Source organism: Procambarus clarkii, chromosome 94 (genome assembly GCF_040958095.1).
Source record: "Procambarus clarkii isolate CNS0578487 chromosome 94, FALCON_Pclarkii_2.0, whole genome shotgun sequence".
Taxonomy (NCBI): domain Eukaryota; kingdom Metazoa; phylum Arthropoda; class Malacostraca; order Decapoda; family Cambaridae; genus Procambarus; species Procambarus clarkii.
This window is the reverse complement of record NC_091243.1, coordinates 4,855,693-4,927,781: the sequence shown is the minus strand read 5'-3', so window position 1 is coordinate 4,927,781 and position 72,089 is coordinate 4,855,693. Positions and strand designations below refer to the sequence as shown.

The window sequence follows — 72,089 nt, the reverse complement described above, 5'->3', positions numbered from 1 at the left end:
TTGTGTCCAGGGGCTCCGGCCCTGGCTATAAATACCGACGCAGGGGATAAAAGTCCCGGGGGGCTCCCCACTGACGATCTTTGACCTGAAACAATGGTCTCTATGGATGGTGCATTAAAGGTGTTGAGTCCGGTGGTGGCAGGCGTGCTTGACGCCACGGACGGTGACTCCCCGCCCTCACGTCTTCAGTCTTCATGAGTCCCTGGAGGAGATGCTTGGACACTACACCAGTGATGAATGGCGGGAACATTACCGGGTCACCACTTGGTAATGTACCCCGGTGTCACACACCCGGCACTACACCTATATCACTAGGGTATAGTGGTATAGGACAGTGTAGTGGCTACACTGTCTCCTGTACCACCACACTGTCTCCTGTACCACCACACTGTCTCTTGTACCACCACACTGTGTCCTGTACCACCACACTGTACCCTGTACCATCAACAACCTGCAGGATACAGGTTGCAACACCTACAGCAGCCTCTGCTATACCCCCTGGTGGTATACACAGAAGGGGAAATGCAAAATTGTAAGGATATCGTACAACCGCCTTATATGCGCTTATTATCTACACTCGATCCCCGTTCTCTAGACTTGACACCTCTCTTCTACGCTAAACATCTGTTCTCTACGCTGAACACCTGTTCTCTTCCTCTACAGGTCTGATCCTGTTCTCACGCCCACTGCCAGGCAAGAGGGACGCATGTGTCACGCGCCTACAGGAAGGAAGGCGTAATTATTATGAGATGAGAGGTGCCGTAAATATCATAACCACTGCCCGGGGGACAAGAGTCACCCTTATTATTCCCGTTTTCTCTACCCGTGGGAGAGAATGGGAGAGGAACAGGAAGAGCAGGAGGTACTCATCGTACTTACGTACTCATCACCGCCTCATCATGAGGCGGTGATGAGTACGTAACGGGTGAGGTGTAGAGGCACTTGGTTTCCCGTGGCTGGTGGGAACAGGAGGCCTGTTAGGCTTATCGAAGTGTAATTCCCGTTGTCGGGTACAGGAAGCCTGTACTTAGGCTGTATCGTGGTCCCCCTCCCCGCCCCCCTTTACTGCTCTGCATGAGGACGCAACCCACAATAGTGGACTAATTCCCGGGTACAAATACCTGTACTGATAAGTGAACAGTAGCGTCAGAGGAAAGAAAATGTGCCCAATCACTTCTGTACCGCCCGGGGATCTAATCCAGAATCCTCGATTGTGAGCCGAGAAGGCACCCACGCGAACGACTGGCCATTCCCAAGCATGGGTGGGACCTACACCCACCGGAGCCGGTCGGCCGAGCGGACAGCACGCTGGGCTTGTGATCCTGTGGTCCTGGGTTCGATCCCAGGCGCCGGCGAGAAACAATGGGCAGAGTTTCTTTCACCCTATGCCCCTGTTACCTAGCAGTAAAATAGGTACCTATGTGTTAGTCAGCTGTCACGGGCTGCTTCCTGGGGGTGTAGGCCTGGTCGAGGACCGGGCCGCGGGGACACTAAAAAGCCAAGAAAAAATCTCAAGATAACCTCAAGAAGATAACCACCCACCCAAGAAGCAGCCCGTAACAGCTGTCCAACTCCCAGGTACCTATTTACTGCTAGGTAACGGGAGCATCAGGGTGAAAGTAACTGCCCATTTTTGTTTCCGCCGGTGCCAATCGAACCCCGGACCACAAGACTACGTATCCAGCGTGCTGTTCACTCAGCTGTCAGGCCCCACCATGTACACGGTTACAGCTCCGCTCCTGTGCCAGGTAAGTCCACTACGGGCTCACCATAGCCCGTGCTACTTGCTACAGCTTTGTTTTTTTCGTCGGCACCGAGATCGAACCCTGGTCCCTAGGTCCGCTCAGTCTAGAGCGCTGTCCACTCAGCTACCAGCCTCCAGCATGTACTAGCCTAGTTGTACTCACCTAGTTGTGTTTGCGGGGGTTGAGTTTTGGCTCTTTGGTCCCGCCTCTCAACAGCCAATCAACAGGTGTACAGGTTCCTGAGCCTACTGGGCTCTGTCATATCTACATTTGAAACTGTGTATGGAGTCAGCCTCCACCACATCACTTCCTAATGCATTCCACCTGTTAACTACTCTGAAACTGTTAACTAACTTCAGAACGACACTGAAAACGTTCTTTCTGACGTCTCTGTGGCTCATTTGGGTATTCAGTTTCCACCTGTGATCCCTTGTTCACGTCCCACCAGTGTTGAATAGTTTATCCTTATCTACCCTGTCAATTCCTCTGAGAATTTTGTAGGTAGTGATCATGTCTCCCCTTACTCTTGTGTCTTCTGTCCCCTGAGTGTGTATGTGTGTGTATATATATATATATATATATATATATATATATATATAAACAACAAGGATGTGAGGTGTAACTCTTGGTCTCCCGGTTCCTAACCTTGCAGTACAGTATTACTTAACTATTCCTGGGTTGACGTAGATCAGTACGCTTAATACAAGGAGCAAGTATACATCCATGAATATGGATACCACAACACCTCGCTAAGAATACACCGGAGTGTGTCAGGATTACATTTATATCTTGGAAATACGAGAGTGAGGGTTAGGGAGGGGGGGGGGGGGAAGAGAGGTAGGAGTTGAGAAGGAAGGAGAGGGAGGGGTAGGCGGAATTTAGGAGGTGGGGGGGGGGGGACTGGAAGAAAAGGTGGAAGAGATCTGGAATAGTTGCTGATGCCCCCCCCCCCCTACTCCCTCCCATCCCCACCCTAAGAATGCCTGACAAAACAATGTTGTGCTCCTCTTGACACACTAATTGGCTCGTCTAGTGTTACCTCCCGACGGAGGTGGTTGGGGCGAGATTTGTTTATTTTACGACCACAGACGTGGCCGGACATTTACAATGCTAACCAGCACATATGCATTTTTTGTTCTGTCCTCCATGGACAGGGTTAGAGATCTGTTAAACATATAGTTCAGGGGTTTTATTGAACAATTAACCATAAAATGTGATTGTAGTGCTTTTAAAATGTTAATCTAATCTATACACATAATAAATGCACCGATTTACGTCTGTCTTACATAAACAATGCTATAAACAATGCAATATATATATATATATATATATATATATATATATATATATGTCGTACCTAGTAGCCAGAACGCACTTCTCAGCCTACTATGCAAGGCCAAATTTGCCTAATAAGCCAAGTTTTCCTGAATTAATATATTTTCTCTAATTTTTTTCTGATGAAATGTGAAAGCTACCCATTTCATTATGTATGAGGTCAATTTTTTTTTATTTGAGTTAAAATTAACGTAGATATATGACCGAACCTAACCAACCCTACCTAACCTAACCTAACCTATCTTTATAGGTTAGGTTAGGTTAGGTAGCCGAAAAAGTTAGGTTAGGTTAGGTTAGGTAGGTTAGGTAGTCGAAAAATAATTAATTCATGAAAACTTGGCTTATTAGGCAAATTGGGCCTTGCATAGTAGGCTGAGAAGTGCGTTCTGGCTACTAGGTACGACATATATATATATATATATATATATATATATATATATATATATATATATATATATATATATATATATATATATATATATATATATATATCTATATATATATAAGAAACGTTGAGAAAATTCGTGTTAGAATTATTAATCTTACTTTTTCGGTCATATTTAATAATAATTATATATATATATATATATATATATATATATATATATATATATATATATATATATATATATATATATATATATATATATATATATATTTGTAGCAGTCTTTCTTGTGAACATATGTTGTTAAATAAGACCGAAAAAGTAAGATTAATAATTCTAACACGAATTTTCTCAATATATCTTATGTTTCCTTTTACTGTCGATGGTAATTGAAAAATCAATTCTCCAAAATTCATTTTTATTTCTAGTCTGACGCGACGCTTGAACGCGTTTCGTAATAACTTATTACATTTTCAAAGACTTACGTTTACACACACACACAACTGTAACCTAAGAAAACACTGAACAGAGTTTGACTTATGTTAACATTAAACAGCTTATCTTATATACTCGCATTTGGGTGAGGTGATATGTTGCAACAGTTTTCGATGAGGTTTTTAAATAGTGATGGGTGCAGGCAGAGCAGTGCTGGGTTGCAAATACAGAAGCAGTGTTGAACAGGAGGCAAGAAATTTAAAAATAAATTTTTAAATTTAAATTTAAAATCTTAAATTTAAAAATTTAAGGAGGCAAGAAGCTAAGGAGAGAGAGAGAGGAGAGGGCAGCTCTGGCCAGCAGCAGCTGTCCCCCTCCCCCTCCCTCCCCCTCCCCCCTCCCCAAGCCCCATTCCCCCCCCTCCCCCTCTAACCCGAGGCGAAGGATTCTCTGGTGGCTTTCCTTGGTCCCTCCATCACCTCTTGGCAGGTTGGGGGGGGGGGGGGGGAGGGATTCCTTGAAGGGGGGAGGGGAAGTGGGGGATGGTAGTGGACGAGTGGGGGGGGGAGGGGGGGGGTATAGGTGTCTGGGGGAGGGTACAGCAAGCAGGTTCAAATTACAAATAAGTTTATTGAGACAATAAGACACATCTCAAACGGATTTAGTAGCTTAGGTTATTTTTACATCTTAGGCAGGTGGGTGGGTGGGGGGTAATAGGTGGGGGGGGTAATAGGGGGGTGGGGGGGCTAATAGGTGGGGGTGTGGGGGGTAATAGGTGGGGGTGGGGTGGGGGTGGTAATAGGTGGGGGTGGGGGGGGGTAATAGGGAGAAGCTCCATATCTGATTAATTATCTCTAGAGAACGCAGGGAAGACGGGAGAACGCGCCGACGCCAACTGTCACCTATCTATGACTTCTGGGAAGACATAACAATACTGTGAGAGATGACCGGGTACAACAGTGGCAGGTAAACTGAGAGAGAGAGAGAGAGAGAGAGAGAGAGAGAGAGAGAGAGAGAGAGAGAGAGAGAGAGAGAGAGAGAGAGCAAAAGAATGCGAGAAGACAGGATGGGAGACGGGAACATTCCAACAGTGACTCCTGGTGGCGGCCACAGTTATAATGATGATGGCTGTCTGAGCCTGTCTGGGCCAGTCTGGGCCTGTCTGAGCTTGTCTGGGCCAGTCTGGGCCAGTCTGGGCCTGTCTGAGCCTGTCTGAACCTGTCTGGGCCAGTCTGGGCCTGTCTGAGCTTGTCTGGGCCAGTCTGGGCCAGTCTGGGCCAGTCTGGGCCTGTCTGAGCCTGTCTGGGCCAGTCTGGGCCAGTCTGGGCCTGTCTGGGCCTGTCTGAGCCTGTCTGAGCCTGTCTGGGCCTGTCTGAGCCTGTCTGAGCCTGTCTGGGCCTGTCTGGGCCTGTCTGAGCCTGTCTGGGCCTGTTTGAGCCTGTCTGGGCCTGTCTGAGCCTCTCCTTTTACTTCAATATAGTTAATGTTTTGTGTGTCTTCCGTGCCTTTGGGATCCTCCTTTAATCTATAGAACTATTTTAAATCTTTGGTAGTGGCTTACAAGGACTCCGTTATCACGGGCCCTAAACATATTCTGGAGACGGTGTACAGATACTGCTGTTATCCTGATATACTTCAAAACAACGAAGATCATGTCCTTCCACAAAGGAGGTAGTAAAGCAGGTGCAACAAATTCTAAATTAATATCTCTAACAACACAGACCGTAAACGTCTTCGAAGTATCAGTGCTAAGAAGTAAGTTCACAACATGCTGTTTAATCATCTTATTTTTCCAGCTACTGCGCCATGGGGGAAAAAAATTACCAAAACGAACACCACAAATAAAACGGAGTTAAATCACATTACTGACAGAAAAAACAATATAAATGATTTGGGAGTAATCATATCGGAAGACCTGCGGCCAGATTCACGAAGCAGTTACGCAGGTACTTACGAACGTGTACATCTTTCCTCAATCTTTGACGGCTTTGGTTATTAAACATTTATTAAACAGTTTACAAGCATGAAAACTTCCCAATCAACTGTTGTTATTGTTATAAACAGCCTCCTGGTGCTTCAGAACTCATTAACTGTTTAATAACAGTAAACAAAGCCGCCAAAGATTGAGAAAAGATGGACAGGTTCGTAAGTGCTTGCGTAACTACTTCGTGAATCTGGTCCCTGTCTTTTAACAACACAGTCAAGTGGCTGTCACAACTGCATGTAAAGGCTGGCTAACAAGAACCTTCCAAACAAGAGATGCCACACCAGTGATGTTACTCTTCACAAGAGCAGTGCTCTCTAAGGTGGAATATTGTTGTACACTCACAGCTCCAGTCACAGTGGGAGACATTACCGACCTGGAGGATGTGAAAAGGTCTTATACTGACTGAATCAACTAAACATTATTATTTATTATTAACATCTTTATTGACAAAATTAATTTCAATTTTGCCTAATCTGAGGACTTCAATTAAGCCTTATTAAAGTGAGGATAATGCTGGTATACACTCTCACGTAGGACAGAGAGTCATACACAAGACAATAGGTCTAAACTGTAGGTTGAAGCACATGTATATCATGGTTACAATCAATGTTTTAATGTATTCACATATTCATACATTAAAACTAAACATTATATCTAAAATATCGAGTCCGCTTAAAAATGTTATATCTGTATTGCCTGGAGTGCAGGCGGGAGAGATTCATAATAATTTACACTTGGAAGATATTAAAGGGAATGGTTTTCTGTGTGCAGAATGGTTGATTCTGCACACAGAAATAACATCATATGAGCCCAGGAGGCATGGCAGGATGTGCAGAATAGTCCCGTTGAAAAGCAGAGGTGCAATAGGTATGATGATGATGATGACAATTTTAACATCTAGGTGCCCAAGACTTTTCAACACTCTCCCTCTACAGTCTTCACTACCCGACTCCTCACGGTGTTCAAGAGAGAGAGAACTTGATTTTAAAGACCTCCAAAGGATACCTGATTAACCAGGCTGTCAGACTGCGAGCAGGTGCGCCCAACAACCTGCTTGACTACCAACGAGGCGGCCTGGTCAGCTACCGGGCCGCGGAGACGGCCTGCAGGGCCAGCAACAGGTCGACAACAGATGGGATCCAAGGCGGAATATTTGTATGGTTCCTGGTGCTGTTGCATCATCAAGTTCCTCTATAATGCCTCCTTGTCTTCTCTCCTGCCACGTGATTGCTTCTACACCCGCGCATGTGCATGTACTCACATATGTATACTTATCTGTGCCGTTAGCGTCGAACTTTATGCAGGCGATGAGTCACAATAACGTGGCTAAAGTATGTTGACCAGACCACACACTAGAAGGTGAAGGGACGACGACGCTTCGGTCCGTCCTGGACCAATCGACTTGAGAATGGTCCAGGACGGACCGAAACGTCGTCATCCCTTCACCTTCTAGTGTGTGATCTGGTCAACATCGACCTTTAGCTCTGGGAACCCTACCTTTCCAGCTGCCGGTCGTCTTGTGTACTCTGCCGCGAGACACATTTGTTTCCGCCGATAAGCGACATTCGTTCCGCCATTAGGCTTCGCGAATGACCCTTCACGGGGACGCCGGGGCGCATCCGATCCCACGATCGTCGCCGCCCATAACTCAACTCCAACTTCAAATTGATCGTTTTTTTGACATAGGAGAAAACCTTAGGAGGACGAGCTGGTTGATGCACAGACAAACATGGCAACAGTTGCACGGGATCAGCACCTGCACTGTCTCCACGGACTGTCGGGGAGTGTCTCCACGGACTGTCGGGGAGTGTCTCCACGGACTGTCAGCGAGTGTCGCCACTGACTATCAGCGAGTGTCGCCACTGACTGTCAGCGAGTGTCGCCACTGACTGTCAGCGAGTGTCGCCACGGACTGTCAGCGAGTGTCGCCACGGACTGTCAGCGAGTGTCTCCACTGACTGTCAGCGAGTGTCGCCACGGACTGTCAGCGAGTGACTCCACTGACTGTCAGCGAGTGTCTCCACTGACTGTCAGCGAGTGTCTCCACGGACTGTCAGCGAGTGTCTCCATGGACTGTCAGCGAGTGACTCCACTGACTGTCAGCGAGTGTTAACTGTTTAGTATGCTGCAGGGAGAGTGTCCTGGCCTCAGGGGCGGGCGATACCCCAAGGTGACACAGCACAAACTATGCGCCCACAGTATTATTTCATCTAGTGTGAATAAGCACTAATGTGAATGATTATTTTACACAGAAAATAATCACTCATAATTCCTAAACCGGCAGGAAACAATTATAGTATAAAAAATATATATATACGCCGGTGCTCGACTGTAATTACCAGTCCGTCCAGCAAATGGAGAACCCGTAACTTTATTGCCTGTCTTTACTTCCTCATCACAATCGACTTGAGAATGGTCCAGGACGGACCGAAACGTCGTCGTCCCTTCACCTTCTAGTGTGTGGTCTGGTCAACATACTTTAGCCACGTTATTGTGACTCATCGCCTGCACCCGTAACTTTACACAAGAACACAAGGAATTGTAACCTAACAAACCTCCACAAATATAGACGAAGGGACACCACGAGCTTACTATTTTCCTGGACCTACTTGATTCTTGTTAGACTACAAGAACCTGCAAGATTGCTTCAACAAACTGAAGGAATGATCCAAGAAGACACAGCTAGTGTTCAATACTAAGGTGATGAAGCTGAGGTCTAGGAAGAAGCGAGGTACTTATATAGAGATAATGTTTATACCTTGCAAGGAAAGAAGAAAGATTGAGGATGCTGGACCTAACGCCGCTGGACGAGATGAGACTGGAGGCACGATAGATGCTTATAGAGTGCTCCAGGAGTGATAGATTGCTTCAGGAGTGATAGATTACTTCAGGAGTGATAGATTACTTCAGGAAGTTGATAGGCTCGAAAAGGTGGAAATGATTATGACGAATACCAATAGAACGAGAGGATATACGGGCTGCTGCAAATCAACAGCCTGACTGATCAAATTATCAGTAAACAAGCCTGGGCCCAGCTAAGGCTTGGGGGAGTGAAACTCTCGAAACTGACTACAGGTAGACTAGAGGTCAACCATGAGAACACAGGCAGTATTAGAAAAATGCATTAGGAAAACAAATCAAAGGAGACATGCAGGTCTGGAGTCATTATACTAGACAATGGACGACCAGGAAGGCGAAGTGCAATGAGCCTTTTAAGAAGTGATTAAGCTCGATTCTGGGAAAAGACAGACATGACAGTAATCAGAGAGGTGACATCAATCACAGAGGTGACAGCAATTCACAGAGGTGACAGTAATCACAGAGGTGACAGCAATTACAAAGGTGACAGTAATCACAGAGGTGACATCAATGATGTGACTATCTGACTCAGTATTCCCATACGACAAGCCAATAAGCACAGAGATGCAAGCCAATAGAGGAGATGAAGCAGCAGCATCAGCAGCAATGACTGGGCTTCAGGACGCTGGAAGCCCCCGGCCACCATAAGCCTCACACAAGGGGGACACTAATAGCAACTAGCATATCAGCACAGCCTCTAATCCTGGGGGATTTAAATCACCAAGAAATGAACTAGGAGGCATAAGACACCCATACGGCAGAGAGAAGGCATGGAGGAAATGAACAAATCCACAAGGGCCGTGACGAAGATTCGAATACAAGCGAGATAGTGGCCTGTGGGTTGACAACACCTTACCTTGCCATGATTTCGGGGCTCAACGTCTCCGCGGCTCGGTCCTCGACCAGGCCTCCTAAATTTAATGCCAACAGCATTTGATGTTCCCGGGCAGTCACCCATCCAAGTACTAATCAAACCCACCGTTGCTCAACTTGGCTGATCGGACGAAAAGCGGTGTTATCAACGTGGTATGGCCGTTGGCACAACGAATCTATCACCAGAACGCCACACCAAAGAGTAAAATATCTCTCACATCTAAAGAAGAGAAGAATCAGCAGAGACATGATCACTATATACAAATTTCTCTGCGGAATAGATAATGCGAAGTGGGACCAAAGATCAGAAGCGCGACCCCCTGCAACTACAACAAGGCCAGCAACAACATTACCCACAAGGCGAGTAACAAGGTATTTCAGTTTTATTCATTAACTTCAGGGGGCCAGATCCACGAAGCGGTTACGCAAGTACTTAAGAATGTGTACATCTTTCCTCAATATTTGACGGCTTTCATTATATTTATTAAACTGTTTACAAGCATGAAAACTTCCCAATCAACTGTTGTTATTAGTTATAAACAGCCTCCTGGTGCTTCAGAGCTCATTAACTGCTTAATAGTTGTAAACAAAGCCACCAAAGATTGAGACAAGATGTACAGGTTCGTAAGTGCTTGCGTAACTGCTTCATGAATCTGGCCCCTGTTCTACAAGTCTCAAATTTGTGGAGTGAGGCAGAGGTGTGACCACTTCAACTGACCCCACATCTCAACATGAATAATTAGTCTCCCGTAGGAAAGTTGCATCACTTTCTCTCTCTCTACCGTTACCTCCACGACTCCTGCCAACTGGCTACCCCCATTATCCCCCTCCCAGTCAACCCCACTCCCCCCCCAGTCAACCTCATTCCCCCCCCAGTCAACCCCATTCCCCCCCCAGTCAACCCCACTCCCCCCCAGTCAACCCCATTCCCCCCCCAGTCAACCCCATTCCCCCCCCAGTCAACCCCACTCCCCCCCCCCCACGTCAACCCCACTCCCCCCCCCCCCACGTCGACCCCAGTTTCCACCCCCCCCCTCTTGCCGTCTTGAAGTATTCTTGCGCAATACTTTGTACCGCGACCTCCAGTTAACCGCGTCTGTTGCCAGTGCACAGTTACATTGTGCAATGGGTTACCGCTGGATGATCCGACACCCTCGATCGCCAGTTTTTCAACAACAGTCTGTGGAATGTCGTTTGATACTAGGTCATGATATTTCCAACTGTCCACGACTATGAGTGGATAGAGAGGGAGACAGGTAGACAGGCAAGACTGTATTGCGTGGTCCACCACCACCACCCAAATCTTTGAGATGGTAAATGACTCGTTGAACGAGAAATGATTACCAACATTTGCGTGATCATCAGTGATCATCAGATCATCACTCCTGCCCCGTGTGTGTGTGTGCTTGTACTGATACGGGCCTGGAATGGGTAGTTTGGCTAGGAATGCTGCTGAAACATTCCCATGACCTGTACTTGAGGTCGATCTCGAACCCATTGTTGATGTGACGACTTATATTGAATTTTGTAACTAGCTCATCAAGATTGTAACTTGCTTAGCTAAATGAATTGTGGGGTTCAGTCCCTGAGCCCATTATGTGCCTCTGTAACCCTTTCCACTACCGCCCACAAGATGGGTATGGGGTGCATAACAAATGAACTGAACTAACTAACGGGTGTTGCACAGGAAGGAGGAGGAGGAGGACGAGTGTTGCACAGGAAGGAGGAGGAGGAGGACGGGTGTTGCACAGGAAGGAGGAGGAGGACGGGTGTTGCACAGGAAGGAGGAGGAGGACGGGTGTTGCACAGGAAGGAGGAGGAGGAGGAGGACGGGTGTTGCACAGGAAGGAGGAGGAGGAGGAGGACGGGTGTTGCACAGGAAGGAGGAGGAGGAGGAGGACGGGTGTTGCACAGGAAGGAGGAGGAGGAGGAGGACGGGTGTTGCACAGGAAGGAGGAGGAGGAGGACGGGTGTTGCACAGGAAGGAGGAGGAGGAGGACGGGTGTTGCACATGTTGCTGAGCAACATGTGCACTCACAGCACGAGTGAACATGTGCACTCACAGCACGAGTGAGGCTCTCCTGCAGAGTCGGCTTTTGGGGGAAGTTTAAAGAGAAAGCAAGTTATTGGGTGACGGGAGTCACGGGAGGGGGGGGGGGAGGAGGGAGGAGGGGGGGATGGGGGGGAGGGGGGGAGGCACCACTTGTCAGGAAGGAGGGGGGGGGGGGAGGGTGACACAAGAGCCAGTGCAACCTGTCCTCTTAAAAATAACATCGCTTTTGGCCGTTTACCCGTATGGCCGAAAGTGGACGTAATTTGAAAATGAAAAAAAAAGGTAAATAAATTTGGTATTTTTTTTCAACAACAGTAATTTAAGAGTCCTCTGATATGTTAGGTGGGCAGGAAATTCTCATAAAGTTTCAAAACGTTATGAAAAACGTTAATTTAAAGTTTCCTCTGCTAACCTTACCGAGTAAGCCGGACGACTCAAACAGAAAACGGGACAGTACGTCACTTTTGTGAGTCGATTTAATTTCAAATTACGTTCAAATTTGGCCATAGTGCGCATACGAGCGCCGGTGAGGGAGTGAGTAGGAGGCAGGGAGGCGATGGCCAGACTATATTGAGGAAACTACAGGAGGAAATTCAGACCATTTCTCTAATATGTGAGAATAAAGGGGAAAAATTATGGCAAGTAAAGATAAGGAGGAGAAAGCAGTAGATACAGTATCTAAAGCAACAGTGTTACTTAAGAGATAAGAGCCATGAAGAAGTGAATTACAGAGAAAGAGGACAACTGTAATCCAGGGATTAACTGGAGAACACATGGAGGACAACTGTAATCCAGGGATTAACTGGAGAACACATAGAAGACAACTGTAATCCAGGGATTAACTGGAGAACACATAGAGGACAACTGTAATCCAGGGATTAACTGGAGAACACATAGAAGACAACTGTAATCCAGGGATTAACTGGAGAACACATAGAGGACAACTGTAATCCAGGGATTAACTGGAGAACACATAGAGGACAACTGTAATCCAGGGATTAACTGGAGAACACATAGAAGACAACTGTAATCCAGGGATTAACTGGAGAACACATAGAGGACAACTGTAATCCAGGGATTAACTGGAGAACACATGGAGGACAACTGTAATCCAGGGATTAACTGGAGAACACATGGAGAACAACTGTAATCCAGGGATTAACTGGAGAACACATGGAGGACAACTGTAATCCAGGGATTAACTGGAGAACACATGGAGAACAACTGTAATCCAGGGATTAACTGGAGAACACATACAGGACAACTGTAATCCAGGGATTAACTGGAGAACACATAGAGGACAACTGTAATCCAGGGATTAACTGGAGAACACATGGAGGACAACTGTAATCCAGGGATTAACTGAAGAACACATGGAGAACAAGTGTAATCCAGGGATTAACTGGAGAAAACGTGGTATGGAAATACATAAGAACTTAACAATAAAGGTAACTGCAGAAGACCTATTAACCCATACGAGGCAACTCCCATTTATATCCACCCAATCTCATTCATATATATGTCTAACCTACGCTTGAAACAACCACGGGAGCCTACTTGTATTATGTTACGTGGTATTTGGTTCCTCAAATCAACAACCCTGTTACTGAACCAGTATTAATAATAATGTATTTATGTATTATTCCATAATAATAAAAGCAGAACTGTTTTGGCTCAGTGAAGTATAACATTTAGGGGTTTAAAGTCCATGTTTTGTGATAATAAAGCACTTGTTTACTGAGAATATGTATACTATGTATACTACTGTATATGTAATGTATACATGTAATGTAATGTATATGTAATGTAATGTAATGTAATGTATATGTAATGTAATGTATATGTAATGTAATGTATATGTAATGTAATGTATATGTAATGTAATGTAATGTAATGTATATGTAATGTATACATGTATATGTAATGTATATGTAATGTAATGTATATGTAATGTAATGTATATGTAATGTAATGTAATGTAATGTAATGTATATGTAATGTAATGTATATGTAATGTAATGTATATGTAATGTAATGTAATGTAATGTAATGTAATGTAATGTATATGTAATGTATACATGTATATGTAATGTAATGTATATTGCCTTGTAAAATTTATGTATATATGATTTATAATGTATTTTATTATTAAATAAATGTAAAACAAAGTGTTTCAACATTAAAGCAGATGAATATATGTTCGAACATAAATATCGACCGAGTACAATGGATTTATAGACAAAAATTACACGACGAAGCAGGAATAGCAAGAATACAAAATGAAAATGAAGAGGCTTGGTAAAGGCAGTGATGGGTGACCTTTGTCACCCAAACAGTGACAAAAGATTAACACAAATGCACAGAGGTGACTACCACCCACTCCCACCACCCTGCCGGACTACACCTCACACCCACAATCACCAATTGTGGGTGTAGGGTTATTAAGGTCTTTCACACCTCACCGAACCCTCCTCTGCTCCTCGCCACAATTCTGAACCATAACCCCCCCCCCCTCCCCCTCCCTCTGTACTATTGTTGTTGCTGTTGTTTCAGATTCAGCAAATGGGAACAAAAGTTCCAAGTAGCACGGGCTATGGTGAGCCCGTAGTGGACTTACCTGGCACAGGAGAGGGGCTGTAACAAGTAGCACGGGCTATGGTGAGCCCGTAGTGGACTTACCTGGTACAGGAGAGGGGCTGTAACAAGTAGCACGGGCTATGGTGAGCCCGTAGTGGACTTACCTGGTACAGGAGAGGGGCTGTAACAAGTAGCACGGGCTATGGTGAGCCCGTAGTGGACTTACCTGGTACAGGAGCGGGGCTGTAACAAGTAGCACGGGCTATGGTGAGCCCGTAGTGGACTTACCTGGCACAGGAGCGGGGCTGGAACAAGTAGCTGTATTACTGTATTAGTGGTTCCTCTGACATCCAGGTCTGTATTAGTGGTCCCTCTGACATCCAGGTCTGTATTAGTGGTCCCGCTGACATCCAGGTCTGTATTAGTGGTCCCCCTGACATCCAGGTCTGTATTAGTGGTCCCCCTGACATCCAGGTCTGTATTAGTGGTCCCTCTGACATCCAGGTCTGTATTAGTGGTCCCGCTGACATCCAGGTCTGTATTAGGGGTCCCCCTGACATCCAGGTCTGTATTAGTGGTCCCGCTGACATCCAGGTCTGTATTAGTGGTCCCTCTGACATACAGGTCTGTATTAGTGGTCCCTCTGACATCCAGGTCTGTATTAGTGGTCCCCCTGACATACAGGTCTGTATTAGTGGTCCCTCTGACATCCAGGTCTGTATTAGTGGTCCCTCTGACATCCAGGTCTGTATTAGTGGTCCCCCTGACATACAGGACCTCAGTAAGGAAGCGGAGAAAATTATAATTGAATTGCAATACAATGTGCGTACATCCTACAGGGTAATTACCAATACAATGAATAGGAAGTGGATGATGTATGGGGGCTAGAAGGGTTAGGAGTGAACGGGACGATTGACTTACCTAGTCTCCTAGCCACTACTGCCAGAGGAATACACTAGTCTAGCCCCCCCCCCCTCCTTTTAGCAATGGCACGAAACTGCTGTTTTTCCATTACGAGTAGAATAATTGTGCTATTGTTAGCTAGTGTAGTGAATAACTTGGCTATTGTTAGCTAGTGTAGTGAATAACTTGGCTATTGTTAGCTAGTGTAGTGAATAACTTGGCTATTGTTAGCTAGTGTAGTGAATAACTTGGCTATTGTTAGCTAGTGTTGTGAATAACTTGGCTATTGTTAGCTAGTGTAGTGAATAACTTGGCTATTGTTAGCTAGTGTAGTGAATAACTTGGCTATTGTTAGCTAGTATAGTGAATAACTTGGCTATTGTTAGCTAGTGTTGTGAATAACTTGGCTATTGTTAGCTAGTGTAGTGAATAACTTGGCTATTGTTAGCTAGTGTTGTGAATAACTTGGCTATTGTTAGCTAGTGTAGTGAATAACTTGGCTATTGTTAGCTAGTGTAGTGAATAACTTGGCTATTGTTAGCTAGTGTAGTGAATAACTTGGCTATTGTTAGCTAGTGTTGTGAATAACTTGGCTATTGTTAGCTAGTGTTGTGAATAACTTGGCTATTGTTAGCTAGTGTAGTGAATAACTTGGCTATTGTTAGCTAGTGTAGTGAACAACTGGGCTATTGTTAGCTAGTTTGTGCTATTGTTAGCTAGTGTAGTGAACAACTTGGCTATTGTTAGCTAGTTTGTGCTATTGTTAGCTAGTGTAGTGAATAACTGGGCTACTGTTAGCTACACATTAGCTAGTGTAGCTAATGACAGCTAAATACTCTGGGTTTGTTGACATCATAGAAGCTTTAGTTAAGGCAGAAGTAAACTGCGATCGTAGATGGTAAACTAATCTTTACATCACATGAAGGTATACTAAGGGCGATGAGTCACAATAACGTGGCTGAAGTATGTAGTATTCTCAATCGACTTGAGAATGGTCCAGGACGGACCGAAACGTCGTCGTCCCTTCAATTTCTAGTGTGTGGTCTGGTCAACATGGTATACTAAGGTTTGCTTCAATGGAACAGTCTCAAACACAATTAATATGGAGCTCGGGGACCCCACAAGGAAGTGCGTTAAGCCTCACACTATTTAAACATCTTAATGACCGCCATTTCTAATATCAAATTCCCGGAAGGAGTATAACAAGTGTGGTATGCAAATTATGTCTTGACACAAGACTCCGCCTCTCCATTATGGAACTCTCCATTCAACTTCTTGGAAGAAAATGTATGGAATTAGGCTTGACTTTACGCAAAGAGATAGAGCCACTGTCTTGGGGAGTCAGTCGGCCGAGCGGACAGCACGCTGGACTTGTGATCCTGTGGTCCTGGGTTCGAATCCAGGCGCCGGCGAGAAACTTTGGGCAGAGTTTCTTTCTTGGAAGAAAATGTATGGAATTAGGCTTGACTTTACGCAAAGACATAGAGCCACTGTCTTGGGGAGTCGGTCGGCCGAGCGGACAGCACGCTGGACTTGTGATCCTGTGGTCCTGGGTTCGAATCCAGGCGCCGGCGAGAAACAATGGGCAGAGTTTCTTTTACTCTATGCCCCTGTTACCTAGCAGTAAAATAGGTACCTGGGTGTTAGTCAGCTGTCACGGGCTGCTTCCTGGGGGTGGAGGCCTGGTCGAGGACCGGGCCGCGAGGACACTAAAAAGCCCCGAAATCATCTCAAGATAACCTCAAGATCTCAAGATAGCTTCTTGCAGGTCGGCGTTCAATCCCCGACCGTCCAACAAATGGTTGGGCACCATTTCTGTCCTCCGCGTTATCCTAAATCCTTATCCCTTCCTAGTGCTATATAGTCGTAATGACTTGGCGCTTCCTCATGATAGTTCCCTGCCCTTCTAGGAAGGTAAATGCTGCTTTGCGCTACGCTTTACAGCATGCTGCTCTGCGCTACGCTTTACAGCATGCTGCTCTGCGCTACGCTTTACAGCATGCTGCTCTGCGCTACGCTTTACAGCATGCTGCTCTGCGCTACGCTTTACAGCATGCTGCTCTGCGCTACGCTTTACAGCATGCTGCTCTGCGCTACGCTTTACAGCATGCTGCTCTGCGCTACGCTTTACAGTATGCTGCTCTAGTTCAGAGCAAATACTCTAAAAAAAACCTATAAGCATTATAAATGCTAAAAACAAAAATTCTCAAATATATTAGAAAAACAAAGTAATAATTCTTGGCAGGGCCAAAACTGTCACCACAATATTAAATCTATAACATTAACAACGTCTTCCTGTTGTTAAGCACACGTAAGGTAAGGTAATTATCAAGAGTTAATTATCTTCTGATGACACAGAGTCTGTATACAGTGCCTCCATCATCATTAAAATGACAAACTTAATCTTAAGAATTGTCAGAAACTCATATCATAAAGAACATTGTTAAAAGTCTGAAGCAGAGTGTAGCCTTGTATTCCTCAGTGGCTACCTTGGGGGCCACACAACACCCCACCTGACCAACACACCACCTGACCAACACACCACCTGACACACACACCACCTGACCAACACAACACCTGACAAACACACCACCTGACAAACACATCACCTGACAAACACAACACCTGACACACACACCACCTGACAAACACACCACCTGACAAACACACCACCTGACAAACACACCACCTGACAAACACACCACCTGACCAACACAACACCTGACAAACACACCACCTGACAAACACACCACCTGACCAACACAACACCTGACAAACACACCACCTGACAAACACACCACCTGACCAACACCCCACCTGACAAACACACCACCTGACAAACACACCACCTGACAAACACCCCACCTGACAAACACACCACCTTACAAACACACCCCCTGACAAACACCCCACCTGACAAACACCCCACCTGACAAACACACCACCTGACAAACACACCACCTGACAAACACACCACCTGACAAACACCCCACCTGACCAACACAACACCTGACAAACACCCCACCTGACAAACACCCCACCTGACAAACACCCCACCTGACAAACACCCCACCTGACAAACACCCCACCTGACAAACACACCACCTGACAAACACACCACCTGACAAACACACCACCTGACAAACACACCACCTGACAAACACACCACCTGACAAACACCCCACCTGACAAACACACCACCTGACAAACACCCCACCTGACAAACACACCACCTGACAAACACCCCACCTGACAAACACCCCACCTGACAAACACACCACCTGACAAACACACCACCTGACAAACACCCCACCTGACAAACACACCACCTGACAAACACCCCACCTGACAAACACACCACCTGACAAACACCCCACCTGACAAACACTCCACCTGACAAACACACCACCTGACCAACACACCACCTGACAAACATAAAAAATGCCAAACGTACAATAAATCCCAAATTGAGGTAGAAAAATGCTGTCCAATAAATCCGGTGCCGCTGAAAGATGGTCTCCCTGTGATCCCGCGAGGTAACGTCAGCCTTAAGGTTGTACGTAAGCGTTAATCCCCTTGTTTGTCGACCTGTTTACTCAGCACAGCTAAACGAGTTGGACAAGCCGCTGGGACGGTGTCTTCATTCACATGTGAGTGACGCAGGCAAACAAACTCGCTCCCTCGCGCCAAATATAAGAATTTAACGAAGCTTTTTTTCTTTTTCACAAAACTTTACTTGTTAATATATTTCATAGGCCTGACAGCCGAGTGGACAGCGCTCGGGATTCGTAGTCGTGAGATACCGGGTTCGATCCCTGGCGGAGGTGGAAACAAATGGGCAGAGTTTCTTTCACCTTGATGCCCCTGTTTGAATAGCAGTAAATATGTACCTGGGAGTTAGACAGCTATTACGGGCTGCTTCCTGGGGGTTATCTTGAGGTTATCTTGAGATGATTTCGGGGCTTTTTAGTGTCCCCGCGGCCCGGTCCTCGACCAGGCCTCCACCCCCAGGAAGCAGCCCGTGACAGCTGACTAACACCCAGGTACCTATATTTACTGCTAGGTAACAGGGGCATAGGGTGAAAGAAACTCTGCCCAATGTTTCTCGCCGGCGCCTGGGATCGAACCCAGGAACCACAGGATCACAAGTCCAGTGTGCTGTCCGCTCGGCTGACCGGCTCCTTGTGGTGTGGTGTAACAAAAAGGAGGCCTGGTCGAGGACCGGGCCGCGGGGGACTTTAAGCCCCGAAATCATCTCAAGATAACCTCAAGATAAGAGAAGAGAAGATAGCCTCTTTAAATTGGTCATATCATTGCATTATATATGTGTCAAGCTGCAGACACAAGCACGTCACAGTTATGCCTTGAGGAGCTGAGATCAGTCAAGGATAACAAGGAGTCAGGCAAGCAGATATCAAGCAGGTATGAAGCAGATATCAAGCAGGTATCAAGCAGATATCAAGCAGATATCAAGCAGGAGTCACAATTAACGTGTCGACTTTGGATTCATATATTAGAGTGCAAAGATCATGGCAAACAATTTTGTTTAAAGAGGGGAGGTCCAGTTATTTATACGCGCTCCACTACTCATGGTAGTGGAAGCCATCTCTCGCTGATACCTCCAGCTGCTCGGGTTTTCTTCCTATTGGGGAGTGTTCGTACATGCTGCTGTGTCCACTCACAGGATGAGTGGCGCTGCCCAATACTGTCACTATGGCGGTGTGTCCACTCACAGGATGAGTGACGCTGCCCAATACTGTCACTATGGCGGTGTGTTCACTCACAGGATGAGTGACGCTGCCCAATACTGTCACTATGGTGGTGTGTCCACTCACAGGATGAGTGGCGCTGCCCAATACTGTCACTATGGCGGTGTGTCCACTCACAAGATGAGTGGCGCTGCCCAATACTGTCACTATGGCGGTGTGTCCACTCACAGGATGAGTGGCGCTGCCCAATACTGTCACTATGGCGGTGTGTCCACTCACAGGATGAGTGACGCTGCCCAATACTGTCACTATGGCGGTGTGTCCACTCACAGGATGAGTGACGCTGCCCAATACTGTCACTATGGCGGTGTGTCCACTCACAGGATGAGTGGCGCTGCCCAATACTGTCACTATGGCGGTGTGTCCACTCACAGGACGAGTGACGCTGCCCAATACTGTCACTATGGCGGTGTGTCCACTCACAGGATGAGTGGCGCTGCCCAATACTGTCACTATGGCGGTGTGTCCACTCACAGGACGAGTGACGCTGCCCAATACTGTCACTATGGCGGTGTGTCCACTCACAGGACGAGTGACGCTGCCCAATAAACTCGCCCCTCGGGGCAAAATTTAAAAACAAAATTAAAATTTACCTCCAGCTGCACGATAAAACTGGTGCAAGGAGCAATCAGTGTAAACAACTGATCAACAAATGCAACAGCACGGATCAACATACTGATCAACAGCACAGATCAACAGCACAGATCAACATACTGATCAACAGCACGGATCAACATACTGATCAACAGCACGGATCAACATACTGATCAACACAGCACGGAAAATTCGACAAAGGCTAGCAAGCTCAGAAGAACTAGATCTCACTTCCTGGTAGTCACAGATAGACAAGTGCCGATAGGGAAGCGCACACGCTGCGTGGGAAGGTTGGAGTCTTGTGTAAACACGGCGAGGAGGCTTGACTGAGGGAGGTGTGGGGGGTGTCACCCCCTGATGAACAACTCCCCCCCACTGACCCCCGGGGTGAGGAAGAGGGGGTGAAAGGTGGGGGTGGTGGCGGCCCAGGGCGAGGTGGCTGTTGACCTTGCCAAGATGCTAATGACCCCCAAGGGGTGGAGTTTAATTACTTTCATGTTTCATCTCAGGTTGTTGGTGTGAGTGGCGGGAGGAGATTATAGGCATTGCACCCCGGGGGTTGCAAGCTGGCAGCCTTGACATGCTTGCTGACAATGCAACAGGGGGGGGGTGCAACACGACAGCAACAGTAGCGCAGTTGTAAGACCTCTTCCGTTAACAGTATTGCACTCATGGATGTCTGGTGTTTGGATGATGAGTAGAGGAGGCAGGTGAAGAGTAGGGAAGGTAGGGGAAGGGTAGGGGAAGGGTAGGGGAAGGATAGGAGCAAGGGTAGGGGAAGGATTAGGGGAAGGTGGTGAAGAGTAGGGGAAGGTTAGGGGGAGGGTAGGGAAAGGTTAGGGGAAAGGGTAGGGGAAGGTTAGGGGAAGGGTAGGGAAAGGGTAGGGAAAGGGTAGGGGAAGGTTGGGGGAAGGGTAGGGGAAGGTTAGGGGGAAGGGTAGGGGAAGGTTAGGGGGAGGGTAGGGGAAGGTTAGGGGCATGGGTAGGGGAAGGGTAGGAGCATGGGTAGGGGAAGGGTAGAGAGGTTAGGGGAAGGTTGGGGGAAGGGAAGCTGATAAAGGAGAGGAAATGAGGTGAAAGAGATAAAGTAGTGAGAGCCAGGAAAAGTGAAGGATGTGGCAGGTGGTGATGAAGGAGAAGGATGGTGATGAAGGTGGGTGAAGATGCTGGTCAAGAGTAGGGAAGGTGGAGACGCAGGTGTAACGGGGAGTAGTTAAGATGTTGGGAAAGTTCTTCACCACTATATTGACGTTCTGTGAAATAGTGTAATAGTTGGGACATGGTCCGTAATAGTTGGGACATGGTCCGTAATAGTTGGGACATGGTCCGTAATAGTTGGGAGATGGTCCGTAATAGTTGGGACATGGTCCGTAATAGTTGGGACATGGTCCGTAATAGTTGGGACATGGTCCGTAATAGTTGGGACATGGTCCGTAATAGTTGGGACATGGTCCGTAATAGTTGGGACATGGTCCGTAATAGTTGGGACATGGTCCGTAATAGTTGGGACATGGTCCGTAATAGTTGGGACATGGTCCGTAATAGTTGGGACATGGTCCGTAATAGTTGTCACATTATCGGATGGGACCATGGCAGTTCGCTTGTCAATCAACTGGTTTACAGTAGGCTTCCTGAGCCTACTGGGCTCTATCATATCTACATTTGAAACTGTGTATGGAGTCAGCCTCCACCACAACACTCCCTAATGCATTCCATTTACTAACAACTCTGACACTGAAAAAGTTCTTTCTAATGTGTCTGTGACTCATTTGGGTACTCAGTTTCCACCTGTGTCCCCTTGTGCGTGTACCACCCGTGTTAAATAATCCATCCTTGTCTACCCTATCAATTCCTCTGAGAATCTTGCATGTGTTGATCATGTCTCCCCGAGCTCTTCTGTCTTCCAGCGACGTGAGGTGCAGTTCCCTCAGCCTTTCCTCGTAACTCATGCCTCCTTAGTTTCGAGTGCAATGAAGCTGTGTGTGTGAGAGTGGAGCTGTGTGTGTGAGAGTGGAGCTGTGAGTGTGAGAGTGGAGCTGTGTGTGTGAGAGTGGAGCTGTGAGTGTGAGAGTGGAGCTGTGTATGTGAGAGTGGAGCTGTGTATGTGAGAGTGGAGCTGTGTATGTGAGAGTGGAGCTGTGTATGTGAGAGTGGAGGTGTGTATGTGAGAGTGGAGCTGTGAGTGTGAGAGTGTAGCTGTGAGTGTGAGAGTGGAGCTGTGAGTGTGAGAGTGGAGCTGTGTGTGTGAGAGTGTAGCTGTGAGTGTGAGAGTGGAGCTGTGAGTGTGAGAGTGGAGCTGTGAGTGTGAGAGTGGAGCTGTGAGTGTGAGAGTGGAGCTGTGAGTGTGAGAGTGGAGCTGTGAGTGTGAGAGTGGAGCTGTGTGTGTGAGAGTGGAGCTGTGAGTGTGAGAGTGGAGCTGTGTATGTGAGAGTGGAGCTGTGTATGTGAGAGTGGAGCTGTGTATGTGAGAGTGGAGCTGTGTATGTGAGAGTGGAGGTGTGTATGTGAGAGTGGAGCTGTGTATGTGAGAGTGGAGCTGTGAGTGAGAGAAACATCGGCTGACACAGGCATCGTCAGCAGCTGCCGTGCACACGTCAGGACACTCTCACCACCAACATTAAGACACATTCTTGCACTAGTTCCCTCAGTGAAGACGCCAGAGTGAGAGCCACCATTCCTTTCCGAGACTGTTACATCTAGGAAGGGCAACTTGTCCATCACTCTCCATCTCGTAAGGGAAACAAACTAATCACCAACGTCTGCTGGAAGGCTTCTTTAAACTGAAGCAAGCATTTCCTATCAGGTATTTGCAAGAATATATCAACATACCTCCAGTAGAAGTCAGGTTCTAACTCCATATTAACTTCCCATACGACACAGAGAAGAAAACCTTAACAACGCCATCTATTTGTTTGCACATGGGACCATCAGGGCACAGGAAGGATGCCTCTTTACCATATACATCAAGTAGTTTCCTAAATAAGACTTCTTGGGTTAAAGAGAATACAGACTGGATCCTGATGAACTGTGCGCAGTAACATTCTAACAGTCGTATTCATGGGCACGTCGGTGAACAGTGACTCAAGTTTCAGGGGAGATCACACATCCAATGCTTGCAATCCCTGCAATTAAATTGACATATTCCTGTGATCGACGTGATGCGAGAGCGCATGGCACGCATGGAGTCAGCGGGGTGTTGAGTCCCTTAACGGTGACTCTCACACGAGGCGAGGTTTAAATTTTTTAAATTTTGCCCCGAGGGGCGAGTTTATTGGGCAGCGCCACTCATCCTGTGAGTGGACACACCGCCATAGTGACAGTATTGGGCAGCGCCACTCATCCTGTGAGTGGACACACCGCCATAGTAACAGTATTGGGCAGCGCCACTCATCCTGTGAGTGGACACACCGCCATAGTGACAGTATTGGGCAACGCCACTCATCCTGTGAGTGGACACACCGCCATAGTGACAGTATTGGGCAGCGCCACTCATCCTGTGAGTGGACACACCGCCATAGTGACAGTATTGGGCAGCGCCACTCATCCTGTGAGTGGACACACCGCCATAGTGACAGTATTGGGCAGCGCCACTCATCCTGTGAGTGGACACACCGCCATAGTGACAGTATTGGGCAACGCCACTCATCCTGTGAGTGGACACACCGCCATAGTGACAGTATTGGGCAGCGCCACTCATCCTGTGAGTGGACACACCGCCATAGTGACAGTATTGGGCAGCGCCACTCATCCTGTGAGTGGACACACCGCCATAGTGACAGTATTGGGCAGCGCCACTCATCCTGTGAGTGGACACACCGCCATAGTGACAGTATTGGGCAGCGTCACTCATCCTGTGAGTGGACACACCACCGCCATAGTGACAGTATTGGGCAGCGCCACTCATCCTGTGAGTAGACACACCGCCATAGTGACTGTACTGGGCAGCGCCACTCATCCTGTGATTGAACACACCGCCATAGTGACAGTATTGGGCAGCGCCACTCAGCCTGTGAGTGGACACACTGCCATAGTGACAGTATTGGGCAGCGCCACTCAGCCTGTGAGTGGACACACTGCCATAGTGACAGTATTGGGCAGCGCCACTCAACCTGTGAGTGGACACACCGCCATAGTGACAGTATTGGGCAGCGTCACTCAACCTGTGAGTGGACACACCCCCATAGTGACAGTATTGGGCAGCGCCACTCATCCTGTGAGTGGACACACCGCCATAGTGACAGTATTGGGCAGCGTCACTCAACCTGTGAGTGGACACACCCCCATAGTGACAGTATTGGTCAGCGCCACTCACCCTGTGAGTAGACACACCGCCATAGTGACAGTATTGGGCAGCGCCACTCATCCTGTGAGTGGACACACCGCCATAGCAGCATGTACAACACTCCCCAATAGGAAGAAAACCCGCTGGGTTGTTCATCCTGTCACTGTGTATCGTGATAGTCACCTACCCATATCCAAGCTTGTATTCTTCACCAGCTGTCGACACGTGAAGTTCCCTACGCCTCTGTTCACCCAGCAGGGAATGGGTACCTGGTTGTTAAACTGTTCAGCGGATCGTATTCCGGGGAAAATTGGGATTAAGGACCTGACCAAAACGCTGTGTGTGCTGGTGGTTGTACGCGAATGTAACAACTCTTGTATGTTTCAAGAGTTTATATATATATATATATTTCAAGAGTTTATATTGTTTATATATATATATATATATATATATATATATATATATATATATATATATATATATATATATATATATATACACACACACACTGTGTGGTGTACAAGGCATAAACCTATTATCATAAAAATTAATTTGTAATTAATAACATTCATGGTAGGTTCTCCAAGATAGGTGAAGGTGAAGGGGGGTAGAGTGCAGGAGGCCAGGGGGGTGGGGGGAGATGAAGGGGGCACTGGGGAGGGGGTAGAGGAGGGAATGGGGGGGTGGGAGGTGGTGAGCTGCACAGCACAACAGGTTCGGAGAGTTGCCAGCGGTCACGACGATCAACGGCATGTTAACCCAGAAGCTGGCGTGTGCGGGGAGGCAAGTCCCCACCACAACCCCGGCACCGTCTGGACTCACCCCCACACCCCTCTCCAATGCCCCCCTCCCCTCCCCCGACCCACCAGCACCCCTCCTTCACCCGGACCCCGCCATGTGAACCACCCCAGTCTTCCAGTGTAGTTCCTCAACGCTGCACAAGTCGCTCGGGTCCCCCTCCACCCATACATGCCCAGTTGTGCCCCAGGGGTGTCACCCAGGGCGCCCCGACCCCTGGCGCCAGTAGTCACGGTGTCACCCAGGACGCCCCGACCCCTGGCGCCAGTAGTCACGGTGTCACCCAGGACGCCCCGACCCCTGGCGCCAGTAGTCACGGTGTCACCCAGGACGCCCCGACCCCTGGCACCAGTAGTCACGGTGTCACCCAGGACGCCCCGACCCCTGGCGCCAGTAGTCACGGTGTCACCCAGGACGCCCCGACCCCTGGCACCAGTAGTCACGGTGTCACCCAGGACGCCCCGACCCCTGGCGCCAGTAGTCACGGTGTCACCCAGGACGCCCCGACCCCTGGCGCCAGTAGTCACGGTGTCACCCAGGACGCTCCGACCCCTGGCACCAGTAGTCACGGTGTCACCCAGGACGCCCCGACCCCTGGCGCCAGTAGTCACGGTGTCACCCAGGACGCCCCGACCCCTGGCGCCAGTAGTCAGGGTGTCACCCAGGGCGCCCCGACCCCTGGCGCCAGTAGTCACGGTGTCACCCAGGACGCCCCGACCCCTGGCGCCAGTAGTCAGGGTGTCACCCAGGGCGCCCCGACCCCTGGCGCCAGTAGTCAGGGTGTCACCCAGGGCGCCCCGACCCCTGGCGCCAGTAGTCAGGATGTCACCCAGGACGCCCCGACCCCTGGCGCCAGTAGTCAGGGTGTCACCCAGGGCGCCCCGACCCCTGGCGCCAGTAGTCAGGGTGTCACCCAGGGCGCCCCGACCCCTGGCGCCAGTAGTCAGGGTGTCACCCAGGGCGCCCCGACCCCTGGCGCCAGTAGTCAGGGTGTCACCCAGGGCGCCCCGACCCCTGGCGCCAGTAGTCAGGGTGTCACCCAGGACGCCCCGACCCCTGGCGCCAGTAGTCAGGGTGTCACCCAAGGCGCCCCGACCCCTGGCGCCAGTAGTCAGGGTGTCACCCAGGGCGCCCCGACCCCTGGCGCCAGTAGTCAGGGTGTCACCCAGGGCGCCCCGACCCCTGGCGCCAGTAGTCAGGGTGTCACCCAGGGCGCCCCGACCCCTGGCGCCAGTAGTCAGGGTGTCACCCAGGACGCCCCGACCCCTGGCGCCAGTAGTCAGGGTGTCACCCAGGGCGCCCCGACCCCTGGCGCCAGTAGTCAGGGTGTCACCCAGGGCGCCCCGACCCCTGGCGCCAGTAGTCAGGGTGTCACCCAGGCGCCCCCACAACAGGCTGGAGGACCACGTGGTTGGGCACGTAATACTGGCTGGCTCGCTGGCCTGCGGCAGTCCTTCCATGATCTGTTTGAGTTCCAGTGTGCGCGCGCACGCACGTGCGTTCACGCCACGAGCATATTCGCCCACACGCACACACACACGCGCCAGTGCGTGTTATGGTGGTGTTATGGCGCCGGTGGTTGAGCGGACAGCACGCTGGACGCGTGATCCTGTGGTCCCGTGTTTGATTCCGGGCGCCGGCGAGAAACAACGGGCAGAGTTTCTTTCATCCTAATGCTCCTGTTACCTAGCAGTAAATAGGTACCTGGGGCTTAGTAAGCTGTCACGGGCTGCTTCCTTGGGTGTGTGTGTGTGGTGTGGAAAAAAAATAGTACTTAATAACAGTTGATTGACAGTTGAGAGGCGGGCCGAAAGAGCAGAGCTCAACCCCCGCAAACACAACTATGTGAATACACACACACACACACACCACCACCACCACAAACAATAAACATCAACATGGGTTATGGACAGGGAAATCGTGCCTAACAAACCTTTTGGAATTCTATGAAAAAATAATGAGGATAAGACAGGACAGAGATGGTTGGGCAGACTGCATATTTCTGGACTGCCAAAAAGCCTTTGATACAGTGCCGAACATGAGACTGCTATTCAAACTCGAGAGGCAGGCGGGGGTGGGGGGAAAGGTCCTAGCATGGATAAGGAACTACCTAACAGGAAGGAGCCAAAGAGTTACGGTAAGGGGCGAGAAGTCGGACTGGCGAACAGTAACGAGTGGAGTACCACAAGGATCGGTGCTGGGATCAATTCTATTTCTAGTACATGTTAACGACTATGTTTACAGGAGTAGAGTTCTACATGTCGATGTTTGCGGATGACGCAAAGTTGATGAGAAGAGTTGTGACAGATGAGGATTGTAGGATCCTCCAAGAGGACTTGAACAGGTTGCAGAGATAGTCAGGGGAATGGTTACTGGAGTTCAACACGAGCAAATGTAAAGTTATGGAAATGGGACTAGGGGATAGGAGACCAAAGGGACAGTACACAATGAAGTGGAACTGCCTATCTGTGACGACGCGAGAAAGAGACCTGGGCGTGGACGTAACACCTAATCTATCTCCTGAGGCACATATAAATAGGATAACGACAGCAGCGTACTCTACACTGGAAAAAGTTAGACCATCATTCAGAAATCTAAGTAAGGAGGCATTTAGGGCATTTTACACTGCCTACGTGAGGCCAGTCTTAGAGTATGCCGCCTCATCATGGAGTCCCCATCTGAAGAAGCACATAAAAAACTGGAAAATGTTCAGAAGTTTGCAACGAGACTCGTCCCAGAGCTTATGAGGGATGGGGTATGAAGAGCGCCTGAAGGAACTGAGCCTTACGACACTAGAAAAGAGAAGGGAGAAGGGGATATGATAGGAACGTATAAAATACTCAGGGGGAATTGACAGAGTGGACATAGACGAAATGTTCACACGGAATAGTAACAGAACGAGGGGACATGGGTGGAAGCTGGAAACTCAGATGAGTCACAGAGATGTTAGGAAGTTTTCTTTTAGCGTGAGAGTAGTGGAAAAATGGAATGTACTTAAGGAGCAGGTTGTGGAAGCAAATTCTATTCATAATTTTAAAATTAAGTATGATAGGGAAATGGGACAGGAGTCATTGCTGTAAACAACCGATGGCTCGAAAGGCGGGATCCAAGAGTCAATGCTCGATCCTGCAGATTCAAATAGGTGAGTATACTATGTGTGTGTTCATCCTGTGTGTCTTCACCCTGACCCACCACCTACACCCTGACCCACCACCTACACCCTGACCCACCACCTACACCCTCACCCACCGCCTACACCCTCACCCACCGCCTACACCCTGACCCACCACCCACACCCCTGACCCACCACCTACACCCTGATCCACCACCTACACCCTGACCCACCACCTACACCCTCACCCACCACCTACCCGCCAAACACACATCGAAACTACGACGTTGCTACAACGTTCGAACAGGATTTAACAAGTTATAAGAACCAATATAACACGTTGTAACAACGTTCTAATACGTCAAAAACACGTTAAGCCAAGATGTAACAACTTTATTACAAATAGTAACAAGCGGAAAATAGGGTCATTTATGGTTTGTGTTTCCAGGGTCCACCCTGACCCACCACCTACACCCTGACCCACCATCTACACCCTGACCCACCACCTACACCCTGACCCACCACCTACACCCTCACATATCACCTACACCCTGACCCACCACCTACACCCTCACCCACCACCTACACCCTGACCCACCACCTACACCCTGACCCACCACCTACACCCTGACCCACCACCTACACCCTGACCCACCACCTACACCCTGACCCACCACCTACACCCTGACCCACCACCTATCACCTACGCCCTCACCCACCACCTACACCCTCACCCACCACCTACACCCTGACCCACCACCTACACCCTGACCCACCACCTACACCCTGACCCACCACCTACACCCTGACCCACCATCTACACCCTGACCCACCACCTACACCCTGACCCACCACCTACACCCTCACATATCACCTACACCCTCACCCACCACCTACACCCTCACCCACCACCTACACCCTGACCCACCACCTACACCCTGACCCACCACCTACACCCTGACCCACCACCTACACCCTGACCCATCACCTACACCCTCACCCACCACCTACACCCTCACCCACCACCTACACCCTGACCCACAACCTACACCCTGACCCATCACTCAGGGCTCCCTACAGGCCGGCGGGCACCAGAGGCTGAGTCACCTACATAATAGGATAAATACCGCCCCATAATGTCCTGATGACACCAATTGTCCAGTTTAACCTTCTCCTTTCTTCACACAATCTTCCACCCTCCCCCACAATCTTCCTCTCTCCTCCACAATCTTCCACCCTCCCCCACAATCTTCCACCGTCCGCCACAATCTTCCACCCTCCTCCACAATCTTCAATCCTCCCCCACAATCTTCCATCCTCCTCCACAATCTTCAATCCTCCCCCACAATCTTCCATCCTCCTCCACAATCTTCCATCCTCCTCCACAATCTTCCACCGTCCGCCACAATCTTCTACCCTCCTCCACAATCTTCCACCGTCCGCCACAATCTTCCATCCTCCTCCACAATCTTCAATCCTCCTCCACAAGCTTCCATCCTCCTCCACAATCTTCAATCCTCCCCCACAATCTTCCATCCTCCTCCACGATCTTCCATCCTCCTCCACAATCTTCCACCGTCCGCCACAATCTTCTACCCTCCTCCACAATCTTCCACCGTCCGCCACAATCTTCCATCCTCCTCCACAATCTTCCACCCTCCTCCACAATCTTCCACCCTCCTCCACAATCTTCCACCCTCCTCCACAATCTTCCACCCTCCCACACAATCTTCCACCCTCCTTCACAATCTTCCATCCTCCTCCACAATCTTCCACCCTCCTCCATAATCTTCCACCCTCCCCCACAATCTTCCATTCTCCCCCACAATCTTCCATCCTCCTCCACAATCTTCCACCCTCCTCCACAATCTTCCATCCTCCTCCACAATCTTCCATCCTCCTCCACAATCTTCCACCCTCCTCCACAATCTTCCACCCTCCTCCACAATCTTCCATCCTCCTCCACAATCTTCCACCCTCCTCCATAATCTTCCACCCTCCCCCACAATCTTCCACCCTCCCCCACAATCTTCCATCCTCCTTCACAATCTTCCATCCTCCTCCACAATCTTCCACCCTCCTCCACAATCTTCCACCCTCCCCCACAATCTTCCACCCTCCTCCATAATCTTCCACCCTCCCCCACAATCTTCCACAATCTTCCACCCTCCCCCACAATTACACGGGTGGTACACGAACAAGGGGACACAGGTGGAAACTGAGTACCCAAATGAGCCACAGAGGGAAGGGAGGAGAAATATCATGAGGAAGCGCCAAGCCATTACGACTATATAGCACTTGGAAGGGATCAGGATAAGGATTTGGGATGGGACGGGGGAAGGAATGGTATATATTAGAAAACCGTTTTCAGTGTCAGAGTAGTTAACAAATGTAATGCATTAGGCAGTGATGTGGTGGAGGCTGACTCCATACACAGCTTCAAATGTAGATATGATAGAGCCCAGTAGGCTCAGGAATCTGTACACCGGTAGATTGACAGTTGAGAGGCGGGAGCAAAGAGCCAGAGCTCAACCCCCGCAAGCACAACTAGGCATTAGATGACAAAGATACCAGCTCTAGCCGTCAGTGTACAAAGAAGACAGCAATAGATGACTGTTTGCAGAAGACAACCTGGAGACGAGACGGTCGCCCTGGCTAGGCAGAGGACGGAGATGGAGTGGGCGGCGGCTGCCCCTGCATACCCGACCTGGCCGCTGCCAACCTCTCCAACAAATGGCTTTTTAATTTCTCCCCAGCCACTAGCTCAATTGACAACTTAGTGTAATTAGCCGATTGGGTAAAAAAAAAACTTGAAGGAAAGAAGATGAAGTTAGGTGTAAGCTACCTTGAAGGGAGGACCCGAGGGAGGGGTAATGAGGCGGCGCCTACAGCGGCAACACCGCCGCGGTCGTTGTTCCCGCCGGCGGCCTTGGCGCGTCCTGCCGCCATGACCGGGCGAGCCTTCCACCGCCTGCATCATCCTCATTTCCCTTCACCGGTTCTCCTAACAACCCCCTGGTTCTCCTCGTGCACCTTAATTATCCCCCCTGTGGTTCCCTCTCAACACGAACGGCTTATCTTATCCTCTCTTTCTCACGCCTGGCTCTCTTATCGGTGTCCGTAGATCTCATTCCCTCATCTGCGGGGGCGATTTTCCTTTGTTTCTCATTACCCCTAATCGTCGCCAGAGATGCGGTTCCTCCTCAGAAGGTTGTCATGGGCCCGTCATGGGTCCTGGCCACCTCCAGTTCGTGGGTCGCCTTTGTTACCCCTTGTCCTTTGAAATTTAAATTTAAATTTTGAAATGTCCTCTTGAGCTCCGATTGCTTCTTGTATATTTAGTTTCCACTGTCTTCCTAGTCTCCATGTAGTATGGTATGTATTATGTATATGTAGTAGGACCATATGTAGTATGGTTCCTTGTCATACCTGACCTTGCTGGCTTAATTCTGGTACTTTGTCTTCTCTTTATAGGTAATGGTGATTTGTTTATGACTTCTCATGGTTCCTAGTGAGTGAGGTTGGTTCCTGTTGCCTTTCTTTACCCTGAGAGGTTAACTTCAAACGGTTCTTAGGATGTCCCCGCGGCCCGGTCTCTGACCAGGCCATCTGGTTCACCTGTCCTGGCCTCCTGGTTCACCTGTCCAGATCCACGCTGTTACAGCTGACGGTCAAATCAAGGGTCCTGTCTGTTCTACGTTGGTTCTACTGGTCTCTAGATCTTGATCTTCTTCCTGGAGACTTCTGGTCTCCTGGGCGACAGCTCTTCGTGTTCCACCAGCACGAATGACGATTCTCTCGTAGAACCAATCCTATTTTATTAGCGGTCTACTCTACGTTGATAGGTGATTCAATTTAATTTTTTTAAATTTTGCCCCAAGGGGCGAGTTTATTGGGCAACGCCACTCATCCTGTGAGTGGACACATCGCCATAGTGACAGTATTGGGCAGCGCCACTCAGCCTGTGAGTGGACACACCGCCATAGTGACAGTATTGGGCAGCGCCACTCATCCTGTGAGTGGACACACCGCCATAGTGACAGTATTGGACAGCGTCACTCATCCTGTGAGTGGACACACCGCCATAGTGACAGTATTGGGCAGCGCCACTCATCCTGTGAGTGGACACACCGCCATAGTGACAGTATTGGACAGCGACACTCATCCTGTGAGTGGACACACCGCCATAGTGACAGTATTGGGCAGCGCCACTCATCTTGTGAGTGAACACACCGCCATAGTGACAGTATTGGGCAGCGCCACTCATCCTGTGAGTGGACACACCGCCATAGCAGCATGTACAACACTCCCCAATAGGAAGAAAACCCGCTGGGTTGTTCAGCCTGTCACTTGTACCCGTTAATGGGTGGTTCCTCCCATGTCCCGTCCATCTACTATTACATGGTTCATGGTAGTTGGTGGTAACACGTGTTTAATAGTTTAATAGCAGCAAGCAATTATAGCGTGTTAGAAGATCTCTCTCTATACCTGGTACCTAGCATAGGTTACCTTGAGGTTACCTTGAGGTGCTTCCGGGGCTTAGTGTCCCCGCGGCCCGGTCGGGGGGACACTAAGCCTAGGTGGACCAAAGTGGATTTTGAGGTGTAGTTGTGATTGTAGTCGTCTTGTTACCACTGACTGAATCACCTGGTTTGTGACAGTGGGCGACGTAGTGGCTACGGCCGGTCGGCCGAGCGGACAGCACGCTGGACTTGTGATCCTGTGGTCCCCGGTTCGATCCCAGGCGCCGGCGAGAAACGATGGGCATAATTTCTTTCACCCTATGCCCCTGTTACCTTGCAGTAAAATAGGTACCTGGGTGTAAGTCAGCTGTCACGGGCTGCTTCCTGGAGGTGGAGGCCTGGTCGAGGACCGGGCCGCGGGGACACTAAAGCCCCAAAATCATCTCAAGATAAGAAGCCAGGCCAAGCCAGGCTTTTGGCTTCAGGCCTCAAGCTGGCCAGCCAGCCAGCCAGCCAGCCAGCCAGCCAGCCAGCCAGGCCAGCCAGCCAGCCAGCCCAGCCAGGCCAGCCAGCCAGGCCAGCCAGGCCAGCCAGGCCAGCCAGCCAGCCAGCCAGCCAGCCAGCCCAGCCCAGCCAGGCCAGCCAGCCAGCCAGCCAGGGCCCCGCTGGTCAACACAGACGGCCTTGAGAAGGCTACTTCACGACGTCATTTCTACCCCTCCCCCCCGGTGGGTGTTCTATTGGCGTGACGTCACACAACAGGAAGAGTACTCATGTGGTGACGTCAGCAATAACCCCTCCCGAGTGCAAGTACTCCCCTAATTAGGTGACACGTACTCACGTGTCACCCACCTACTGTATCTTTGCAGTAACAACCACGACCTACAATCCTTATTGTAGACCCTAAATAAATACATCGTAATATAAGGCAAAACATTTTTTCAAGTTCAAGTATGTTTATTGAGACAAGAAAGTAATACATCTCAAAGGAAAACTAGATTTATTCCTCCAAGGAGTGCCGGACCAACCGGGCTGTGGTGGGTATGTGGGCCTGCGGGCCGCTCCAAGCAACAGCCTGGTGGACCAAACTCTCACAAGTCGAGCCTGGCCTCGGGCCGGGCTTGGGGAGTAGAAGAACTCCCAGAACCCCATCAACCAGGTATCAACCAGGTATCAACCAGGTATCAACCAGGTATCAACCAGGTAACCAGGTAAAGGGATAGAATAGCTTAAGCTATTTCTACCCCCAACATGTTTTGTGTGTGTGTTAAATGGGTATTATTTATTAATAGTTTATTATTAATTATAATTAATTAATAATTATAATTATTAATATTAATCTGAAGTATTCAAAGCTTGTTTGAAGCCTTAATAACTCAAGGTCTTTCGTCAATTATATCAAGCGATTACACAGCCAAACTGCCACAGGATAAATGGTGGGAAATGACAGCTGAGTGGACAGCGCTTCGGATTCGTAGTCCTGAGGTTCCGGGTTCGATCCCCGGTGGAGGAGGAAACAAATGGGCAAAATGTTTCTTTCACCGTGATGCCCCTGTTACCTAGCAGTAAATAGGTTCCTGGGAGTTAGACAGCTGCTACGGGCTGCTTCCTGGGGGTGGAGGCCTGGTCGAGGACCGGGCCGCGGGGACGCTAAGCCCCGAAATCATCTCAAGATAACCTCAAGATAACCCCACGTGTCACAGCTGGTGACATGACAGACAATGGTAGATGCCTTAGAGAAAAAAAGGCTCCAAGGCTGCTCATGTCTGCCAACTGCCAGCACTAACCAGCTGAAGGAACAGACTGTCATCAACCAGCGAGACTTAATAATAAACTGGGCCGAAGGGAAGGTAAACAACCTAATATAGTTGTTACTTAATGAAGCTGTCTGAATGTAATTATGTTACGTGGGTGTTACGTTGAAATTAAGTTGGGTTACGTTATATGAAGACTGTGACGACTGTCTCAAGACGTCTTGTGACGCGTGACAACAACAGGCTCTCGTGACGACGTCACCTACAGTATCATATACCCCTTAACCCCCCCAACACTGGTAACCTCCCCCCCCCACACACCCCAACACTGGCTACTAGCTGAATACATAGAGACGCTAGCATTTGTCAGGTCCTATTTCCTGAAGAGGACCTGGAAGCAGGAGGCCGGGGTTCGACATAGGCAGCAGGGGGCCGGGGTTCGACATAGGCAGCAGGGGGCCGGGGTTCGACATAGGCAGCAGGGGGCCGGGGTTCGACAGAGGCAGCAGGGGGCCGGGGTTCGACAGAGGCAGCAGGGGGCCGGGGTTCGACAGAGGCAGCAGGGGGCCAGGGTTCGACATAGGCAGCAGGAGGCCGAGGTTCGACATAGGCAGCAGGGGGCCGGGATTCGACATAGGCAGCAGGGGGCCGGGGTTCGACATAGGCAGCAGGAGGCCGGGGTTCGACATAGGCAGCAGGGGGCCGGGGTTCGACATAGGCAGCAGGAGGCCAGGATTCGACATAGGCAGCAGGAGGCCAGGATTCGACATAGGCAGCAGGAGGCCAGGGTTCGACATAGGCAGCAGGGGGCCGGGGTTCGACATAGGAAGCAGGAGGCCAGAGTTCGACATAGGCAGCAGGAGGCCGGGGTTCGACATAGGCAGCAGGAGGCCGGGGTTCGACATAGGCAGCAGTAGGCCGGGGTTCGACATAGGCAGCAGGACGCCGGGGTTCGACATAGGCAGCAGGACGCCGGGGTTCGACAGAGGCAGCAGGGGGCCGGGGTTCAAAATGCCACGTACTATTAAGGAGGATATCATCAGCGGCATATGCGAGGCCGGACCTTGCCGGCTACCATAAGAACTGTCATCAATGAGCAGTTCCTTTGTATTTTGTGTGAGTTCTCATGTGCTGTTAACACCACTGGACACCCACACACACACTTGGTGTAGAGGCGCACTCTTGGTTCGGCACGTTATCTCAGGGCGGCCTTGGCACTCACACTCACTCACGCTCTCACACTCACTGCGTGAGCAAAGAGCCTCTCAGCGTGACTGTAACTAGGACAGACAGCAGCGAGCTGTCAAGGGTTAAGTAGCGCTCAGCTGTCAAGACGGCCAGCAAGCGACCTATCACAAAGGACAAACGGTAACAACCAATCGTTACAAGTCGTTACTACCAGTTACCACCTCCCCACCAAGGCCTCCCAGACGAAGGGGATATAACAACGGAGAATCTTGCGCATTCTTCCATTCGGATGTCTTAAGACATCTGGCTTCTCGTGAAGAAAGGTGAACCCACACAGGTAACAGGCGTTCAAGCTCCCCCCCCCACCCACCACAGCAACACCGCCCACCACAGCAACACCGACTACCACAGCAACACCGACTACCACAGCAACACCGACCACCACAGCAACACCGACCACCACAGCAACACCGACCACCACAGCAACACCGACCACCACAGCAACACCGACCACCACAGCAACACCGACCACCACAGCAACACCGACCACCACAGCAACACCGACCACCACAGCAACACCGACCACCACAGCAACACCGACCACCACAGCAACACCGACCACCACAGCAACACCGACCACCACAGCAACACCGACCACCACAGCAACACCGACCACCACAGCAACACCGACCACCACAGCAACACCCCCACCACAGCAACACCGTGGGAAAGTATGTCTGTGACGCCCCAACAACCCGACAATACAAGCCTCATTTGTCTTTCGTGAGGCCGTCTGCACGCTCTCCCTCACGCACCTCACGCGCGTGGAGGAGCCTTCTGAGGGCCCGTGGGAGCGTTATGAGGGCTCGTGGGAGCGTTATGAGGGCCCGTGGGAGCCCCCAGCCCACACTACCCCTGAAGAATAATTCCCCAGCCCGGGAATTCTATTCTATCTGTTACTCAGATCACAACTTAATTGAAGTTCTGACAAGCATGCGGAATTGATCTTCAAAACCAGTCCCGCTTCCCGGTGGAGGAGATTTCAGCAAATTGAACTTCAATAATAAACAGATAAACTGGGAGGAAATAAACCAGGACTTCACAGAAATAAACTGGGAAATACAGCTAGAAAATGAAAACCTGAATCAGTGCCTGGAAAAAATAAACTCAGTAGCACTAGAAATATGTTCAAACCGCATACCCCTAAGACAAAAGAGGAAGAGATACAGATTGGAATGATGATGAAGATGAAGATGAAGCCACCCAAAAGGTGGCACGGGCATGAATAGCCCGTAAGTGGTGGCCCTTTTGAGCCATTACCAGTATCAAGAGCTGATACTGGAGATCTGTGGAGGCGCGACTGCACCCTGCGTGACGGGAGATGTCTCCCGGACCAAGTGGTGACCAGATGGTGAGATTGGAATGGGAACGTCGTTCCCTATATAGGCGAAGAAAACGAATCGCGGAACAACTTGAGAGTCGCACCCTATCTCAAGAACGGCGAAGAAGGTTAGGTAGAGAAATGAAACAATTGAACTCAAGCTACAAGAATCATACAAAACCCAGGAGAGGCAAAGAGAGCAAAAAGCCATCAGTGAAATAGAGAGAAATCCGAAATATTTTTTCTCCTATGCAAAATCAAGATCAAAAACCACATCTAGTATCGGGCCCCTGCGAAAGGGAGATGGAACTTTCACCGATGACAACAAAGAAATGAGCGAGTTACTGAGGAAGCAGTATACACTAACGATTGATAACCCAAATTAATTTTTTCATGGATATGATACCAACATCAAATCATATATCAGACGTCGCCCTATCCCCACTGGATTTTAAAGAAGCCATAAACAGTATGCCTATGTATTCTGCACCAGGCCCGGATTCTAGGAACTCCATATTCATCAAGAACTTTAAAAAACCACTATCGCAGGCCCTTCACATTCTGTGGAGACAAAGCCTAGATACTGGCGTTATTTCTGATATATTAAAACAGCAGAGATAGCACCACTCCATAAAGGAGGAAATAAGGCAGAGGCAAAAAATTACAGACCGATAGCACTAACATCGCACATCATAAAAATCTTTGAGAGAGTGCTAAGAAGTAAGATCACAAAATACACGGAATCACAGCATCTCCATAACCCCAGACAACATGGTTTCAGAACAGGGCGCTCTTGCCTGTCACAGTTGCTGGACCACTATGATATGGCATTAGATGCTATGGAAGACAAACAAAACGCTGGTGTAATTTACACAGATATCGCAAAAGCCTTTGATAAATGTGACCATGGTGTTATTGCACATAAAATGCGTTCAAAAGGAGTTACCGGAAAAATAGGCAGATGGATCTATAATTTCCTGATTAACAGAACCCAATGTGTAATAGTCAACAAAATAAAATCCAGCCCATCAACCGTGAAGAGCTCAGTCCCCCAGGATACTGTGCTTACTCCAGTACTTTTTTTCATTCTCATATCGGACATAGACAAGAACACAACCTATAGCACTGTATCATCCTTTGCAGATGACACTAGGATCTTCATGAGAGTAGGCAACATAGAGGACACGGCAAACCTCCAATCAGATGTAGATCAGGTCTTTATGGCTACAGAAAATAATATGGTGTTTAACGAAGATAAGTTCCAGCTCATGCGCTATGGAAAATATTAAAATATAAAAACGGAAACCACGTACAAAACTCAGGCAAATCATAACATAGAACGAAAAGGCAATGTAAAGGATCTGGGTGTACTCATGTCGGAAGACCTTACCTTTAAAGAACACAATAAAGTAGCCGTCACAACTGCAAGAAAAATGACAGGTTGGATAACAAGAACTTTTCACACTAGAGATGCTGTACCGATGATGATACTTTTCAAAACGCTTGTGCTCTCTAGAGTGGAGTACTGCTGCACAATGACAGCCCCTTTCAAAGCTTCAGAAATTGCTGACCTGGAGAGCGTGCAGAGATCCTTTACTGCTAGAATCCACTCAGTAAAACATCTAAACTACTGGGACCGACTAAAGAGCCTAAATCTGTACTCCCTTGAGCGCAGGCGGGAGAGATACATAATAATTTACATGTGGAAAATAGTAGAGGGGCTGGTCCCAAACCTGCACACAGAAATAACATCACATGAGACCAGAAGACATGGCAGGATGTGCAGAATACCCCCGTTGAAAAGCAGAGGTGCAACTGGTACTCTGAGAGAGAACTCTATCAACATCAGAGGCCCGAGACTGTTCAACACGCTTCCACTACACATAAGGGGCATAACTGGCAAACCCCTCACAGTGTTCAAGAGAGAACTTGACAAACATCTCCAAAGGATACCTGATCAATCAGGCTGTGACTCATACGTCAGGCTGCGAGCAGCCGCGTCCTACAGCCTGGTTGATCAGTCCAGCAACGAGGAGGCCTGGTCGACGACCGGGCCATGGGGTCGCTGAGCCCCGGAATCACCTCAAGGTAAGGTAACCCCTGAAGAATATTTCCCCAGCCCACACCACCCTTGAAGAATCTACCCTTGGGCCTCTTCATCAACCCCATGGCCACCCATCTACCCGATGACTATTCATCTACCCCCTCATCTATCTACCCCCCTCATCCATCTAATCCAGCCAAAAGTCTGACTAAGGAAACATGTTCCAGACTGGAGTTAATATAAGGAAGGAGTTAAATATTATAACGCACATAAACTCACGTTCTTCCCGAGAATAAAGAACTAGAAATGGAAGAGGAAGCAAGTGAGTTTCCTGAGGCACCGCGCACGCCGGCCCGTTGCACCATCCTTGCACCATATTGCGATACTGTATCATCAGTTGTTTGACCCGAATTGCCTTACAGCTTTGATATATTCCTTGAAATGTTTAAGGTCCGAACTGAGGAGGTGTAGAAGATGGGGAAGGGGGGGGGGGGGGGTTGTATTGGGGGGGGATGGGGTTGTTTTGTGACCTCAAGGGGCTGTGCGGGTGAGCGACATCTTAGCTATTTCCGGCTGGGTCACCTCCAGCGTGACCCCCCGCCCCCCACTCCAGGGTGTGACTGTAATGTTCTTAGAACGCGCGTCCCTACCCATTGCAGCCCCTCACTCGGGCTCCCACGCCCCCACCAGCACCCCTACGCCCCCATCAGCACCCTACGCCCTCACTATCACCATCACCCCCACGCCCTCACTACCACCCCGACCAGAACCCCCACGCTCCCACCAGCACCACCACGCCCCCACCAGCACCACCACGCCCCCACCAGCACCACCACGCCCTCACCAGCACCACCACGCCCCCACCAGCACCACCAGCGCCCCCACCAGCACCACCACGCCCTCACCAGCACCACCACGCCCTCACCAGCACCACCACGCCCCCACCAGCACCACCACGCCCCCACCAGCACCACCACGCCCTCACCAGCACCACCACGCCCCCACCAGCACCACCAGCACCCCCACCAGCACCACCACGCCCTCACCAGCACCACCACGCCCTCACCAGCACCACCACGCCCCCACCAGCACCACCACGCCCTCACCAGCACCACCACGCTCTCACCAGCACCACCACGCCCTCACCAGCACCACTACGCCCTCACCAACACCACTACGCCCTCACCAACACCACTACGCCCTCACCAACACCACTACGCCCTCACCAGCACCACCACGCCCTCACCAGCACCACCACGCCCTCACCAGCACCACCACGCCCTCACCAGCACCACCACGCCCCCACCAGCACCACCACGCCCCCACCAGCACCCCCACCAGCACCACCTGCTACACTGGACCCCTACCAGTTTCCTCCCTACACGACAAAGATCTCTCCAGGAAAACTTTGTGTGCCTACAAATGTGTGTCTTTGAGTGCAACATTAGACCCCGGGGTCTAATGGTCTCCCAGTACCCTCCTGGCACTTTATTTTTTAATTATTATTATTATTATTTTCTACCACAGACGTGGCCAGACATTTACAATGCTAACCAGCATATATACATTTTCTTCTGTCCTCCATGGACAGAGTTAGAGAAGTGTTAAACATATAGTTCAAGGGTTTATTGAACACTCAACCACAGAAGGTGATTCGGTGCTTTTAAAATGCTAAGCTAACCTACATACGTAAATACATAGATACACAGATTTACATATGCCCTACATAAAGTGTTTGATGTGTCTTTTACATAGCGTCATTAATGTGCATTCACAAAGGTGAAATATAATTCTGATCAGCTTCCATATATACTTTATACCCATACATATACATACACACACATACATATACATACATATGCGAACAAGCCTGAATGGTCCCCAGGACAATATGCAACTGAAAACTCACACCCCAGAAGTGACTCGAACCCATACTCCCAGGAGCCACGCAACTGGTATGTACAAGACGCCTTAATCCACTTGACCATCACGACCGGACCGGTGTGTATATATACATATATACACACACATGCATTCACATACATTTGTCTCTTTTACTCTGACAGGGTGAGATAGCTGATAAAGAAACTACTGTAGTGTGCAATTAAGCAATTAAGCAATTAAGCACTTCACTGTTTCCTCCCACGGTGACCACACTATAGGCTGTGTCAGCGTAGAGTACAGTGCAAGCGAGATACCTGTACTCACCCAACTGTGCTTGCGGGGGTTGAGCTCTGGCTCTTTGGTCCCGCCTCTCAACCGTTAATCAACAGAAGATTGTGTATTGATTTAGGTGTTATCTTAGATCAGATGGGCCAGACTGCTGTAGCCACAAGGTCATGGTAAGATTGGGTAGGAGGTGTTGCTCACCTGGGAGGTAGCGCGGCTCCACAACACAGCCAGAAACACAAAAGTTTCTCTCAAAACATAAAAATGTTTCTCCAGTTCTCCAGATCCTTCGACGTTGGCTCACTGTGTGTGTGTGTCTCTCTCTCTCTCTCCGCTCTTGGTGAATATATATATTATTCAGTGAACCGAATGCCACGTATTTAAAGTTTAGTTTTTTCACACACTGGTTTAATATTCTGACTTCACTTTCGGCCTCAGCTGGCGACTGTCAAGAGGCCTTGCGTCCGGAGGCGGCTGGTAATACTTGGCTAAACTATAGCGGGCAGGAGTTGGCGCCTTGACACCACGGTTCCCACCTCCAGCGCTGCGTATGGCAGTCAAGCACACCATGTCACGCTGTCATATGTCCTCGGTAAGGTGTAGCTTGTGTTGGAACGGAGAAGTAAGAGGCATCAGAGAGAGGAAAAAGAGATATGTTAAGCGCATAAATATGGCGCGGGTGGCACTGCTAACGGAGATTTTCGCGCTGGTCACCTGGCGTCCGAACACACCTGCGATTATTTCGCGACTCGGGTACGCTCATATATTTTGAATTGCGGGTGTTCTCTCTTTTGAACACAATATACTGTTGTCTACACAGCGAAAAGGTGTTTATCCAAGCAAGAATCATGGGTAACAGCTGATTTGATTCTGGCGAGGCTTCTGACGCGGTGACGTGTTAGTGACGTGGCCATGACGTCATGCCGAGGCTCCGCCCACAGCGGGTTCCTTCCTCACCTGCTGGCGCCCCCTCCTGCGCCAGGGCTGCCAGCGGCAGCAGACACACTGCTGGGGTAGCCACCGAAGAGAGGGCTGCTGGCTGCTGTTGCTGTTGCTGCTGCTGCTGCTGCTGAGGTGTTCGACGCCCACCAGGACGGTGTTCGACGCCAACCAAGACGGTGTCTGAATCATGAAGCAACACTCAAGGCATTGTTTGAGTCATGAGGCAACACCGAGACGCAAACGCATACAGAAAAAAATAATCTTAAGCAACACAATACGTCTATCTTATATATAAGGCGCGTCAGGGATCCTCTCGAACGTAGATTCGAACCCTCATCGCGGCCCATGTGGATTTGTGTACATACCCGAATTTACCGTGACATTTCGAACCTTCTGTAACCTACATAGACATTTCAAGAGTGCCTTAGCTACTTCTTCTGTATTCTTTGTACAAAATACTTTAACGAGGTTACAGAGAGACTGAACACCGTTACAGGCAAGGAAGAGCTCGTCTGTACCCGCTTTCCCTTACTCGTGTCTGGTCAGCTTCGCCTCGTAAATACACACACATTGTATTTACGAGGCTATGTATTTTTTATTTAAAACTTTGGTCATGTCAGGAGGACAGGTTGCAGGTTGACCGGTTGCAGGTTGACAGGTTGCAGGAGGACAGGTTGTAGAAGGACAGGTTGTAGGAGGACAGGTTGGAGGAGGATAGGTTGCAGGAATACAGGTTGTAGGAGGACAGGTTGTAGGAGGACAGGTTGTAGGAATACAGGTCGCAGGAGGACAGGTTGCAGGAGGACAGGTTGTAGGAATACAGGTTTTAGGAGGACAGGTTGCAGGAGGACAGGTTGCAGGAGGACAGGTTGCAGGAGGACAGGTTGCAGGACAGGTTGTAGGAGGACAGGTTGGAGGAGGACAGGTTGTAGGAGGACAGGTTGTAGGAGGACAGGTTGTAGGAGGACAGGTTGTAGGAGGACAGGTTGTAGGATGACAGGTTGCAGGAGAACAGGTTGTAGGAGGACAGGTTGTAGGAGGACAGGTTGTAGGAGGACAGGTTGTAGGAGGACAGGTTGTAGGAGGACAGGTTGTAGGAATACAGGTTGTAGGAGGACAGGTTGTAGGAGGACAGGATGCAGGAGGACAGGTTGTAGGAGGACAGGTTGCAGGAGGACAGGTTGCAGGAGGACAGGTTGCAGGAGGACAGGTTGCAGGAGGACAGGTTGCAGGAGGACAGGTTGTAGGAGGACAGGTTGCAGGAGGACAGGTTGTAGGAGGACAGGTTGTAGGAGGACAGGTTGTAGGAGGACATGTTGTAGGAGGACAAGTTGCAGGAGGACAGGTTGCAGGAGGACAGGTTGCAGGAGGACAGGTTGTAGGAGGACAGGTTGTAGGAGGACAGGTTGTAAGAGGACAGGTTGCAGGAGGACAGGTTGCAGGAGGACAGGTTGGAGGAGGATAGGTTGTAGGAATACAGGTTGTAGGAGGACAGGTTGCAGGAGGACAGGTTGTAGGACAGGTTGTAGGAGGACATGCTGTAGGACAGGTTGTAGGAGGACAGGTTGTAGGAGGGCCGGTTATAGCAGGACAGGTTGCAGGAGGACAGGTTGCAGGAGGACAGGTTGCAGGAGGACAGGTTGCAGGAGGACAGGTTGTAGGAGGACATGCTGTAGGACAGGTTGTAGGACAGGTTGTAGGAGGACAGGTTGTAGGAGGGCCGGTTATAGCAGGACAGGTTGCAGGAGGACAGGTTGCAGGAGGACAGGTTGCAGGAGGACAGGTTGTAGGAGGACATGCTGTAGGACAGGTTGTAGGACAGGTTGTAGGAGGACAGGTTGCAGGAGGACAGGTTACAGGAGGACAGGTTGCAGGAGGACAGGTTGTAGGAGGACATGCTGTAGGACAGGTTGTAGGACAGGTTGTAGGAGGATAGGTTGCAGGAGGACAGGTTGTAGAAGGACAGGTTGCAGGAGGACAGGTTGCAGGAGGACAGGTTGTAGGAGGATAGGTTGTAGGAAGACAGGTTGTAGGAGGACAGGTTGCAGGACAGGTTGCAGGAGGACAGGTTGCAGGAGGACAGGTTGCAGGAGGACAGGTTGCAGGAGGACAGGTTGCAGGAGGACAGGTTACAGGAGGACAGGTTGCAGGAGGACAGGTTGCAGGAAGACAGGTTGCAGGAGGACAGGTTGTAGGAAGACAGGTTGCAGGAGGACAGGTTGTAGGAGGACAGGTTGCAGGAGGACAGGTTGCAGGAGGACAGATTGCAGGAGGACAGGTTGCAGGAGGACAGATTGCAGGAGGACGGGTTGCAGGAGGACAAGTTGCTGGAGGATAGGTTGTAGGAGGACAGGTTGTAGGAGGACAGGTTGCTGGAGGATAGGTTGTAGGAGGACGGGTTGCAGGAGGACAAGTTGCATAAATAACAACATAGTTCAAGAGGAGAACGAGTTTACGGGATCCGAACGTGTCCTTATCTTGTTAACGCAGCATTAAACAAAGACAGCTAAGCTTGTCCACTCTCATATAATTAACCAGTATGTAAACTGTAGCTTTAATGATTAGAATACATTTTCTACCAATTGATCAGTTTCAATTTACTAGAATAAAACAGATTACTTCCCCCCCCCCCAGCCCAGGTTTGAAAGGAGTTTATTAATGGGATAAAACACATATACATCCTCTGGTTGATTAATAGACATAGTTAATATATATACATTAGATATAATTAAAAAGATATACAGTCCACTTGCTAATAAATAATTTAATAGTAAAATAAAATAATTTAATGAACAAATAAATACAAATATACACAATTAATATAGAATCCCACTGGTAAATATCCCACAGATGGGTTTAAGGCCAATCACCAAGTCGACAGTTGTAGTCCCCAGACAGGTAGTTTGTGAGTTAACAGGTGGTAGTTGAGTACATTATTCAGCACTATAAGGATCTGACATGACTGTGCGCAACAAAGTTAACCTCGGTGTGTAGCAAGCGACGGTGATAGATGGATTGATCAAGACTAAGCCACCTAAGACCTGGCACGGGCACGAAGGAAGGAATTATCAGTGGAAACTGTCTATTGGTGTTTTAGATTCAGCTACTTAGAACAAAAGTTTCAAAGTAGCACGGGCTATGATGAGCCCGTAACCTGCCTGGCACAGGAGCGGGACAAGTAGCACGGGCTATGGTGAGCCCGTAGTGGACTTACCTGGCACAGGAGCGGGGCTGTAACAAGTAGCACGGACTATGGTGAGCCCGTAGTGGACTTACCTGGCACAGGAGCGGGGCTGTAACAAGTAGCACGGACTATGGTGAGCCCGTAGTGGACTTACCTGGCACAGGAGCGGGGCTGTAACAAGTAGCACGGGCTATGGTGACCCCGTAGTGGACTTACCTGGCACAGGAGCGGGGCTGTAACAAGTAGCACGGACTATGGTGAGCCCGTAGTGGACTTACCTGGCACAGGAGCGGGGCTGTAACAAGTAGCACGGACTATGGTGAGCCCGTAGTGGACTTACCTGGCACAGGAGAGGGGCTGTAACAAGTAGCACGGGCTATGGTGACCCCGTAGTGGACTTACCTGGCACAGGAGCGGGGCTGTAACAAGTAGCACGGGCTATGGTGAGCCCGTAGTGGACTTACCTGGCACAGGAGCGGGGCTGTAACAAGTAGCACGGGCTATGGTGAGCCCGTAGTGGACTTACCTGGCACAGGAGCGGGGCTGTAACAAGTAGCACGGGCTATGGTGAGCCCGTAGTGGACTTACCTGGCACAGGAGCGGGGCTGTTTAGTGGTGCGGAGGGTGACGGTGCGCGCCAGGCTCCACACGCCCTCAATATATTCCCCGGTGACCTCATCCCCGGGGACATATATGGGCTGTGTCGCTCCCCGGCCGTGTGACCACCACGCCCACCTGACGCGTCGTGGGCGTGGTGGGTCACCCTCTTGTGACCCACTACGCCCACGTGAGTGACAGAGAGAGAGAGAGAAAGAGAGAGAGAGAGAAAAGAGAGAGAGAAAAGAGAGAGAGAAAAGAGAGAGAGAAAAGAGAGAGAGAAAAGAGAGAGAGACAGACAGACAGACAGACAGACAGACAGACAGACAGACAGACAGACAGACAGACAGACAGACAGACAGACAGAGAGGGGGGGGAGGAGAAAGGACACTAATCAATTTGTACTTCAACGGATCAGTCTCAAGAACAATGACTATGGAACTCGGGACCCCCCAAGGCGGAGTCTTAAGCCCCACACTATTCAACATACTTATGAACGCCATGACAAATATTGAATTCCCGGAAGGAACACAACAAGTGGGATACGCAGATGATGTCCTAATACAAGCTCCCACCTTGGGAAAAATTAAACAGTCCGCTGAACTCCTCGGAAGGAAATGTGTTGAACTCTGTTTCACTCTCTCCACAAACCAGACAAAAGCACACTCTTATCACAAACGAAGAACTACAAATTAATGGTGAAACACATGAGTGGGTTGGCCACTATCAGTATCATGGCGTCACTGTCGGCTCTAACAAGGGGAAGAAAGAGGAGCTCAACCAGCTCATAGGAGGTTATCTGGATCTGGAGGTTATCTGGAGATGATTTCGGGGCTTTTTTTAGTGCCCCCGCGGCCCAGTCCTCGACCAGGCCTCCACCCCCAGGAAGCTGCCCGTGACAGCTGACTAACACCCAGGTACCTATTTTACTGCTAGGTAACAGGGGCATGCAAAAATAGGAACATGCAAAATTCGACTCAAGGCACTATAAAAGCTGTGACCTGGAATGGGCATGGGGGGCCTCTATTGCCGTGCTTAAAATGATATACTCAGCCTATGGGCGCTCCGTCATAGACTGCTCTATAGTCGTAATGGCTTGGCGCTTTCCCAGATACGTTCCTTCCCTCCCTCTTTGAGGTTACCTTGAGGTGATTCCGGGGCTTAGCGTCCCCGCGGCCCGGTCGTCGACCAGGCCTCCTGGTTGCTGGACTGATCAACCAGGCTGTTGGACGCGGCTGCTCGCAGCCTGACGTATGAGTCACAGACTGGTTGATCAGGTATAAGATCATGTATCCCTCATTCATAGACTATGCCGCACCAGTCTTGTCCACTTACTCCCAAAGCGATATGGAAAATATACTTGAAAACATTCAAAATGAAGCCATGACAATCATTCTTAGAGTACCAAGAACTGCCAAAACGTCTTATCTATGAGAAGCGTTGTCCCTCCCCAGTGTTAAAGACAGAATTAGGCAACTAAATGCTTGGCTTGCAATCTTGCACAGGCAAGATAACGTAAATTTTAGATGTTTACAAATGTTAATCTTCTTGTTTGATAGGCTGTTCACTTGAGACAGTTAAGCAAGTCCCAGCTGTGTTTGGGTACAAGTGACAGGATGAACAACCCAGCGGGTTTTCTTCCTATTGGGGAGTGTTGTACATGCTGCTATGGCGGTGTGTCCACTCACAGCATGAGTGACGCTGCCCAATACTGTCACTATGGCGGTGTGTCTACTCACAGGATGAGTGGCGCTGCCCAATACTGTCACTATGGCGGTGTGTCCACTCACAAGATGAGTGGAGCTGCCCAATAATGTCACTATGGCGGTGTGTCCACTCACAGGATGAGTGACGCTGCCCAATAATGTCACTATGGCGGTGTGTCCACTCACAGGATGAGTGGCGCTGCCCAATACCGTCACTATGGCGGTGTGTCCACTCACAAGATGAGTGGAGCTGCCCAATAATGTCACTATGGCGGTGTGTCCACTCACAGGATGAGTGGCGCTGCCCAATACTGTCACTATGGCGGTGTGTCCACTCACAGGATGAGTGACGCTGCCCAATACCGTCACTATGGCGGTGTGTCCACTCACAAGATGAGTGGAGCTGCCCAATAATGTCACTATGGCGGTGTGTCCACTCACAGGATGAGTGGCGCTGCCCAATAATGTCACTATGGCAGTGTGTCCACTCACAAGATGAGTGGAGCTGCCCAATAATGTCACTATGGCGGTGTGTCCACTCACAGGATGAGTGGCGCTGCCCAATACTGTCACTATGGCGGTGTGTCCACTCACAGGATGAGTGACGCTGCCCAATACTGTCACTATGGCGGTGTGTCCACTCACAGGATGAGTGGCGCTGCCCAATACTGTCACTATGGCGGTGTGTCCACTCACAGGATGAGTGACGCTGCCCAATACTGTCACTATGGCGGTGTGTCCACTCACAGGATGAGTGGCGCTGCCCAATACTGTCACTATGGCGGTGTGTCCACTCACAGGATGAGTGGCGCTGCCCAATACCGTCACTATGGCGGTGTGTCCACTCACAAGATGAGTGGAGCTGCCCAATAATGTCACTATGGCGGTGTGTCCACTCACAGGATGAGTGGCGCTGCCCAATAATGTCACTATGGCAGTGTGTCCACTCACAAGATGAGTGGAGCTGCCCAATAATGTCACTATGGCGGTGTGTCCACTCACAGGATGAGTGGCGCTGCCCAATACTGTCACTATGGCGGTGTGTCCACTCACAGGATGAGTGACGCTGCCCAATACTGTCACTATGGCGGTGTGTCCACTCACAGGATGAGTGGCGCTGCCCAATACTGTCACTATGGCGGTGTGTCCACTCACAAGATGAGTGACGCTGCCCAATACTGTCACTATGGCGGTGTGTCCACTCACAGGATGAGTGGCGCTGCCCAATACTGTCACTATGGCGGTGTGTCCACTCACAGGATGGGTGGCGCTGCCCAATACTGTCACTATGGCGGTGTGTCCACTCACAGCATGAGTGACGCTGCCCAATACTGTCACTATGGTAGTGTGTCCACTCACAGGATGAGTGGCGCTGCCCAATACTGTCACTATGGCGGTGTGTCCACTCACAGGATGGGTGGCGCTGCCCAATACTGTCACTATGGCGGTGTGTCCACTCACAGCATGAGTGACGCTGCCCAATACTGTCACTATGGTAGTGTGTCCACTCACAGGATGAGTGGCGCTGCCCAATACTGTCACTATGGCGGTGTGTCCACTCACAGGATGAGTGGCGCTGCCCAATACTGTCACTATGGCGGTGTGTCCACTCACAGCATGAGTGACGCTGCCCAATACTGTCACTATGGCGGTGTGTCCACTCACAGGATGAGTGGCGCTGCCCAATACTGTCACTATGGCGGTGTGTCCACTCACAGGATGAGTGGCGCTGCCCAATACTGTCACTATGGTGGTGTGTCCACTCACAAGATGAGTGGCGCTGCCCAATACTGTCACTATGGTGGTGTGTCCACTCACAGGATGAGTGGCGCTGCCCAATACTGTCACTATGGCGGTGTGACCACTCACAGGATGAGTGGCGCTGCCCAATACTGTCACTATGGCGGTGTGTCCACTCACAAGATGAGTGGCGCTGCCCAATACTGTCACTATGGCGGTGTGTCCACTCACAGGATGAGTGGCGCTGCCCAATACTGTCACTATGGCGGTGTGTCCACTCACAGCATGAGTGACGCTGCCCAATACTGTCACTATGGCGGTGTGTCCACTCACAAGATGAGTGGCGCTGCCCAATACTGTCACTGTGGCGGTGTGTCCACTCACAAGATGAGTGGCGCTGCCCAATACTGTCACTATGGCGGTGTGTCCACTCACAGCTTGAGTGACGCTGCCCAATAAACTCGCCCCTCGGGGCAAAATTAAAAAAAAAATTAAACAAACATCACAATCTGAATCAACAACTCACCGCTCACAACACGTATAAACTTTCCATTCTGTGCCCAACCACTTCGGCTGAACGGTAGAGCGATGGTCTGGCTTCATGCAGATTAGAATTCAATCCCCATTCCTCCGCCCCCCCCCCGTCCCAACCCAAACCTTATCCTGATCCCTTCCAAGGGCTAATTAGTCGTAATGGCTTGGCGCTTGCCCCTGATAGATCCCTGCCCTTTCCATTCTGTACAACGGATTGAATCAATTTACTCAATTAGTTACGGGAGTTTAATATATTTCTGCAGGGAGATTGACTCATACCTTCCAGTGTGGGAGTGGAAGTTACTCACAACATGGGAATGAGTGACCAACCATTCTACAAGAAGGGAATCATCAGTGTCTGGTAACTCCTGACATAATATGTAACCCTTCAATAGTCTATTTATCTTCATTTATGCAGATAAATGCGTCCGTGCGCATTTATCTGCATAAATGCGTACGTACCATTTACGTACCACTTATGTACGTACCATAAATGGTACGTACATAAATGCGTACGTATCATTTATATAAGTACGTACATAAATGCGTACGTATCATTTATATAAGTACGTACATAAATGCGTACGTATCATTTATATAAGTACGTACATAAATGCGTACGTATCATTTATATAAGTACGTACATAAATGCGTACGTATCATTTATATAAGTACGTACATAAATGCGTATCCCAATAAAACATACCCACACCCAACGTAATCCTAACCCAGAGTGACCATCCGTGAAGGAGGATGGCTGGTTGGTTGCAACCATCCTGCAACTTAGCAGGATCCCTGGTTGCATCACGTGAGAGATAATTAGCGTGTAGATTATCCTTTTTGGCGGGTCATATCATAGTCCGCCGACTGGCTCTGCCTTGTATCTCCCGAATACATCATGGATAATTCTCCCTCCGTTGCGCCATAGCGACCCCTGGCGACACAGCTGCTGCGGCCACCTTAATCGCTGCCTCTGTGTCAATACACAGTCCAAACATGGCTCTCCTCGCTGGCAGACACTGCGAGTAGGATAATAATTTGTTTTGTAAGTGGGAGGAAGCCTGGGAGCTCGTTAGCACATGGGAGTATCGCAAGCGGGTGGAGAGATGTGCAAGAAGTATTTATCAACATTCCCGCTGTTGTTGAACACACAAGGGTTTAAGTGTTAAGTGCAAAAGGCATGATTTGTTAGGTTACTTGTGGTAACATTAGCGTGGGAGACAATGGCGTGGGGGAACTCGTTTATGCTAGAAAACGTTTCCATTGGTCCATCAACGTTCAGTGAACTGTTACGACATCATTTGCTTAATGTTTTTTTTTTTTTGTAGCTGCGGTGTTAAAATATGTGATTTATTCATTAAGGCTACAGGATTCTTATAATTATATTACTCGTGCCTGGGAGCGAGTCATTGAGACAGGCTTTGTCTCTCTCCTCTCTGTAAGATAGTCTACTTAGGAAGCACCTCCTTAACCCTTTTGCATGCACCTATACATGGTATACTTGGACTTGAGTATACATGGACCTTAGTATACGTGGTATACATGAACTTTAATATACATGTTATACTAAAGCGTTTGATAAGGTAGCACATGAAAGACTAGCAAGAAAGGTTAGGTTAGGTTAGGCCTGAATATCATTTTCATAATATATATAGACTTTAGTATACATGTTATACTAAAGCGTTTGATAAGGTAGCACATGAAAGACTGGCAAGGAAGGTACAAACACATGGAATAAATCGTAGAACACTAGAATGGATAAAACAATAGTTGAAACAAAGAAAACAAAGAGTCGACCTAAACGGAAATTAATCTGACTGGACAAATATGGTGAGTGGGACACCACAAGGGTCCAATCTGACTGGACAAATATGGTGAGTGGGACACCACAAGGGTCCAATTTGGGGCCAACCCGTTTTAATCTGACTGGACAAATATGGTGAGTGGGACACCACAAGGGTCCAATTTGGGGCCAACCCGTTTTAATCTGACTGGACAAATATGGTGAGTGGGACACCACAAGGGTCCAATTTGGGGCCAACCCGTTTTAATCTGACTGGACAAATATGGTGAGTGGGACACCACAAGGGTCCAATTTGGGGCCAACCCGTTTTAATCTGACTGGACAAATATGGTGAGTGGGACACCACAAGGGTCCAATTTGGGGCCAACCCGTTTTAATCTGACTGGACAAATATGGTGAGTGGGACACCACAAGGGTCCAATTTGGGACCAACCTGTTTTGTCATACTCCTCAGTGACAGATGCGAGTATTACAAACCACATCAAATTTGCAGATGACACCAAGATTTACGATAAAGTATATTATGAAAATGATATTCAGGCCTAACAAAGAGATCTGCACGAACTTCACAAACGGTCGAAAGATTGGCAGATGTTTTTTAATATCCCCAAAAATGCAAGACTTTGCATGTGGGGCATAACAGTGCACATCACATGGGAGCCGGTCGGCCGAGCGGACAGCACGCTGGACTTGTGGTCCTGGGTTCGATCCCAGGCGCCGGCGAGAAACAATGGGCAGAGTTTCTTTCACCCTATGCCCCTGTTACCTATCAGTAAAATAGGAACCTGGGTGTTAGTCAGCTGTCATGGACTGCTTCCTGGGGGTGGACACTAAAAAAAAGTCCCGAAATCATCTCAAGATAAGATCACAACTACTAAATCAACAACATTACCTTGCTGACCAGACCACACACTAGAAGTTGAAGGGACGACGACGTTTCGGTCCGTCCTGGACCATTCTCAAGTCGATTGTCCAGGACGGACCGAAACGTCGTCGTCCCTTCAACTTCTAGTGTGTGGTCTGGTCAACATACTTCAGCCACGTTATTGTGACTCATCACCTGAACATTACCTTGCAGCAGACTGATGAAGAAAGGAACCTTGACGTCAGAGTGCATATATCACTGAGACGTCAGAGTGCATATATCACTGAGACGTCAGAGTGCATATATCACTGAGACGTCAGAGTGCATATATCACTGAGACGTCAGAGTGCATATATCACTGAGACGTCAGAGTGTATATATCACTGAGACGTCAGAGTGCATATATCACTGAGACGTCAGAGTGCATATATCACTGAGACGTCAGAGTGCATATATCACTGAGACGTCAGAGTGCATATATCACTGAGACGTCAGAGTGCATATATCACCGAGACGTCAGAGTGCATATATCACTGAGACGTCAGCGTGCATATATCACTGAGACGTCAGACTGCATATATCACTGAGACTTCAACACCAAGAGGGAGCTGCGGTAAAATCACTCAACCAAATCTTAGGAACAGTCAGACGTAACTTTGAGTTCAGGGGAACGAAGGTAGTTATTCAGCTGTATAAATCTCTTGTGAACCTCTACATGGATTATTGTGTTCAAGCATTGGAACCTCATCTTAAGGAAGACATACCTGCCTTGGAGAAACGTCTTCAAGAACCTTTCCTGAACTAAGTCGACTCTCACACCAGGAACGGTTGAGGGGTCACAGGGCTACCAACACTACACTTCAGTTGATTGACAGTTGAGAGGCGAGACCAAAGAGCCAAAGCTCAACCCCCGCAAGCACAATTAGGTGAGTACAATTAGGTGAGTACTACATACCAGGAATGAGAGTATAGCCATCTGCCACAGGTAACGCTAAGCCAACCTGATCCTGGCAACCACTGTGTGGTGGACAGTGGTTGCACAGTCCCCAGATAACACTGCACAGTCTGGTGGACGCTTTTTTTTGCTGACCATGAACATAGGTTGACCAGAACACACACTAGAAAGTGAAGGGACGACAACGTTTCGGTTCGTCCTGGGGCCAGATTCACGAAAGCACTTACGAACGTGTACATCGTTCCTCAATCTTTGACGGCTTTGATAACATTTATTAAACAGTTTACAAGCATGAAAACTTCCCATTCAACTGTTGGTATTGTTATAAACAGCCCCCTGGTGCTTCGGAGCTCATTAACTGTTTAATAATTGTAAACAAAGCCTCCAAAGATTGAGAAAAGATTTACACGTTCAAAATTGTTTGCGTGTGTTTTCGTGAATCTAGCCCCTGGACCATTCTTAAGTCGATTGTCGACTTGAGAATGCAAGGTCTATAGCGACTTCTAGTGTGTGGTCTGGTCAACATACTTTAGCCACGTTATTGTGACTCATCGCCTGCACATGAACATAGGTTTTAGATCTGAACAAATCGCAGTGTTTTATACTGATGCTTTCAGGCCTTCGGGAGTCAGTAATTTCTTTAGTATCGAACTTAGTATTTCTCTAATATCGTTTTTGCAACAATATAGTCTTGACAACAGAGATGGGGACACCGAGGTCTAATTCAACTTCACCTTTGTAACAGCCCAACAGCCGTGGTACTGAGGCCCTTCAGGCACCAGAGGATCAGAATACTTCCATGAGTCCATTATTCTCCATCTTAGAAAGGGATGAGGATGTAGCAAGAGGCAGGCGGGTCGCTTCAGCACCTCCTGCCGTCCTTCTCACCGTCCAGGGATGGCGCCAAGCCCCTGAAGCCTATCCTTAAGTGGTGAGCCAGTGGTGGAGTCTGGGCTGTCGTGTACCACGCCCACTGATGCATTTTTGTTTGTTATTAACATATTTAGGCACGTCCGCATCTATACGGCTGCCCTGGAGTGTATGAGGGACTGTAGTGTTGTGTCAAGAGCTGGCTAAGATTTCTGGTAGTACCAATTGAATTAGATATTTACACAATTCATAAACATGTGTTGGAGGAGCCTGGTTGATCGTCTTGGACGATCTTAATTAATGGACTAAAGTGAAGACGGCCAGACTCGAGCCCACAAGGCTCTCATGGCACTCCAGTAAACACAGCGAGACTAATAACACTGATCGGTAATAATACATGTCTATTTCTATTAAAATGTCTATTTATAGTCTATATAGTCTATACAGCCGTAATGGCTTAGCGCTTTCTCCTGATAATTACCTTACCTTCTATTAACATGTATATTTATAGTCTATTTATAGTCTATATTTAGTCTATATAGTCGTAATGGCTTAGCGCTTTCTCCTGATAATTACCTTACCGTCTATTAAAATGTCTATTTCGAGTCTAATGCGCAACATTAGGACCACTTAGCCAGTTCCCCTGTCCATTAATATATGGCACCCGTCCACTGGCAGGCCGCCTGTACGAGACGGCAACTGATCTACAGTGAGAACTGTACCCGTCCCAGGTAGCGTGGGGACGTGACAGAGTTCCTGTCATCCCAAAGGCATCTTCATCCCCTTTTCCTAATATGTCATATTCATCACATTTTCCTGGCATGTCATGTTCATTCTGTACAGCTGTTTGATCCTGAAAGCTTAGGCTCCTAAAAGCTTAGGCTCCTAAAAGCTTAGGCTCCTAAAAGCTTAGGCTCCTAAAAGCTTAGGCTCCTGTTCAGTATGACAACACTGTTCCATTGGCCTTTACAAGCTGCATATTATATATATATAAATATTATATATATATATATATATATATATATATATATATATATATATATATATATATATATATATATATATATATATATATATATAATGAGCTATGTAGCCTGACCAACCACACCCAATTTTATATTTTATATTTTCATCTTTTACATTAAGCAGACCTTTCAGTATACTGTTCTGCCAATTATTGAGGCAACTTATCTCTGAGGATTACAAGCAGTAGATATAACAGCAGCAGCCGTCATTATAACAGCAGCAGCTGTCATTATAACAGCAGCAGCCGTCATTATAACAGCAGCAGCTGTCATTATTACAGCAGCAGCTGTCATTATAACAGCAGCAGCCGTCATTATAACAGCAGCAGCTGTCATTATTACAGCAGCAGCTGTCATTATAACAGCAGCAGCCGTCATTATAACATCAGCAGCCGTCATTATAACAGCAGCAGCCGTCATTATAACAGCAGCAGCCGTCATTATAACAGCAGCAGCCGTCATTATAACAGCAGCAGCCGTCATTATAACAGCAGCAGCCGTCATTATAACAGCAGCAGCCGTCATTATAACAGCAGCAGCCGTCATTATAACAGCAGCAGCCGTCATTATAACAGCAGCAACCGTCATTATAACAGCAGCAGCTGTCATTATAACAGCAGCAACCGTCATTATAACAGCAGCAGCCGTCATTATAACAGCAGCAACCGTCATTATAACAGCAGCAGCTGTCATTATAACATCAGCAGCCGTCATTATAACAGCAGCAGCCGTCATTATAACAGCAGCAGCTGTCATTATAACAGCAGCAGCCGTCATTATAACAGCACCTGGAGTCTGAACTGATAAAACACAGCGACATCCCAAGCCACATAATTACTAACAAGAACTGAGGTAGCGGAGCCGGCTGTCTGAGGAGAGGTCGTTAATATCAATACTGGCGGTAATTACACCACGGCGACGGGGAGACTTGCCAGGTGATGCACAGGTATTATGGATAACTTCAGACTCCCTTATCCTCGCCCACAACTTCTGTTCCATTTGATCCATGGCCTCTCTCTCTCTCTCTCTCTCTCTCTCTCTCTCTCTCTCTCTCTCTTCTCTCTCTCTCTCTCTCTCTCTGTGATAGGGAAATAGGTCAGGAGTCATTGTATTAGACAACCAATGGCTAGAAATGCCGGGTCCAAGAGCTAGAGTTGGGTCCAGCAGCCACAAATATGTGAGTACACACACAGTTTAGTGGCTGTGGTGGGTGTGTGGACAGCACGCTGTACACGTCATCCTGTGGCCTGGGTTCGATTCCCGGCGCCGGCGAGAAACCATGGGCAGAGTTTCTTTCACTCTGATGCGCCTGTTACCTAGCAGTGAACAGGTACGTGGGAGTTAGTCAGCTGTCACGGGCTGCTTCCTGGGAGTGTGTGTGTGGTGTGGGAACAAAGTAGTAGCAGTAGTAGAAACAGTTGATTGACAGTTGAGAGGCGGGCCGAAAGAGCAGAGCTCAACCCCCCGCAAGCACAACTAGGTGAATACTAACCTGTTCCGGGTTTACACCCAGAACCGATGGAACCTTTCCAAGGAAATGCTTAATACAGAGAAACTTAGTATTTACTTCTGCCATCATCCTGTCGTATTGAATGGAGCCTTTCAATACGACAATGAATATTTTCAATACAATGAATATTCAATACGACAGGATGATGGCAGAAGTAAATACTAAGTTTCTCTGTATTAAGCATTTCCTTGGAAAGGTTCCATCGGAACCATTATCAATTACAGTAATGAGACAGGAACCATTATTGAATTGAGAGAGTACTCTGCTAGATGCAGCAAGATAGCTTATCTCTGCAAGATAACCTCAAGATGTAATTACTTAATTGCTGTAGGTTAACAATCTGATCCTGGAGATCTTTTAGATGGTACGCATGTCCCTGAAGACATCCACGGGAGAGGACACGAAGGAGGATGGGGGGGGGGGGGAGGCCAAGTGACACATAGATGACAAATTTAACAAGAGTTTATTAAGACAAAATTAAGATATTCACCAAGCCCTTAAGTCCCTACCCTAACACTGGTAAGGACATCCGGTGTTAGGGAGCCGGTCGGCCGAGCGGACAGCACGCTGGCTTGTGATCCTGTGGTCCTGGGTTCGATCCCAGGCGCCGGCGAGAAACAATGGGCAGAGTTTCTTTCACCCTATGCCCCTGTTACCTAGCAGTAAAATAGGTACCTGGGTGTTAGTCAGCTGTCACGGGCTGCTTCCTGGTGGTGGAGGCCTGGTCGAGGACCGGGCCGCGGGGACACTAAAAAGCCCCGAAATCATCTCAAGATAACCTCAAGATCCCTACAAGGACTAATACCACATTACCTTCTGGATCCTGCTCTTCGACCCAGGAGGATTCACTGCCTCTCCCTATGTTGATCAGTCCGGCAACCAGGAGGCCTGGTCGACGACCGGGCCGCGGGGACGCTAAGCCCCGGAAGCACCTCAAGGTAACCTCAAGGTATGGCCGAGCGATAACCTGCAGCCCTCTCTGATGCCTCGTACCCAGCAACTCTGAACTACCAAACAGGGCATATATGTACACACATGCCCCAAAGCTACCACACCTCATATCAGCTGGTTAAAAAAAGGAGAGGTAGGGCTAACAGGCTAACCTACCATTGGGGGCTTGTAGGTGGTCTGGTCCTCCCCCTGAAAAAACACCCAGGAATTTTCCATTAAGTTTGTTTGACAAGACTGTCATGATTAATACCGTCTACTTGGAACAAGCTGACTAGGGTCTTATATTTCAATTAACTCTGCAAGACGATCCAGAGGTCACCTGGGCTGACCTCTGGAGGTGGCTTCCCTGGGTGTGACCTCGAGGGGGGGGGTGGTCATGGATGTTAAACATCAACAGCTGCAGGAGAAGCAGGAACAGCTGACCAACAGTAGAAGCAGCAACAGCTGACCAACAGTAGAAGCAGCAACAGCTGACCAACAGGAGAAGCAGCAACAGCTGACCAGTAGGAGAAGCAGCAACAGCTGACCAACAGTAGAAGCAGCAACAGCTGACCAGTAGGAGAAGCAGCAACAACTGACCAACAGTAGAAGCAGCAACAGCTGACCAGTAGGAGAAGCAGCAACAGCTGACCAACAGTAGAAGCAGCAACAGCTGACCAACAGGAGAAGCAGCAACAGCTGACCAGCAGCAGCAGCAGCAACAGCTGACCAGCAGCAGAAGCAGCAACAGCTGACCAGCAGCAGCAGCAGCAGCAGCACCAGTAGGATGCTGAACAAGTGACCCAGAACTCCCTGGAAGTTCTGGTCAAGTCAAACTGGTTAGACTTAAGCTTGTCTTTAATACCTGTTAGTGAAGGGAAGCTGGCAGCCTCAACCCTCCTTAGTTCTCCTTCTCTGAACAAGATGGCGCCACCGAATGGAGCAACATATGGAAGGGGGAACTCAATATGAACAAATACCACGTAATCAAACGTGGAATACGGGGAAACAGGCCACAAGCAAGCCACAAGTTAATAGATATTGCAAAAATAAAATAAAACTCGGTCAAAGAGGAGTTATGGGAGCTTCAGGTTAGTGAACTGTCACAAGAGGACCACTTGAAAAGTCTCGCAAGAGGAGCCTACGCTTTTGAATACATAAATGGGGCAATACTGAAGACATTATTCACAACATTCGCGAAATAAAAATTGGGATCGCGCAGTTGTAGGTATGTTATATAAGATACTTATATATTATAACATGTTATGTTTGTTATATAACAAAGTATGTTATACCACATAAGGGGCATAACTGGCCGACCCCTCACAGTGTTCAAGAGAGAACTGGATAAGCACCTCCAAAGGATACTTGACCAACCAGGCTGTGACTCATACGTCAGGCTGCGAGCAGCCGCGTCCAACAGCCTGGTTGATCAGTCCAGCAACCAGGAGGCCTGGTCGACGACCGGGCCGCGGGGACGCTAAGCCCCGGAAGCACCTCAAGGTAACCTCAAGGTATGTTGTCCATACCTAGAAAGACCATCAATAAATTAATAAAAAAGTGTAAAAGGCTTGACACCAAATGGGTTCCAAGCCCTATAAAATCAAGAGCAAAATCAAGAGCGACCGGAGCCGGTCGGCCGAGCGGACAGCACGCTGGACTTGTGATCCTGTGGTCTCGGATTCGATCCCGGGCGCCGGCGAGAAACAATGGGCAGAGTTTCTTTCACATTATGCTCCCGTTACCTAGCAGTAAATAGGTACCTGGGTGTTAGTCAGCTGTCACGGGCTGTTTCCTGGGGGGGGGGGGTGGAGGCCTGGTCGAGGACCGGGCCGCGGGGACACTAAAAAGCCCCGAAATCATCTCAAGATAACCTCAAGATGATGGAAAACCAGAAGGGTTAAGCATGCTAGATAGAAGGAAACAAAATGATATGATCACCTCATGAAAAATCGCGACAGTAATTAACTAAAGTTAACAAAGGAATTTAAAAAGCCTTCAGTGTCTTGAGATTCAGGAGACTCAAACTTAGAAAACAAAGGATCCAAGAAATTGTCCGAAAGATTTCATTTGCGAATAGAATTGTGGATGGCTTGCAAAAACTTCAGTGTGAAGGTAATACACTTTAGGCAAAAACCTCGAGTAGTTTCAAAATATTATATAACAAAGATTATAGAGAAGAAGGGGCCACTGGCGACATTTTTTTTTAATTTTATACACAGTATGGCATTTCCTCTCATCTTCTGGAACCTGTAAGCCTGTTTCCCATGCACATGAATATCCCGATGAGACATGATCGCAGCATACACAATTGGAGGAATTAACAGAGTTAAAAAAGACTGTTTGACACAGTGAACATGAACAAATCAACAGAGGTGAAAAGTAATTACATAACCAAATAAGCCAGAGGGATAGTACAGATAATCTATCCAGTGTCAAGAGTAACAAGAAAACCTCAAATGAAGCATTAAAGCAGACCACATTACAAGGCTTCAAATATAAGCATCAGAAGCGCAACCCGTCCTCGACTCAAGTCCATTACATTCAGCGGTCGACCCCACAAACGCATTCATAAATTTTAAAATGCTGTTCATTCAAAACGGGAATTTTCTCAAGTATAAATTAATATTATAATATATTAACATACTGTGTATAAATAGGCATAGGATAGGTTAGGTTAGATGTTTAGGTTCTGTTGGCGATTATTTGTATTTGTAGTACGTGGGTGAAGCATTTATAGCATTGTGATTCGAACAAAATTCGTCAGTGAAGCACTTGTTCCGGATATGTTCGAACGTCAGCCGTTGTGAGTCGGTTGTAAACCGCTTTTCATTCATAAACAGGGGGTTTGGCGGGTGGATGGAATCACTTTTGGATCTTTGTTTGGAGGACGGGCTGCAGAGCGCCTACAGGGTTCGTGAACCTGTACACTTGGCAAAGTTAAGTGGAACCCAAGAGCTGAGGTTCATTCCCAGCTAGCACAACTAGGCGAGTACAGTTTGGTGAGTGGACAAACACATATTAAATACAAGGGAACTGCCAGAAAGTTGAAAAACAGTAGTTAACCTACAGGCAAGTGTCCCTTACGTACAGACAAGTGTCCCTTACGTACAGGAAAGTGTTCCTTACGTACATATCACAAAGTGATGGAAAACAAAACAAGAAGTTAGTATTCCATCTAGAGATGATGGTCTTAATATCATAACTCCAGCACAGGCTTAAAGGTTAGGTTAGGTTAGGTTAGGTTAGGTAAGGTTAGGTAAGGTTACGTTAGGTTAGGTTAGGTAAGGTTAGATAAGGTTAGGTTAGGTAAGGTTAGGTAAGGTTAGGTTAGGTTAGGTAAGGTAAGGTAAGGTAAGGTTAGGTTAGGTTAGGTAAGGTTAGGTTAGGTTAAGTTAGGTTAGGTAAGGTAAGGTAAGGTTAGGTTAGGTTAGGTTAGGTAAGGTAAGGTAAGGTAAGGTTAGGTTAGGTTAGGTTAAGGAGGGTGAAGCTCGACTCACAAACCTCATAACAGGGTCACACAATTTTTTTGTATCATTATTTAAGAAAATTCAATATAAATGATATATACATACGTTTTACAAGGCAATCCTACATTATAATTCTTAGTGAACAAGTGTTTCATTAGTACATTATGTTTATTAGTACATTCATTAGTTTCATTAGTGTTTCAGAACATGATCTTTAAAACACCTGAATGTTATATTTATTTCTCTTTAAAAGATTTGGAGAATAAATTTACATTAATATACAGGGGCAATTATTACATTTATATATATTTTATATAATTCTCAGTAAACCAATTTTCTATATCATCAGGGATGAGAATGATGAGTCAGTCCTTGAGGGTAGGCAGGATTTTTATTATTTTATTTTTATTTTTTTCTACCACAGACGTGGCCACACATTTACAATGCTAATCAGCATATATACATTTTCTTCTGTCCTCCATGGACAGGGTTAGAGATGTGTCAAACATATAGTTCAAGGGTTTATTGAACAAATGAAGGAGGTAGTGGTGGTCAACCTACATTCACACCTCAATAAACTCACCCATCGGGTTTTTGTCGTTGTTTTAGATTCAGCTACTTAGAACAAAAGTTCCAAAGTAGCACGGGCTATGGTGAGCCCGTAGTGGACTTACCTGGTACAGGAGCGGGGCTGTAACAAGTAGCACGGGCTATGGAGAGCCCGTGCTACTTGTTACAGTGGCTGTAACTCGCACCCTTCGGGGAAACAATATATATATATATACTGACAATTGGAGCTCACTCCCCGTAGACCTGTACACACTCGCCGCATTGCGGACCTGGAGCTTTGCAATTACTTTATTCACTCTCGTATTCTTGAAGATATCCTCACAGTATACCCAAAATTTGCCAGTGCAGGCTATTAAACACATGGCCCTGTATGACTAACCATCCTGCGAGATGGGGACTTGTATTACCACTGCTACCTTATTCAATCTTGTGTTGTTGATATCCTCAAAATGCATCCGGAGTCTGCCAGTGCAGACCGCTTATCACATGCCTCTGTATGACTAACCATCCTGTGTGATGGGGATTTTATAGCATCACCTAGTTAGCTTTTTTGACACACTGTACTCCACTTCATATAGTCTAGGGTAGCTGCACTAATGCAGATATACCTCATATCTTAATAAAAAAAAGAAAAAAAAAAAGGACGTCAAAACGTGTTGTAGAATCGACATGAGAATGGTCCAGGACGGACCGAAACGTCGTCGTCCCTTCACCTTCTAGTGTGTGGTCTGGCCAACATACTTTAGCCACGTTATTGTGACTCATCGCCTGCACGTGTTTTAGAGATATTCCTCGAAGCCAGAAGCTGCATTCTGAAAGTTGCATTCTACGCAAGAAGTAGCTTCCGCGAAGCTGCAACACTTAGCTGAACTTCAGCTTAGGAACTTCCTTCCCCCTCGGAATGTTACTGGTTTTGTTCGTGTTGGGTTGATTTCATCACTAATCGTAATGGCGAGGATTCGCTTGATCAAATAATTACCGCACGTGAGCTGTGAGCGACTCACAAGGCATATAAATACCTTGTAAGGTCTAACCTTTCAGGACACTTTCAAACAAGTGTCTTTCACTCGTTCAGAGTGACTTAGCTTAAACATATCAAATTTAAACTACTCAACACAACCAACCCCCACAGGCGTTGCACAAGTTTTTAAATCAGAATAATACTTTGAAATATATATATATATATATATATATATATATATATATATATATATATATATATATATATATATATGCGGAAAATCCACAGAGAAATATGAAATGAGGTGAACGTTTCGGCTTTGTTAAAGCCTTTGTCAACACCAGACTGAGTCTGGTGTTGACAAAGGCTTTAACAAAGCCGAAACGTTCACCTCATTTCATATTTCTCTGTGGATTTTCCGCATAAAATGATCAGTGTTTTGTGATCGTCAATTGCATATATATATATATATATATATATATATATATATATATATATATATATATATATATATATATATATTGCTTATATAAGGAAACCAATTAAAAAGGATGTTAAAGCATTACAAATTACTGTGAATAAAAGAGTGGACTTAAAAACAATATATTTTTTTTAACAAGTGGCGTTTTAGCGAGCCTGAGGCGAATGCAACAATGACATCATTACTGCACTTCGCGACGTCAGGAGGGTGGCAGCGACCCTCTCAGGTGATGTCACTGGGTGAGAGATGGATGCAAGGAACAGTCACAGTGTGAAAGATGGGAATAAAGTTTTGTCATTAAGAAATGAAGAAAAGGGGACGTCACAAGATGATGAGGACAGGGTGACGTCACAGGAACACGAGGACAGAGACATTAGAAAGAACTTTTTCACTGTCAGAGTAGTTAGTAAAAGAAATGCACTAGGCAGTGATGTGGTGGAGGCTGACTCCATACACAGTTTCAAGTGTAGATATGAGCCCAGGAATATGGGCTCAGATTCCTGAGCCCAGAAGGCTCAGGAATCTGTACACCAATTGATTGGTGGTTGAGAGGCGGGACCAAAGAGCCAGAGCTCAACCCCCGCAAGCACAACTAGGTGATTACAGGGTGACGTCACAGGAACACAAGATGACCTCACAAAGAAATCAGGAAAAAAAAAACAATGACGAGTTTGTTTACTGTAAAGTTTACAGATGTCATTTGTAGAGCAGATGGCAGCTTAGTTAGCTAGTGTGGCTTGTTGTTTTAGCGGGGCAAGTAGCACGGGCTATGGCGAGCCCGTAGTGGACTTACCTGGCACAGGAGCGGGGCATGTAGCACGGGCTATGGCGAGCCCGTAGTGGACTTACCTGGCACAGGAGCGGGGCATGTAGCACGGGCTATGGCGAGCCCCGTAGTGGACTTACCTGGCACAGGAGCGGGGCAAGTAGCACGGGCTATGGTGAGCCCGTAGTGGACTTACCTGCCTCAGGAGCGGGGCATGTAGCACGGGCTATGGCGAGCCCGTAGTGGACTTACCTGGCACAGGAGCGGGGCAAGTAGCACGGGCTATGGTGAGCCCGTAGTGGACTTACCTGCCTCAGGAGCGGGGCTGTAACAAGTAGCACGGGCTATGGTGACCCCGTAGTGGACTTACCTGGCACAGGAGCGGGGCTGTAACAAGTAGCACGGGCTATGGTGAGCCCGTAGTGGACTTACCTGGCACAGGAGCGGGGCTGTAACAAGTAGCACGGGCTATGGTGAGCCCGTAGTGGACTTACCTGGCACAGGAGCGGGGCTGTAACAAGTAGCACGGGCTATGGTGACCCCGTAGTGGACTGACCTGGCACAGGAGCGGGGCTGTGACTGCTAGTGTGGGGGTGTATCAATTCACTTTCTTTCTTTATTATGCACCCCATACCCTTCCCGTGGGCGGTGGTGTAAAGGGCATCTGTTATTAATTTTTGTCTCTGGACTCCCTCCTGCAGTAAACCAAGCTCAAGGAGCATAATAAATTTTACATTTTTATCCAAATGGAGAGAAATGAGACGGAAGCGTTACCCAGGTGGTCCCTTGAGCCGTGTCAACACACTTCTCGCGACTCTTAAAGAAGCGTGATATTATAAGATTTGTTCTCTTGATCAAATAATAAATCAGTCTTGAGATCAATAAATGCAGCATAAGTCTGAGTGCTTCTCCAAGTAAGTCTGAGTGCTTCTCCAAGTAAGTCTGAGTGCTTCTCCAAGTAAGTCTGAGTGCTTCTCCAAGTAAGTCTGAGTGCTTCTCCAAGTAAGTCTGAGTGCTTCTCCAAGTAAGTCTGAGTGCTTCTCCAAGTAAGTCTGAGTGCTTCTCCAAGTAAGTCTGAGTGCTTCTCCAAGTAAGTCTGAGTGCTTCTCCAGGTAAGTCTGAGTGCTTCTCCAAGTAAGTCTGAGTGCTTCTCCAAGTAAGTCTGAGTGCTTCTCCAAGTAAGTCTGAGTGCTTCTCCAAGTAAGTCTGAGTGCTTCTCCAAGTAAGTCTGAATGCTTCTCCAAGTAAGTCTGAGTGCTTCTCCAGGTAAGGGAATCGTACACGGGGTAGGCCTCAGGAACCAATGAACAAATAGTTCACCATTGTTACTATTTGTATTATACAATAACTATTGTACCTAAATATGTTCATGCTGTAAATGTTCTATCATGCCGTGTACGGCATGATAGAACTTCATTTCTAACTTCATGATCATAACATGATCCTAACTTCATTCAATCACTAACTTTATTCATAAACGATTATACATATATAATGGAATTTAGAAGAATTATAGTCCAGTGTTCGTTTATATAGCAAAGGAATAAGAGAAGCAGTTTAACACCTTGCTCTCTATGTATTTACCTGTTGTGTTGTCTCCTTCAGGCTTAGAGCCAACCTCATTCTCAGGTTGGCCCAGTCGAAGTGCAGAGTCGAAGAAGTCGAAGAAGACGCTTAACACACTAGTTAAGCGAGTTAGATTGTGAATGGTCCATTCTCACAATTGACCTGGACCATTCTCACAATCGACTTGAGAATGGTCCAGGACGGACAGAAACGTCGTCGTCCCTTCACTTTCTAGTGTGTGGTCTGGTCAACAATATTTATCTATGTTACGATTTTGTTTATAGTTAAGCCTAGGATAGGTTAGTCTAGGTGTCTTATTTCTGTTGGTAATACTTCCAGGACGCGGGAGAGACATTTAGAGGGGTCCGTCTAATTACCACAAGCTACCACAAACTACACAAACTTCAGAAAGCTTCCTGGCAATACGTTAGTAATGAATAAATATGATATATTAAGTTAGGCTGACCTAACCTAACCTATCCTAACCTATCCTAACCTAACCTAACCTAACTTAACCAAACCTAACCTAACCTAACCGAAGCTTGGATCGTCGACTTGATTTGGCGTCACCAGCTTTTTATTTTCGTCTAATTTCTTTATAAAAAGATACTTTTTCAGATTAAAATTATGTTTTTTCGTGTTGTACATTCAGCACCAACATTATAATGAGTAAATATATCATATTTATTCATTACTAACGTATTGCCAGGAAGCTTTCTGAAGTTTGTGTAGTTTGTGGTAGCTAGACGAACCGATTTAGAGAGGTATGATTCAAACCGGTTCTTGAAGGCTGGTGTGAGGATCGTATGCTGCTGGAGTCATCCTATTTATATGCCTCTGGGGTAAGACTTGGTTAATGTCTATCTTAGATCTCTTCCTTCAACTGTTTCAAGGAACAGCTTCTCCCTCTTCAACGTGCATCATCCTACTGGTCTCCTGCTAGTACAGATATTCGCTAGTTATTTCTCAGACTAAGCCTGCAGCCTTAGCTTATTTGGGGCGTCGTGAGGTGTCTGGAGCCACGACAGGTGTCTGGAGCCACGACAGGTGTCTGGAGCCACGACAGGTGTCTGGAGCCACGACAGGTGTCTGGAACAACGACAGGTGTCTGGAGCCACGACAGGTGTCTGGAGCAACGACAGGTGTCTGGAACCACGACAAGTGTCTGGAGCCACGACAAGTGTCCGGAGCCACGACAGGTGTCTGGAGCCACGACAGGTGTCTGGAGCCACGACAAGTGTCTGGAGCCACGACAGGTGTCCGGAGCCACGACAGGCGTCCGGAGCCACGACAGGTGTCTGGAGCCACGACAGGTGTCTGGAGCCACGACAGGTGTCTGGAGCCACGACAAGTGTCTGGAGCCACGACAGGTGTCCGGAGCCACGACAGGCGTCTGGAGCCACGACAGGCGTCTGGAGCCACGACAGGTGTCTGGAGCAACGACAGGTGTCTGGAACAACGACAGGTGTCTGGAACAACGACAGGTGTCTGGAGCCACGACAGGTGTCTGGAGCCACGACAGGTGTCTGGAGCCACGACAGGTGTCTGGAACAACGACAGGTGTCTGGAACAACGACAGGTGTCTGGAGCCACGACAGGTGTCTGGAACAACGACAGGTGTCTGGAACAACGACAGGTGTCTGGAACAACGACAGGTGTCTGGAACAACGACAGGTGTCTGGAACAACGACAGGTGTCTGGAACAACGACAGGTGTCTGGAACAACGACAGGTGTCTGGAACAACGACAGGTGTCTGGAACAACGACAGGTGTCTGGAGCCACGACAGGTGTCTGGAGCCACGACAGGTGTCTGGAACAACGACAGGTGTCTGGAACAACGACAGGTGTCTGGAGCCACAAGTGTCCTCTTCTGGCTTAATGTCTCCCACACCTGTGAACAAACTCGCTTGCTTTACAGGTGTTCGTGAGGCAAGTCTAGCTTGTGCAAGTTCAACTTGAGCATTATATACTGTGCCTTGAGCACCACACACAGTCTTTAGAATGTGTGTGGTTACAGATTAGTTAGTGTTCGGACTTGCCTTTGTTGATGTTGTTTGGGAAGCCCAAGTCGTGGCCAGGACAGAGCATTCCTGGAGGTTGGTGGTGGTTATATTCTGCTTGACCTGGTGGTGGTGATGGTGGTGGTGGTGGTGATAGTGGTGATAGTGGTGGTGGTGGTGGTGGTGATAGTGGTGATAGTGGTCGTGGTGGTGGTGGTGGTGATAGTGGTGATAGTGGTGGTGGTGGTGGTGGTGGTGGTGATAGTGGTGATAGTGGTGGTGGTGGTGATAGTGGTGATAGTGGTGGTGGTGGTGGTGGTGCTGGTAGTGGTAGTGGTGGTGATGATAGTGGTAGTGGTGGTGGTGGTGGTGATAGTGGTGGTGGTGGTGGTGATGGTGGTAGTGGTAGTTGTGGTGGTGATACTGGTGGTGGCTTTGCACGTACTGAGGTAAGCCTGGCAACTTTCTCTCGGCTCTAGTGACACATTTGCCTCCCCGTGCAGGTGGTGAGATGTGGAGCACCTGGTCAAACTTCACCTCTTACACCTTGTGGCTGACATTAGCATTCAGCGTTACTAGCAGTTCATTAACAACAACGTAAGACACACCTGGATGCTCTCCCAGGCAAGCCCTTGACAGTTCTGACAGGACACAGCTGGCAACGTATCTGACAGGACACAGCTGGCAACGTAAGGTAGGAAACAGGAGACAACGACAGGACACACAGGACACATGTAACAACGAGAGGACACAGGCTCTCAATCCAACCCCCTACCCCCATGCACGCTCCCTCCCCCCCATGCACGCTCCCTCCCCCCCCCCATGCACGCTCCCTCCCCCCCCCCATGCACACAACCGCCTACCCATTAAATGCACTGCTTGTTGAGGTGGAAATACCTGTTGAGTCGGGCTCGGGTGGCGGCGGCGGCCCCGTGGCTGTGGTTGTCTGCTGACCACTGCTGTCACAAGACTCCTCCCCTCCCACACGCACACACACACACACACCACACATATTAGGTAAGTATTAGGTGAGTACACACACGCACACACACACGCACACACTCACGCACACACTCACTCACTCACTCACTCACTCTCTGTCTGTCTCTCACCTCTTCGTATTTGAAAATTCCACAAAGAGAAAGTCTCTCTCTCTCTCTTGCATATATCTCTATGCAACGCGCATATATATATATATATATATATATATATATATATATATATATATATGTGTGTGTGTGTGTGTGTGTGTGTGTGTGTGTGTGTGTGTGTGTGTGTGTGTGTGTGTGTGTGTGTGTGTGTGTGTGTGTAAAAATCACGAAAATTAACACGTGATGAAAAATGTGACAGTGTCAGACCACGGAGGAAAAACTGAAACAAGAATTTCCTTAAGTACTTTCGTATATTAATACACATTTCCAGTAGACTATATAAACAATAAGATGTCACATGCGGTGTTGTACTTGAACAAGGCTGGAGTACCTGGACAAGGCTGGAGTACCTGAACAAGGCTGGAGTACCTGAACAAGGCTGGAGTACCTGGACAAGGCTGGAGTACCTGAACAAGGCTGGAGTACCTGGACAAGGCTGGAGTACCTGAACAAGGCTGGAGTACCTGAACAAGGCTGGAGTACCTGGACAAGGCTGGAGTACCTGAACAAGGCTGGAGTACCTGGACAAGGCTGGAGTACCTGAACAAGGCTGGAGTACCTGAACAAGGCTGGAGTACCTGGACAAGGCTGGAGTACCTGGACAAGGCTGGAGTACCTGGACAAGGCTGGAGTACCTGGACAAGGCTGGAGTACCTGGACAAGGCTGGAGTACCTGAACAAGGCTGGAGTACCTGGACAAGGCTGGAGTACCTGAACAAGGCTGGAGTACCTGAACAAGGCTGGAGTACCTGAACAAGGCTGGAGTACCTGGACAAGGCTGGAGTACCTGAACAAGGCTGGAGTACCTGGACAAGGCTGGAGTACCTGAACAAGGCTGGAGTACCTGAACAAGGCTGGAGTACCTGAACAAGGCTGGAGTACCTGAACAAGGCTGGAGTACCTGGACAAGGCTGGAGTACCTGAACAAGGCTGGAGTACCTGGACAAGGCTGGAGTACCTGAACAAGGCTGGAGTACCTGAACAAGGCTGGAGTACCTGGACAAGGCTGGAGTACCTGAACAAGGCTGGAGTACCTGGACAAGGCTGGAGTACCTGAACAAGGCTGGAGTACCTGGACAAGGCTGGAGTACCTGAACAAGGCTGGAGTACCTGGACAAGGCTGGAGTACCTGAACAAGGCTGAAGGTGTTACACGGCGGGTTATTGAGCAGTGAACCGCACCACCAGTCACCTGACCGCCGTCAGCCCCTCCCCCGCCACCGCAGCCAAGGGGCCAGCCACCTCAACAAGCAGGTAATGGGCAGGCGGTTGTGTGCATGGGGGGAGTGGGGGATTGGGAGCGTCCATGACTAGGGGGGAGTGGGAGATTGGGATTGGGAGCGTGCATGACTAAAGGGGGGACGGCTGCAGGGTGATGGCAAGAGTGTGTATGGTAGGGTGTTGTCTTTGCTGGACAAGAATTTACTTATTCCTCAGGAACTCATCTGCCGTGGCCGGATGAGCTGAGGGCTACTCCAGGCCTCCCTCAGGTGACGGCTCTCACTCCCCACCTCATTTAATGTATTATTCGCTGGTAAACTCTGTAGGAAAACCCAATGTATACATCTTGATCATACTGATGATATACATTGCTAGGTATACTCTAAACACAACATATTCTTAGCTATGTCTCAGACGTATATGTATGTCGACTCCTAGCTGGCTTAGACATCTCAGTAGAGAAAATAAAGATACTCCCTAGACGAGTAGCTGTTGACAAGATGTAACTGTATGATGGATACCAGCTTATGTAAACCCATTCATATACTTTGGTCTTGAGGTCCCATTGTATTCTCTCTCACCCGGGAATCGAACCCACGAGCCCCGATTGTGAGTCGAGAAAGAACCCAACTGTGCTATGAGATCCTATATGAAGAAAAAAAGCATGATTTATATCACGCATTCGAAAGCCAACATGAGATGGGATCCACGTGACACAGACAGAACACATGATCAATGAACACATTGGTGACCAGACCACACACTAGAAATTGAAGGGACGACGACGTTTCGGTCCGTCCAGGACCATTCTCAAGTCGATTGTGGATGGTCCAGGACGGACCGAAACGTCGTCGTCCCTTCAATTTCTAGTGTGTGGTCTGGTCAACATACTTCAGCCACGTTATTGTGACTCATCGCCTGCAAACACATTGGTCATGTGTTCTCGTCAGTCGAGAGACTCTCAGCTCTCAAGGCGCCGGCTGGATCTCATCCCAAGCTATGTTGCAAATGTCAGAACAGGTGAAAGATGGCACCTTGCATACAGCAGATCTTTAGATGGTTATATGCTGCAACTCTGCTTAATTTATTTTTCTGAGATATATACAAGAGTTGTTACATTCTTGTAGAGCCACTAGTACGCGTAGCGTTTCGGGCAGGTCCCTGGAATACGATCCCCGCCGCGAAGAATCGTTTTTTCATCCAAGTACACATTTTACTGTTGCGTTAAACAGAGGCTACAGGTAAGAAATAGCGCCCAGTAAATCCTCCCCGGCCAGTGCCTAAAAGGCCTAAAAGGATGTTTGCGGCTTAAAAAAACGCAAAGCAATGCCTTGAGGAGTATTATTGGGAGCTCGAGTATCATAAAGATATATGTACAATGAGGGATCCAGCTTCTGGGAACACGAAGTTCCAAGTAGCACGGGCTATGGTGAGCCCGTAGGTGGATTTACCTGGCAGAGGAGCGGGGAGTGTATTCTGAGCGTCATTAGTTGTGGGATTGAAATCAATGCTTTAACACTATGCAAATGTTTAG

The 72,089-nt window shown here is 48.4% G+C and overlaps 3 protein-coding genes and 1 pseudogene across 3 annotated transcripts; 2 read left to right on the top strand and 2 right to left on the bottom strand.

Moving 5' to 3' along the window:
- Positions 1-9,668: 9,668 nt before the first annotated feature.
- Positions 9,669-9,787, bottom strand: LOC123747440 (5S ribosomal RNA; annotated as a pseudogene).
- Positions 9,788-25,637: 15,850 nt separating this feature from the next.
- Positions 25,638-27,179, top strand: LOC138359973 (uncharacterized). The gene has a single exon (XM_069319850.1). It carries the CDS (start codon positions 25,638-25,640, stop codon positions 27,177-27,179), a length of 1,542 nt encoding a protein of 513 aa, XP_069175951.1.
- Positions 27,180-29,852: 2,673 nt separating this feature from the next.
- Positions 29,853-30,836, top strand: LOC138359972 (uncharacterized). Its single transcript, XM_069319849.1, has one exon. The coding sequence runs from the start codon at positions 29,853-29,855 to the stop codon at positions 30,834-30,836; it is 984 nt and encodes a 327-aa protein (XP_069175950.1).
- A 25,255-nt stretch (positions 30,837-56,091) lies between these two features.
- Positions 56,092-56,706, bottom strand: LOC138359971 (cuticle protein 16.5-like). Its single transcript, XM_069319848.1, has one exon. It carries the CDS (start codon positions 56,704-56,706, stop codon positions 56,092-56,094), a length of 615 nt encoding a protein of 204 aa, XP_069175949.1.
- Positions 56,707-72,089: the final 15,383 nt, after the last annotated feature.

Excerpts from the sequence above, each read along its gene's own strand:
- LOC138359973 (XM_069319850.1), top strand. The coding sequence starts at position 25,638 with ATGCCCCCCTCCCCTCCCCCGACCCACCAGCACCCCTCCTTCACCCGG.
- LOC138359972 (XM_069319849.1), top strand. The coding sequence starts at position 29,853 with ATGACACCAATTGTCCAGTTTAACCTTCTCCTTTCTTCACACAATCTT.
- LOC138359971 (XM_069319848.1), bottom strand. The coding sequence starts at position 56,706 with ATGACGGCTGCTGCTGTTATAATGACAGCTGCTGCTGTTATAATGACG.